Here is a 72,089-nt window from a genome sequence, read left to right as displayed (position 1 = left end):
TGGAATGCCCTGTGGAATCCCGGTGAAGACTACCTTACATAGCCTAAGCCCACAGGTTTGGATATCTTTACAATGGATTTGGTTTTTACTCCTGAGATTTACACATGTTCCCAAGTAGTGACAATTCAGTTCTGTTCAGCTTTATTTTTGTAGCATTTCACTGCAACATTTTTACATTTTTCTCTTAAATTCCCATTTAGTTGTATAGTCTGTTTGTATGACCATGCTACACCAGATTTAGCAAAAACTCTTAAATTCCCTAGTCATCGTCAATGACCCACGTAAACAGCTCTATGGGTAAGGATATTTGACTGCCCAAACTTGCTTTATAAGGCTCGGAGCCAAGACTGAGTTGGTACAGAATGTCATCAGGAAATAAATGGTGTCACACTGGTAAAAAGAGCAACTTTCCAACCTTCAGAGATACGTGAATGAAATGATAAAAGTATCATAATGTCACCTGTGGAATTAAGAGCTGCTAAACATAAAACAGAAGCTGCTCGCGCCATCCGTGCAGCTCTGTACCGTCACAGAAATAAAGAAAGTGTGGCTCAACCATCTTACCAGAGTTCAGTGACAAATGGAAGGAGTGCAAGTTGAAGATGGATAAAAGAAGATGTGTCTGAGTTGTAACTTGTATTGTACTCTCACGCGTTGCAATGGAGAAGGTGGCCCTGAAAAGCCAGCGCCAATATCAGCGTCAGGGATTGTTAAATGACTTTGCCCAAATTAATTTTAATTGCAGGTAATTTGCAAGCTAGGCTTTTGCACATCAGATTAATGGCTATTGTCGCAATTTCGTTTGTCATGGGAGATTAATAAAGTACAAGGTCAAGTAGTGTTGAATGGTATAATTGCAACATCATAAAATATTAAGCATAATTTATATTTTCCAGTTAAAATTTCTTCAAGTGAACAAATTAGATAAATTCCACAAGTCTATACAGGGTTCACTTTTGGGGAACACATACATGTCTGAACTGCTCCCAAATTTAGTTTGAAACATTAGAAATTTGAAACATTAGAAAATCTGCGAGTCAGTTTCTATAAGTAGTTTTTGTATAGGCCTTGTTGTTTCAAAGCTGCGCTACAAGAATCCAGGTCTGGACCACTAAAGGTGACAGTGGCATTAAAAAACTCTGTCACTGGCATACTGGAATCCATCCTCCTTGGGGTGACACTGGACAGCAGCATTTATAAACACACAAAAAGACTAACCGATAGATACCGTAGCATACACCTCAGAAAACCTTTAAAAACCCCTTTTTTGCCATAGCAGTTTATTCATTCACTGATCTCCTCCAAAGCATTTTGTAGCAGTGAAAAGTTCCCTTACTGGGGAAAGTTAAAGAACACCAAAAAGAGAATTGCTATTGGCTACAAAGGTGGAGCCATTTCAGATTTCGATTTCTCATTAAGAGATCATGAGTCCTGACGATGCCACGGCCGTTTGTGGTCAGAAACTCAGGAGGTCAGAACTGGCCCTGCTCTCTGGCTTGGAAGCATGGCCTACTTGATCTGTTACGTATGCTTCCGAGCTCAGTGTGATCCAGGCATGTTCGCTTGTCCTGTGAGGGGTCACAGGTGAGCCTCACACGTGTATTTAGCCTTCACTCTCACAGGTTGGCAGCTGTTCTGCAGGAGCAGAGACATCGCTGGTGGGCGGGACTTGGCAATGACTTCATTCAGAAAGAAATTGGGTAGAAATCCAAAATAAATATTTAAAAAATAATGGAATAAAAAGAAGAGATTGGTTCATAGTCGCTGAAGCCCCTTTGTGAAAGCTCTAAGGCTTTCAACCAAAACAGAGCCTTTGCAATATTGACTCATTCACATCAAAGACTACTGTGGGTCCTATTCTCCTCCCCCAATGAATATTCATGGTCTGTTAATTCCTTACCCACGATAAGCGGGAGGTCAAAACAAAAGCACCACATAGCCACTCCTGGCAACCACAGGTCCACTTTGGCTGCCCTCAGCTCCGCCGCATGGCGAGCCGTCATTTAATCACCGTTTAAACCGGCCACGCTCCCAGCTACTATATTACGTGGAAGCTGTGCGGCGTCAAAAATACTTGCTACGGCCTTTACTATCGTTGATCCAATAGACAATAAAAGTGCCACGGACACAATGAAAGACACTTTTAAAGCAACTCGGGTCTGTTCAGTGCAGATATGCAAGTGGTGCTATTAAAAATGTACCGGCTGGTGTGCTTCCTCAGCTTCATGTCATCCAAACTGGGTCAGACCCTCCCCTCCTCTGCACGGCTCCCGCTGTCTCTTACCCTGCGCTCTTTCTGAGCCTCTTCCCGAAAGCACGGCTCTCTGCCTGGGAACGCTTGCCGAGCTACAGAGCTGCAACATGCTACTGGCGCTCTCCCTCTCCCCTGCTCTCTCCTCTGGTAAAACGCGAACTTCACACACGGGCCTCATTACTGAAAGGGCCGAGCTTTATTTGGATCAGTCGCTGTCTTCTGGAGCCAGCTCCGACTTGACTTGCATGTGAGGAGGACTGGGCTTCTCTTGCAGACTTGCAGACCGCGCGTCTATAAGACAAAACCCCGTGGTTATCATCTTGTGAAAATGTCTAGGAAAACACAACACCACACCAACCCACACTGAGAGATGACACATCAGCAGGAGCGCAGGGGTTGAATGTTTGGCCTTACAGATCCTAGAAGTCCCAGCCTAAGGGGCGCAGTGTGATAGACTCCTTCAGGCGTGAGGTGGCATGTTTTTCCTTCCTAGTCAGGCAGGGATTTTCAGGATGTCTGCATTCATAAGTGGTAACGCTCTTCGATGTGGCTGCTCATACTTGGGCCCGTGGCAGCTAGCTGTAGCACGGCATAGCTGAAAGAGCTTAGCCGGCAGACAAGGCTCTATGGACCCTACACCTGCACCAATGAGCCATTCCTAATGACACACAGACTTAGTTAATGTTAGAAAGAGCAGTTAATCAACATTGCATTAAAACAGAGACATTATTATTTAAGTCCATTACCCTTTCATCGAACACAAAAGTTTCTCCGAACGGCTTTACACAACTAGTTTAAATATTAAGATGGGTAGATATGGAAATAGCTATATGGGTATATATACTATATGAGTATATGTAGTATATCGGTAGATATAGATTGTATTCAGTGAAGATTCCAACAAATTAAAATACATTTAACGATGAAGAGTTGGTCTACAATTAAACCTTTCAGAACATACTTTCATATCTGAAGAATTCAGGCTTTAATGTGCATACATATCTTTAGATTTTTGTGTGTACACATTCCTCAAAAGTAAAACCTTTTAGGGGCTCCAGAATTTGTCAAATTTTCTCTTTTTTTTCTTGGTTTATAGGCTTTGGAAAGAGGGTCTGTAATAAACTACTAAGAACCGATCCTGCCCAGCCAAATGCCCTGTGTTCACAGGGGCATACGGGGGGATTACCTCATCCAGAGTTCAAATTCATTCACCGTATACCAGGTGTGAGTTCTATCTTACTATCTTACACCGTTTTATCTTTTCATATTAACTCGGGGACATGCTTTATTCAAGGGTACAGTAACAGAGTCCAGTAAATATTAAAACATATGGTTGTCTGGCATTGAACCGTATTTTCATGAAGGAATTTGATTCTTTGAGCAAGTATGGATTTAAGATCTTTTACCACTGTGACCATTCCACAATGAATGCTATGTGATGAGGACTCCAAAACCTGATAAAGGACCCTTTCGCGAAGCAAATTAAGAAAGAAATCAAATATAAAATCAAATATTAGTATATTGCTCCTTCCCTCAGATCCTGCTCAGAATTTGCACATAAAGTTTTTTGGGTTTTTTTCCAGTCCATGATGAGGCTTTTTCTGGGAATGAGAAATGTATCCTGGGTCTTCTGATCACCAGAGTCACCTTGCTGTGCTGTTAAGTGAGGCTGCTCCATGACTCCGCCGCCAGTCGCCAGAGTTCCCCGAGCGAGCCATGAGCAGAGCCCCGGCGCTGCTGTCAGGACAGCTGCATCCTAAAGTGTTGTGACAGCGTTGTAAAGGCAAACAGATCAACGGGCAGAGCCTCCCTCACAGCTGTCCGTCGGTAAATAACGGCTCCTGCCGATTCCACCCTGCCAGCACAATTACCCAGCGCGCTGGAGGCTCGGGCCCGCACTCTCTCCCGACACTTGCATAATGACTCCCCACAAATTGATGACACCGGTGGCCTCGTTTGCACAAGCTAGATTAACCTAAGAGAGGGTGTGGGGTGTGTGGGGTTTTCCCCCGCATTAAGAGAGCAGAGTGGGAGACAGAGAAGGCGGCACGGAGGCTTGGCTGCCGCAAGCGCGCGCGAGCATCACGCCGGCCGCTCAGCACGAGAAAGGCTGCGAGCACGCCGTCTGCTGCGGATCAGCAGTCAGACCTCACAGTCAGAGATCGCTTTGCTCACCAGGAAAAGATCTGCTGCCACTTTTCAGCGATACCTGCATATTCAGAGGACTAAGGACGTGACTTGCAAAATGGCCCTGCTGAGTAAGATCACACAGAAATAAAAATGATTTGATTCAGAATACATGTTATGGCAGTTGTGCATGTACTACTGCAGTGTTTTACTGTGAAGTTGATATGACCCTCAAAACGTATTTGGGTCGAAAAGGAAATCCTTTAATCTACTAAAACTTTACTGGCTGGTGACTGGAGCATTACACCAGCAATACATCACTTTGTCACTGTTAGGATTTGAAAGTTGAAATGTATCATAAACAATTTTTGTTGCTAGTGTGGGTGCGGTGTGCAATGCTCGCTGCAGCCCATCATTCTACTGTTTGCTTTGTCAGAGTGTGCGCGCATCGATTTTCATTCATCAAGATTAATTGGCCTATTTAATAGTCTAATTTCACCGAGGAATTGCAATAATCAGGAACAAACAAGCAACAGACTGGATTTGTTTACTTCATCTTTATTATGAAGTACCATAAAATGCCTGGTGCCTTGTGCTTTTACATCAGTGAAGATTGGCTCAAAAATTGCAGGACATTTTATTTGATTCAGAAATCCCCTGTCCAGGAGTCAGTGGACTGATATACAGTTGTAAAAAGGTTCTTCTCTTCAAATGAGTATTTACATTTAGGCTACATCACCTTTTAAACTGAGCTTCTCAGATATTCCTCATTTATGATACAAAAACTAAGGTCAAACTAGCAGTCTCTACCTGAATCTAAGATTTTGTGCTACTTTTTAAGACTCTCTAAGATGAAGTGCTTTCAGCATAAATCTTAGGGACACCCAGACTGGAGAAATGGAGGAATCTTACATGAATCAGAGCCTGAAGTGCAGTGCAAGTGGTTTACAGACCAGCTGTGCAGATGATCATCTTCCCTGCTACTGGCAATCTTCCTCGTCCTTTTGAGTAATCTACAGAGAAGACTTTATTTTTCCCGGCTGTGTGTTCCAAAGATTTGGAGCATGATTCTGAACTGCTCAGAGCAGAGTTACAGCACTTCAAGCCTACATCCTAAAACTACGTTTAAATTAGAGGCAGGCAGTGCATAACAACAGAGCAAAGGAAAGTGGTTTATACTTTTATTTTTAAGTCTTGTCGACTCACTAACACTACACTGGCGTTTTCCCTGATGTTGTATTTTTTTCTGCTTGATTATTAAGAGATCAAAACATACCTGATTTTAGAAAAAGCTGCTATAGGTAATAGTTCATTACTTTCAAAAATACCATGCATTATGTGATTATTGCTGTATATATCCTCATGAGAATCCCAAGAAATATTGCCCATTGATACTACCTAACTTTTGGCAAAATGATAAGCTTTATGATATTGGCATAGTTTCTTTTTTGCATGCATTACATAGGCATATAAAATCAAAGAATTTGAAAATCATTCTCATGGATTCAAATACTTTGGCATGTCAATGAGACTGGAAAATGAGAACTCAAAGTGCAAAAAGTATAAACATCATAAAATGTACTCTCTGCCCTTCCCAAATAAATAAATAAATTAATTAATAAACAAACAAACAAACAAATAACTCAATTGTCAATACTCGTGGGGTCACTCGCAGCAGTATAATAATATCCAGTTATACGAAAAAAAAGAATCTGTAGTTATTAGACAGCGTTGTCATTCAAACCTTTTAGATCCAGAATGCGCAGGCTATTCAGTCGCGCTTCGGGTGCGTTGTAAGGACGTCATCTGAGCACGTGGGTTCTGAACAGCATGCGAAGAGTCATTACACCTTTAAGGTCAACAATGCAGAGTGGAAATAAACGTGTGCTATTTGTTCCATATGGGTCGTCTGGGACTCGGTGAGATTGGAGGAAAGAGACGTCCCAAAATTGTCACGAACAGAAAAGGCTTTGCGAGCTTTGAATAACGAAATCATGCCTCAAGTGACGCTAGTGGCGAGAACGCGCCTTTAAAGCAAGCAGACTCGTAGTGCTTATTCAGGTAGGACTTGAGGGCAAAGGTCTTGTTGCATCGTTTACATTTGAAGTGCTTGAACGCAGAGTGCGTCTGCATGTGCGCGCGTAGGTTGGAGCGGTCGGCGAACGCTTTTCCGCAGTGTGCACATCCAAAGGGCTTTTCGCCCGTGTGGGACCGCATGTGGCCCTGCAACAGCCAAGGCCTGCTGAATGCTTTTCCACATATGTCACATTTGTGCTTGAGATCGTGCGTGAGTAGGTGCATGGCCATGGCTGGCATGGACACGTACACTTTCCCACACGTCGGGCACTTTTTGGCCATCTTGCTGTCCAGACTCCGGTGCGTCTGTTTGTGTCTGCTCAGGTTGGAAGACGTCGCATAGGTTTTGCCACATTCGTTGCACGTGTGCCGTTGGAGGGTCCTCGGACTGTTGATCACCTTCCGTCGGGACCTGCCGTCCGTTATGAAGAAAGCATCCACAGTGTACCCCTCGCTCACCGCGTTATCTCCGTTGATATATCCGGAGGTAATCTCTGACTGCGGGCTGTCCGGTTGATCCGAGTCCGGCGCACCGTAATCACTGTGTATGCCGTCATAGAGCGGTTCCGGGGAGGGCACTTTAACGGCGCCGTCACTCTCGCCTTCGTAAACTGCCGGTGTAATGTAGTCGCTAATGTACCCTGGCGTGCAAAAAAAAAAAAAAAAACCAAAACAATGTCTTTATTAAATTATTCACAGCGCGAAGGGGAATGAAGTAGAACAGTGTAATTAATAGACGCAACAACGTCACCGACAGTTTGCCACCCCGTTTTATTGACGGCGGCACGAGATGCGGCTGTCAGGTCGCACTTACAGCATAGAGCGCGAATATGCACGCTGCGCGAAATTTGGAGCACGAGTGACAAGCCTATTTGTCTGCAAGTTGCTCCAATAAAAGGCAGTGAAGCCGGGAAGGCTTAAAACCGGTGGTCCGTGTGCATGCAACAAATAGTTTGTATTTAATTTAACAGGCGAACTGGTAAACAAGCTTTTAATGATGAAATCGCGGATAAATTGTGTATACGTATGCGTTTAGTAAATACACAAGGCGCGCTGCCATTAGCGAAATATGCAGATTAAAGCCTTTTCCCGATGGGTAGAAAACTCTAAGATGCCTTCTGAGAAACGCACTCATTCGTTAACGTAGCCTGCCGATGAAGAACAACTTGAAGGTGGTTAAAAAGTTAAGCATCGCTACCAGCAGCGTGCAAAACGCTGGTGTTAAACTGCTTATACATAGTTGCACGAGATACAGAACTAAAACAATATATTTGGCGCTTTCTTAATTTTATATCTAGCGATGACCAAGGCATATTTACACATACTGCCAAACAAAGAATGCTGAGTGCACAGAAATGCGCGAGCGTTGAGGAAAATCAGTGTTGTGGAACAGGATGATGCCAGCATCTCGATCATTTTAAATGTTCCATTTACCTTTCTCGTGAATACGTAGGTTAAGATCAGTCCTGGACCTGCTATACGCACTCTCCAGATCTGTGGATGAGAAATCATCTAGTTTAATCTTCTTCACCAAAAAAGACCTTGGCATGTTTAGAGCGCAGAACACAAACACTCGTCCAGTACTGTGCCCTCTCTTCATCCACCGCAGAACAGATGACTTAGACAGTTCAGCGATCCTACGGGGCGACGAATGAAACGCCTAGGCGAGGAAAAACGCGAACCTTCCTCGGCAAGCTTCTGCGAAATGCAACTTCAGCACTGGACAGCTCCCGATCAGCGACGCTCTGGCGGAACAGAGGCGTGTGGCGCTTTTCGTAGCAACAGATCCTTTCCTACTTAGAGAAAACACCCAGCCTCAGTATTGCGAAATCGCAGCCCTACAAAAGTGGGCAACGTTTGAGCGTCAACGCGTTTACAGTGGTACTGCTAATTGGAGGGTAAAGACTGAGGTGTCCGCCGTTTCCCCCTCTGCTTCCGCTCGCACGGTGTCGTTTTGATGTCTGAGGTTCTGTTGATCAGCCGGTGAGATTTATACGCGCAGCGATCAGGTGGGAGATGGAGATAGAAGTGCTTAATTTAATCCCACAGAAACCTCCCGGGAACAACAGTGGGTGAAAATGATTTATTGATGCTGTTACTCATCTCCCGGTCTCATTTTTTTCGCGTGCAGGGTGAACCGCCATGTTTCTGCAAGATAAGAATGGAATTTATTGTTCTAGAAAAAAAAAAAATGAAATGGATAGAAAAGTCGTGTTGTAACGATGTAACAAGTCCCGCTGTCGTCACAGCAATGGTTATTGCCTAACATGGAAAAAAAAAAACCCTCTTTTTTAAAGATTGACGACTGACTCGTGTCTGTGGAGATTCGGGTTCAGCGGTATTAGCCTATTTTTCAAACAATAATTTATTACGAACGTTCTTTGTCTCACACACACACACACACACACACACACACACACACACACACACACACACACACACACACATAGAGAGAGAGAGACAGAATAAGATTCTGCGTAAGGTGCTTTTATAGCTGTAACCTGGTGTTTTGAAATCTAAAAAAATATTTCCTCCCTGTAAGTCCTGTTCAGTATCTTCAGTATCTTCTACAACAATTGACCAGCTTCAGCAAAGATTAACTGCAGCTATACCACAAGAATTAAGAAAAAATGGAAGTTAGGGTAACTAACCACTTTATCTACATCACGCGTCTGCCTCTTTTAAGTCAATAAATAACAGAAGGCCGAGTTACGGAATTATTTCGCTGAAGTTTATGTCTTCACCTCTGGCCGGAACTTCAGCTGACCATAACTGGAGCATCTTTTTACTTCCTAACCCTTGACTCAACTAGATACACGAAGACCGATGCATGCACATGAGTCAGTGAACAGCAAAAGAAGAACACCGTGGACCGCGTGACAGCCTGCTAAAAAGCTAAAGCCTATGATTTTTAACACACAAATATGGAACTTTGGATCATAGTGGAGTTTGCAAAGGCCAAAGATGCGCCGGCCCCCGTTTATCCGGGGCTAGTTTACAGCTGGCGCTCCCGTGGAGCGACGGGCAGGAGAGGCGGGGCAAAGGCAGGCTGTGCAGCTGCTGTTGCCCCTCAGCGAGCAGATGGAGCCTACCAGGGCAGCCAGGGGAGGGGATGGCCACGCCAGGACCACCAGGAAAGGGGAAGTGCGCTAGATGCTGCTTTGGAAGAGCACTTATGTCAAAAGTATAGGACACGTTCATTTGCCAAATGAAACAGATAGCAAGCGTTTGGGCATACCTGCAGGTTTGTAAAAGAAATAACGATGATGATTTCATAATAATCGATTTCCAACGCACACACAATTATATATATATATATATATATATATGGAAAACATAGTGCTCAAGTAATCAGATTTGTCTGGACTACAAATTATGTGCTGTCTGTCCAGTGTCATGTTTTATTAAAAGGCAATATAATATATAAAGCAATATGTGATATTGGTTTTATGTAAGACAATACTTTGTGACAAAAAATACTGGAAAATGTAAAAGTATTCAACCCGTGTACTTTGGAAGCGCCATGTTGACACAGATTAAAGATAATTCCCTAAAGAAGACACCTGTTGATCATTAAAGAGCTGACCTTTCTGGATAAAAAAGATGGATAAATAATCCTTAATTTAGATACCACTGGTAAAACTGTGAACCTAAAGGAAATTCTAAGTATGTTAGAGATAAAGTTAGAGACAGACCTACACAAGACAGCTAAAGATGGCTAAAAAATATCATCAAAGTGTTTAGACATCCCAGTGAGCACTGTAGTGAGCACTGTAGGAGCACTGTAGTGAGCACTGTAGGATCACTGTAGTGAGCACTGTAGGAGCACTGTAGTGTGCACTGTAGGAGCACTAGTGAGCACTGTAGGATCACTGTAGGATCACTGTAGTGAGCACTGTAGGATCACTGTAGTGAGCACTGTAGGAGCACTGTAGTGAGCACTGTAGGAGCACTGTAGGAGCACTGTCGTGAGCACTGTAGGAGTACTGTCGTGAGCACTGTAGGAGCACTGTAGTGAGCACTGTAGGAGCACTGTAGTGAGCACTGTAGGATCACTGTAGGATCACTGTAGTGAGCACTGTAGGAGCACTGTAGTGAGCACTGTAGGAGCACTGTAGGAGCACTGTCGTGAGCACTGTAGGAGTACTGTCGTGAGCACTGTAGGAGCACTGTAGTGAGCACTGTAGGAGCACTGTAGTGAGCACTGTAGGAGCACTGTAGTGAGCACTGTAGGAGCACTGTAGGAGCACTGTCGTGAGCACTTTAGGAGTACTGTCGTGAGCACTGTAGGAGCACTGTAGTGAGCACTGTAGGAGCACTGTAGTGAGCAATTGTGTGCTTATTGTGGAACCACATCAAAGCATGACTGGAGTTTGTCAGAAAGCATCAGGGTGACCCAGACAAAATGTGAGATAAGGGTTTTGGCCAAAATGTAGAAGGCATATGTGTGGTTCAAACCTAACATTGCCTTTCCAACACCACCCCAGCAGTGAAGTGTGCCACTGACACACACTGGAGATGCTTCCCTCAGCATGGACTGGGTATCCATACTTCGAAACAGATGGAGATACTGCAATTTCTTTCAAAATCTGCTGACAGATAATTATTTTTGAAGTAAAAATACATGCTGGAACAAGGTGTCATTTGTGAGCCAAATGAATATCCACATATACGCTGCAATTTTATTACCTCTACAGTATACTGCGGTCCCTCCCTGGAATTTTCTTTGGAGATATACTGTATATTGTAAAACTAGTCCAACATTCAACAAGTGCTCAGCATGTGTGGGAACATATTCAAGATCAATCTCTCTGATTGAGCGAAATCCATAACTGTGCAAAACTGCCACTGAGGTAAAGGTTTCAAGAATTTTAAATATAAGGTAGTTCATTCCATCCTGGTATATTTGTTTCCTCTAGCTGAGCTATATTCTGGCTAATATAAATGTGATTGATAAATGTACCCCAGTGATTAATCTATAATAATCAATCAGCAGAAAAATATGTGCCCAGAAGAGAATTTAAAGCCCATGAGCCTTACATAGACCTCACGTAGGCCTTACTGAAGAGAGCTGTGTCATGGCCTCTCTTTAAGCGGACAATATATGAAACTCTCTTGAGAGCACTCGGGTTAATCAATTCTAGTCTGAAAGCAGAGGCTGCTAGGAGCCATAACTAGGAAAAATTAACAATGCAACTGCAGTTAACATGGAGGACCATGTTGGGCTGCAATGATTCTGTAAAAGGGGCTGTGCAGCTGGTTGCCTGCCTTTTTACTCCCAGCATGCTTTGGGTGTACTGGGCACACAAGGGTACCTTCTCACCGCAGTCCTGCTCTGGAGTGACATAGGAAACAGTGCTATAATGTAAGTTTTCCAGACCAGTGCTTGCTTAAGGTTAGCACTGCATTTAAATTCTGTTCAGAGAGTCATGGAAGGTGAACTAAAGAGTTGCCGCTAGGCTCAGATGTGGCTTCTTCAATCAGGCCGTCTCAAGAGAGTCCGACAGGACATGTACCTGTGAATGCGCGCACGCAGCTCTGCTCGCATACATACACGCATGAACGCAGCGGCAACAGAAGGCCCAGTGAAGGGTACTGCAGTGTATTGTCCCTTAGCCCGCTGTCGCAAGAACACTAAATACTGCTGAGTCCAGTCCTCACCAGGCACCTCAAACCTGAACACACACACACACACACACACACACACACACACACACACACACACACACACACAAGCACACACGCAGAGAAATGCAGTGCTAGAAGCAAAAAAAAAACTCACCTGCTTTGCCATTTCCCCTCGCTGTCTTTTTTTGATGACTGCAAATGAAACGTAATACGGCACACATTAGCAGAGCCAAGGCCCCATCGCCTCAGCTTCCACACAAGCCAGCCAACGGGAGCGGCGCAGAGCAGCGGCAGCACCCTTATTCTTTAAATGGAGGATGACGCTAGCCATGTGCCGTCATTAGGACTCCCCTGCTCCTTGTGTCTGGGGCCTGGGTGATCTGAGCCAGCACAGCGGTGTGTCAGGGGAGCCGGTAGAGGAGCTTTGCCTCGAGCTCTTTCCCTGACAAGGGTCTGCTGCCATCTGCTCTTTTGTTCCATCTTCACACTGATGAGGAAAGATCATGTGAACCTCCTCCAAGGTAATTGCCTTGAATCAGTGAAGCTGCATTTTTATGGACACTTGACAAGCTTCGTGGGGAGGGAACGACGTATCGAACAGCTTGAAAATTCTGTTTTAGAGGGAGGTAAAAATGAGAGCACTGAGATATTATTTCCTCCCACAGACCCCCGAACAATGACGTGTCAGAACTGATCAGGGGTTACATCCTTCTGCACTGGGAGAGGTGGAGAGCCAGAGAAGAGCCAGATTCACGCCAGCTCACTGATGGCATTATTACACACACACACACACACACACACACACACACACACATTTATCTCCCCAGTGAGTGTGAAAAGTGTACTCAGCCACTGACTTGGATGAGTGTCAAGAATCATGATCTAGGTAGAAGCTGTCATTGACTGATGCGCAATAATGTTTTAGTTCATAAATATCTAAATTTGTTGAGTATATCAGTGACAAAGAGCATGCTCCACTAACTCCCATCCTTTAGACAAAGACAAACCGACTAGCTCCGGATTCTAAATTTTATGCTTGGCTCTCGCTGGCCAGAGAACACAGGTTTAAAGTGACATTATTACCACTGTCATGTGACATACTCAAGAATCGGCTTGCGTAGACTATTGACCTGCGTCTCTGACCATCTATCGATGTCCAACTGTAAAGCAGCTTTCTTTTAAACACTTCAGCATCTGTCTTATGGGCAGCAGCTGAGGACGTCACCTATCTGTGTGCTGGACTGAGGTCTGCTGGAAGGGGAGTGCATTAATCTTATTTGTCATATACCCGTCTCTGGAGAGTCAGCCGGAGACTCAGCAAACCCCCCCTTATCTCACAGAATCACACAGACACACACAGACACACACACACAGACACACACGCACACACCTCTATCTCAGCCTGGCAGTCTGGAGCACTAATTAAATGTGAAAGTTGAAGAGACTGAAAATGGGGACAAAAGCCACATTATGCAAAATGGTGTTTGATTTTTGCCCATTCTCTCCTCCGTCTCCCTCTCTTGGTGTTTTTTTCATTGTTTCTTTTCACACTGTGTCCCTGACTCGTGAAAAAAAGAAAAGAGTGAATATCTTGGAGCGGCGGGCTCACTGTGTGGCCCTCCATGTGTGAAGAGTCAGCTGAGTGACTCTGATAATTGGACACTTTGGCTGGAAATAGTTTTATAACAGAGAGGCTTGTGTGTTTGTGTGTGTTGGTGTGTGTGTGTTCTAGGTCTTCCAGAGGCATAGCGGATTTGTACTGAGATCAACCCAGTCAAATGCCAGTTATTCTGGTCATAAACACACACACACACACACACACACACACACACACACACACACACACACACACACACACACACACGCACAGACACGCACGCACACACACACACATACACACACATACACTCAGATGCACAAAATGACTTCAACTATTATCAACCCTCTAGCTGAATAGTTCACATATGCATAACATAATACCATTCCTAATGCATATAAAGTCTGCTTGAATAGAAGTCATAATGGAGTATGTACAGTCTGCTTCCATAAAAGGTTTCAACATGAAGGTTGACACATAAAGAGGTATAGGTTAAAAATAACAATTTTCCTTTCACACAGCCAGTTCAGCGGGACTGCTGCTTTAAAACCTGATGCTAACGTAAACACCCATTACTGACTCTTAATTAATAATACAGTGAGTCCTTGTAATGACAGCCCACTCCTGAATTACACAACAATAGTTCCAGTGCTGAATTATATCCTTACAGTGTTTATCTGTGTTGAGCTAAACCTAAACAAACCTTGCAGGGTTTATATTCAGAGCTGTAATTTAGCACTGTGGGTGTGAATTCAGCACTGTAGGTGTGAATCCATCGGCGGGGGGACTTTGTTCAGTGGATGTGGGCGCGCCGGGCTTTGCGGCGTGTATAAGGTGCCACAGACGATGGGGCATCCCCCCTGCGTGACTCTGTAATGAGGGGCACCTAATGAAGCCCGGAGAAAGCCAGGAGTAGAGGAGGCGTTAGCATGGAGAGGTGGGACACGGATGGGAGCCAATCCTGGCACGGGATCCGCACCCTGCTGACAAGGAGCATGCGGTCAGGGGAATTAGCCCGATTAGCGCATTTGCTTTGAAAGGCTGCTACCTGGGCCTCAGAGTGCTCACTTGTCCAATCGGTGAGGGGAGGCGTACACGCACCGCATCAGCCAGACAAGAGCCGGCGATTTCAGACCACACTGCAGAATCCGCATGAACAGAAGCACTGCAGCACCAAACCTTATAGCTGTAGACCAAGTCATACGGCTTCCTTGAGTTGATGTGTGCGCGCGTGCGTGCGTGAGCTTGCGTGCAGCCTATTATAGAGTTGACACCGAAGTTCTCTCAGCTCAGTTGGAGTCTGTCGGCAACTTCTCTTTTGCTCCTGAGCATGAAATCTGGGCAAGATAATTAGTTCATTTAACTTCATTGCACATGCTGGCACTCAGTGTATGGGGAATGAGCTGGCAAAGTTGCGCAATCTTATTGAATTTAATACTAATGTGCAGGCTGTGTTTTGTGGTCATGCACCACGTCGTGGCTAAATACTCCTATCACACTCAGGTGAAATCAAATAAGGACATATTTTGGATAATTCTGTTAGTAGTGCAAATTGCCTTGCATGGTTCAAAACCACAGTCAGCCAAATGCAGTGGAATGTTTTGAGGAAACTCTCATTTGTCCTGGAGCAGCTATTCTCTTGATTAAGGGTAGCAAAGTGATTAAATTATTCTGTCTCCTAGTTATGCATATGAAGTGAGTGCCTTAGTGAACCCATCCTCGAAACGCCTGCCTGACAGCCTTATCAGCCGTCATTCTCTCTATCTTCTCCTCATTCTGTCCATCACAAGACCACCCTCAGCAGAAAATCCCCAGTTCCTCAAGGAGAGGCATCTGAACATGTGGAGTATATCCTCCCCAACGGCGCAGAATTACTGCCGAAGTCAAGTTTCGCGGGAGCGCGCCGGGCTGGCAGCAAACCGCATCGCAGCTCACCTCTCTCCACAGCATCTGAGAGAGAGAAGAGAAGAACAGCCGAGAAAGAGGGGAATGGAGATGCTCTCGTTTGTTTCTAAGCGGGTGACAGGCTCTGTCAGTGCCAGCGAACAGGGATCCGACAGAGAGCAACGAGCCACCGGTCCTCCTGTTATACCGATAGGATCGTCCAGAGATCGATGGCAGCGCATGGCCGATGTCTTATCGTCGGGGAGTGGACCAGGAATATCTATCTCTTCGGAGAGTATCTTCTCATCAAGGGCAACACAAGACAGAGTTTAAGGGCAATAAAGACTAAGGCTCCACTCTATAAAGGAAGCCACGAGGAAATCTGAGCCAAGCTAGTCTGTCTGTGTTTGTGGCTGTGGTGGTGACGCTCCTGACGCCTGGCGGCTTGGCGTGTGGCCGCATGGCTCGGCGCCGGTACCGTCCCATGCGGTCTTCGGGTTCAGCTCTGCCAGCCCTCAATGAAGACATTGCCTTTATTTTCAGCTGTAGATGCGCCGGACAGTTCTGGATACGCCAGAACGCCAGTTCTGGGTGGGGAGAGGGGGGGTGCGCTCGAAACAGGCCATGCGGCGTGGCTCCACCCGGACCTCCACCCGGTCCTCCACCCGGCCCTCCGCCCGGCCCTCCACCCGGCCCTCCGCCCGGCCCTCCGAGGGGCTCGTCAGGGCTGCTCAGGGCGCTGGTGCACTGCGACTGACGCCGTAACCAATCAACCTTCGGACTGAGAGAGCATGCTGTGTTTGCATGGCATTCATCTAATGAATGATTGCCTTGATTACGCCTGGAGTAAAATGAATAAACAGAGGGTGAATATGGATGATGAAATTAGTCATGATAATGGCAAGAAAAACATACATCTGAATAGATGTTCCAGTGCGCTCATAATCGGCTCCTTCACAAGATGGCTTTAAATGATAAAACAGCTTTCAATAAAAATCCAAAATTCAATAGCTTTCATAGCAGAGAATTTATATTATGTATCATAGAAAAAACAGGAGAAAATGCATAATGTAAACCATTCTTACATTTTGTGATGACAAAAATATATATATACATATATATATATATATATATATGACGCGTTTTGTGATGTATATACAGTTCTTAAGCTTCAGTTACATAAGCTCATTGATAAGTAATGTGAGTGTTACTCTGTCAGGACACGGCTCACTCAACTCAACCTCCCACAATGCATCAGTATGCTCACCTACTGAGTCTTACTCCAGATGGTGCAGGTGACACAATCTGTTTGCTTGTTGTTTACATGGAGTCACTTAAACTAAACCGCACTTGCTGTGTACACCAAATTGCCTAAATGTAAAAAGTCTGATGACTGTTGATTAACAATAGTGCATGTGAACAGAAAGTAAAGTATACAGGGATGTCTGCCTTTTAGAAGGGCCGTGGAGACTTCTGTTGAGTAACAGCTCAGTTGTGAGCACTGATCCATCTACACTGATTTTATGAGTCACTCACAGCGACGTTTAACTACAAAAACATGCCATGACAAAAATACATTCTGTAAACCTATGGAGGATCACCAATGTTGAATATTAGAGGAAAATTCTGATGGTTGATAAATATGACATCATCAACAAGTTGCAGCCGCATCCATCACCACTGTACCACTAACCCTCATCATCACCACTGCCTCACTAACCCTCATCATCACCACTGTACCACTAACCCTCATCATCACCACTGCGTCACTAACCCTCATCATCACCACTGCGTCACTAACCCTCATCATCACCACTGTACCACTAACCCTCATCATCACTACTGCGTCACTAACCCTCATCACCACTGCGTCACTAACCCTCATCACCACTGCGTCACTAACCCTCATCATCACCGTGTCACTAACCCTCATCATCACCACTGCGTCACTAACCCTCATCATCATCACTGTACCACTAAACCTCATCATCACCACTGTAGCACTAACCCTCATCATCACCACTGCGTCACTAACCCTCATCATCACCACTGCGTCACTAACCCTCATCATCATCACTGTACCACTAACGCTCATCACCACTGTGTCACTAACCATCATCATCACCACTGTACCACTAACCCTCATCATCACCACTGCGTCACTAACCCTCATCATCACCACTGTACCACTAACCCTCATCATCACCACTGTACCACTAACCCTCATCATCACTGTGTCACTAACGCTCATCAACACTGTGTCACTAACCCTCATCATCACCACTGTACCACTAACCCTCATCATCACTGTGTCACTAACGCTCATCACCACTGTGTCACTAACCCTCATCATCACCACTGTACCACTAACCCTCATCATCATCACTGTGTCACTAACCCTCATCATCACCACTGTACCACTAACCCTCATCATCACTGTGTCACTAACGCTCATCACCACTGTGTCACTAACCATCATCATCACCACTGTACCACTAACCCTCATCATCACCACTGCGTCACTAACCATCATCACCACTGTACCACTAACCCTCATCATCACCACTGCGTCACTAACCATCATCACCACTAGACCATTAACTCCCATCAGCATCTCCTCAGTCTCACTTATGAGAATGCTCTGCAGACGTGGACTTGGATTTCTGCAGTCACCCACTTCCTTGACAATTGCGCTTAAGCAGAATTTCTGTAGATGATGGTGGACTGGGACTAATTAACACAGAAAGTGCGCTTGGTGCGATGGGCCGTTGCACCCGGAGGACGTCTGGCATTAGGAAGGTCTGGCCTAATCTCATCCATCAGCCACGCTCACACGGAGCTGCTGCAGCACGGCTGTGTGTTGGAACCGGGGCTCTGCCGGTTTAATACGGGTCTGACGGGGTAACCGAGGACGCGCTGACAACCTGTGGAGATAACGGTTACTTCCTGCTGCTGTAAGGGAGCGACATATACCAGAGGAATGTAGAAGAAGGATCTCACAGATACTTAGAGTGCAGTAATATAAATAAACAAAAAAAAAGTGCTGATAGAGACTTCCTGTGAAAAATGGGCTTGTTTATTTTGTTGACTTTACTGGGGAATCTCAAACTATTATTCAGCCATTCACTCCCTCGGTGCGTTACTCATCCCGCCGGGCAAGGCCAAAGTCATATTGTACAGGGCTGCACCCCCCCACACACAAACCTCCCCCCTCTACCCCGTAGAGCTCGGTGAATGCGCAGACCTCGACATGCCAGCGTTTATTTGAACTCAATTTAGTGGAGTCGTGTGTCTGCGTCTTCTCCCGCGCACAGCTGCGTGGTTGAGGAGCCTGGCCATTCTCTTCTCTGCGCATCACTCCACTCAGGGGTGCTTTGAGCCTCTCTCCCTGCCTCCTCTGTGGAGGAGAAAGGCACGGAGCTCCTATTGTGCCCGTGAGCGCAGGACCTTTTCTGAGCCTGCAGGTGGAAAACACGAATTGACAGGTGCTCTTCGCTTTATTTGCGTATTTAAATGTCAGCTCCGCTATGAATCCCCTCCAAACAAACCCGCGTCACCGTTCTAGTTCTAAACATAACTAAGGAATGATGGATTTTTCAGTGTTTCGCGAGAGCATTACAGCTTCCCCGCATTTATATTTGCGGAGCTGAAGTCATTGTACCTTCTTCTTGAAAAGGCCCGATCTACCCCTTGATGCGCTATTAGAGGTAATCACAGACTGTAAACTGCGGCAGAACTACCCCCTACCCGCCCCGCCGTCGGGCTGCTGCCATCGCGACACGTCGTAAAGCACCAAGGACATAGCACGCAGGATCTCCGTGGAGTCACCTTGCTGTGATTTGCATTGACGGCAGGGGCCTTGATCAGTTGAGCTAAAGCTAATTATCAGGATTCCAGTCAAAGTGACGCGCTGCTGCACCTCCCCGTGAGGCAGGCAGCATCGCCCATGCTAATGCGCGCGCCGCGCAGGCTCGTGATGAGGTCACGGCCCCCAGATCTTCGCCTGATTATGCAAAGCTTCATGAGCTGATATGGATTAACTCCAGATCATTTATGAATGAGTAACCGGCGTGAGTGGGGGCGGCGGCCCGCCAAGCTACAGATCAAATTTGTGCGGCCGAAGGTAAAGGCATCGCGATGCCACGTCTGGGAATCAAACCAAACGGCCGAACGGATAGAAGACGAGGCCAGAGGTCTAGGAGTTATAGGATCCGGCTGTTTACAGATGCCAGTGCTCAACAACACAAGTGGGGCAAAAGTAAGAAACAGTGACTTTAAGCCTCACCTAATTCTTGGAAAGCCACACGTCTCGTATTTTAACCCGCCACCCGCGAAGCTGCAGGCCACATCAGAGATCTTACTCGGGCCTTTTGCTGAGAGGATTCCCTCTTTTCTGACCTCAACTCTATCTAAACCTACCTCTAACTAAACACGCCGGAGCTGTAGGTTAAAGCGTCCATGGAGCCAACGAGCGAGGAACCTGTAGCGGCTGCATCACCGCTACGCTGCTCACGCTCCGCGGCAGTCCACCTAGCACACTTGGGGGACCTCTGAGAGGGTTCCTGTGGGCCCCTGGGGAGTGATTTCTGCAGCAACTGATGACTGCGTGCGCGTGTGTGCGCGCGCGTGTGTGTTGAGCATCAGGTCCTGCTCGAGAATCAGCACCCTGTAGAGCGGCTTTACAGCAGATTGCTCTCTCTCTCTCTCTCTCTTTTCTCTCTCTCTCTCTCTCTCTGGCCTTCCATCTCTTCAAAGTGGCGTGACAAGCTGCCTGGATGAAAGAGAAGCAGAATGAGAGGAGAAGGGGGGGGACAGAACTGAGCAGAGTACCAAATCTCGTCTGCCTCTCCCTGCACCCAATCTCTCCTCCCAAGGTGGTGAAGATCATCATCCTGTGCTGTGTTTGGGATTGATTTTAGTCATCAGGCGGCGGCCCAGAGACATGAGCGAAACTTCCATAGCAAGCAGAGGGCATTTTCACACGATGTATTAAAGCACAATAGACCAAAGACCAAAAAAGACCAAAAAGGCAGATTGCCCTTTAGCCCAGCCCATCCATTACTGCCTTGCGATGTCATTTTAGCTGAACCGCATCCAAATAAAGATGTCGTGGTAAACCGGGAAAACCTTTTTTTGGAGATATTTTTGGGAGCCTTTTTGTCACCAAAACCACCTGAGAATTAAAGACGCGTGGAGCTCTGAGGATTTCCTTAAGGCATTCCTTTCCAGCCCTTAAGGACTCGGAGCAGATCCGCATTTTCCGTCCGTTCCTGCTCCCGGGGCTCCTGAGTCAGGTAATCAAGGGCTGGCACTCTCTGGATTACCTGGACGGGACCTTAGCCAGAGAGCAGACGGAGAGTATGGTCTGCCTGGGGACCTTGGAGGACAGGAATGAGATTGTCTGCCCTAGGGCCCGGCTATAGGACTCAAAGACCCCTTCCAGCACGCTCTCTGTGTTTCCTCCTGGAGAGGGTCCTAAGGGAGTGTTTCCCGGCCCAGAGCGCAAACACTGGTAGGCGACAGTAGGGGAGTCCGAGCGGGGTGGGGTGGGGGCGAGCCGCCTGGACTGTCTGATACGGGACGCCTGCTGCAGTTGGATACAGCTCTCGCTCAACCCAGATCCCCGTCACTGTCTGCGGGCTTTCGGAGGCATTTGCTGCTATCTCAGCGTGAAGGGAGGTGTCTTTACTTTAGATGGCTGTTGTTTATTCGAAAAGCACCTCTTGATCTTCCTCGGTTCTGAATCCGTCGGCGCTGTCGTCAGGACGATTACCGTCTGCACACGCATTTGAGTTTAAATGAGTCTCGCCGACGACGCAGCCTCATACAAGGCCCTAGGCAATGTGGGATACGCTGATGGACAGGGCATCACATATGGATATGCGGTAAAGCTAAGCCTGCTGGATCTGACGTGAGGGGCCACTGTAAACAACATCACGGGGGGGGGGGGGGGGGGGGGGGGGGGGGGGGGGGGGTGCCAACCAGTGCCTTTGTGCGCTCCCCTCTGCTGTTCTTTTGGCACCATTATTCAAGTGCACAGCCGTGCAAGGAGAGAGCTAAATCTCTTCCCTATTGTTCACACACGCACCAGATTTTCTGCGAAGTCCTTCCTTGTAATGGCCCCCACGTACCCCCGCCCCCACCAAATATATATAAGGCAATAGTCTTTGTGAATATGCATGTGTTCTGAGTGTTCTGAGCTGAAGAAATCAATGACATCAAATACCAAAAAGTGGATTATACTTCTTGACATTTCATTTATTTGAAGGTCTGAGTTAAGTTCGATTAAATTTTTTTTGCATACAGTTAATGTTGTAAATGTCAAAACTCAAGAAAATCGAATAATTATCCAATGATCCAACAATAATCAAAAATGCAGGTGATCCAAAGCCCACCTCGCCATTCATTCACAGTGTAACCACATTTGTGTTGAATTTTTATGTTGTGTTTATAGAGCCCAAGAAGATTTACAGCACTGTATGCTTTATGGCTGCGAATAATTCCCTGCTAGCTCTCCATTTAGCGCGAGCCGAGTGACTCGGGCTCATTATCCTGTTCTCCTGACTCCTTACGCACTCCTCCACAGCTCTCAGCCCAAATTGCACTGAAGTGCCTATTCAACATCTTAATGTTGTGATAGACCTACAAAGGAGCGCGGTACAAAGGGAGAGCGGCAGCCTCTTACACATGCTTAATGACAAAGAGGCCGGCGCGCTTTAAAAGCAGGCTGCCCTCAAAGCCACAAACAGGCAGCTCGGCGCTTTAAAAGCAAGTCACTTCACTTTCGCGGACCAATTATGCTCAAGACAAACACAGGTGGGGAGGTTTGGAGATGGGCTCCAGGCATTCGGCTGGCGCTGGCCAAGATCTTCCTCGCTAATCGTCTTCTTATGGGAAGGCCTGTATGTGTAGTTGGTGAACATTAGCTCTGGCAATTATTGGCACCGTGACGTGGGGAATCTAGATTTAATTTAGTCACTATATCAAACCCAAACAAACTTGCAGCACCAGAGGTCTGACTTTGCCTGATAAGACCCCCGCGCTCAGTTAATCCTGATTACGGAACCCCCTCACGCACGAGCGCACGCATACACGCACACACAGTTTTGCACTAAGACTAGCATGTATGCCTTGTGAAAGTTGAATCTTACGCCATGAGAGGATTTAGGGGATGCGAGTGCATGTGACGCACCTCACAGAGTGACAAATAATAAACAAACAAACAAAAATCCTTACATTACTGTTAAAGGGGGAATTACTGTTAAAGGGGGAAAATGAGAGACAATTATAGCACCCAAGAGTAGCAGATGAAAGGCAGTGAGTGGCTCAGTATTGGGCTTCTGCGTTTGTTGTGCTGATGGGGTAGGGTGACAGGGAAACATCAGGCAGCCAACGCTCATTATCAGACGTAAATGTGTGTGCGCTTGCTTTAATGTATTCATCCAGCCATGTGGATCACTGTGACCGTGTGTGTGCGCGCGCGCTAATGTATTCCAGTAACCAAATGCACTGATATATCTGTCTGTGTGTGAGTGTGTACGTTTGTGTTCATGTCCACTGATGTATTCCAGCAGCCATGTGGAAGGCTGGGCCGTTTAGCATGCGCTACAGGTTCCTTTTGTCCCCAGAGACAGTGATGAACGAGTACTTCCCTCACATAAAGACCCGAGTGTCACACACACACACACACACACACACACACACACACACACACGTCTGCGCACGTACACACGCCGTGTAGTCGGACACAGGCTCAAGTGTCTCTAATTAAAATGGTTTTTACACATAACGAGCACGGGGAGAATGTGGAAGGACCCAGAGAGATGCAATGTACTTTCACATGCAGATCTATTGTTACCTATAGAGACATAGACTTCTGCATATGTTTCATGCCCATTTTGCAGAGTGCACTCTAAGCACTCTGCGTGCAAACAGTATTCATAGAGCCAGACCACGTTATAGCACGTGAGCGAATGGCTATCTGTGGCATTAAATTGTATAGAACTGGTACTTAATGCGAGCCTGGGAGCCATCCATTATTTAAGATCGATGTGCCGGCATTTTCCGAGGAGCAGGCCGCAGGCCCGGGTCGTCCGAGTGCTCGGTCATTTCGCGACGCTCACGGCCTCGCCCATCTTAACTCTGAGACACGAAATAAAGACCTGCCGCCATGTCACTGGTGGCAGCGGCCTTTCATACCTCAGCAAAGCTGTGGGAACATTATTTGGGGCTTTCATCAAGGGAAGCAATTACCTATAGTCAGCTATCCTGTGCGCGGCAGAGAGGCCCCCTCTCTCTCCGTGGCCGGCCAGTCTCCGCCATAACTAGCAAGGAGCAGAAAGCTGTGTGTTTTCATATGCGGCGTGTGTGTCGTGGCTGCTCTCGCCGAGTTCGGGGATGGTTTAATAGCTGCAGTGGAGCCAACATGCTCAGGTCTGCTAATCAGCTTTCCTTGGGCCAAACATCTGGACTCATCAAATTTATTTTTATCTACAAAAGCAATTTTGTTCTCCCTTCACCACTTTGATGTGTCTCTTTAGTGCGCATGCAGACGGTAGATACGACACTTCCACGTTTTGATTTTTCCTGTTTTGGAGAGGATTTGTTTTCCCTGAGTTTTGCACTACTGTCTCAAAGATCACTTCAAAACACTTTAAAAGCAAATGCAGTGATATGATCGTCACACATGCGTCCTGTAGTTCTTTGGTATTGGGTCACTGTGTAATGACGTAATGAATCCACACATACATTTTGCTCCTCTAGAAATTACCAAAAGCACACGCAGAGACTCCAGGGATGGAAACGGAAAGGCAGACTCCTCCGGTCCTAAAAGCAATATGGCTGGCGGGATGAAATGCCTCTCCGAGTGGAAGCCAGGCGACTCAGACTAGTTCTCTGCAGTGGATCAGCGTCCTCTCATCCAAATGGGTCAAACAGGTTTTCGCCAGCGCCAGCAACCACTGAGCATGACTACATGTTTCAGGCATTAGCATAACTGCACTCAGCGCAGGCCAAACTGATAATCAAATCTTTATTAAATGCATGGGTACCAGCCAAGGTGACAGAGTGCTAGGTCAGTGTCCTGCAGTTTAAAACCACAAATATTTGACAGAAGAGCGACAGAGTAAGCCACTTCCAAATGAAGTTATGGATTACACAAACGCCACCTCTGACACCAATGTTTTATTTTTAGAAAGAAAAAAGAAAAAAAAAAAGATGTTCAGCATTAATTTCTAGTCAAACTAACTCCAAAAGTTTTTGCCATACACATGGAGACGGGTAAGTCGTGTGTGCGTGACGGCCTCGCGTCTCCTCTCTCCCTAGGAAAACCTTTGTTCCCATTCTCACTGAAGATTCCGGGCAATTGTTCCAATTAGTGGCGGTGTGAAGCGATTAAACATATGCAGCTATCACTGAGAGAAGATTCCACCAGGTGTTCCTCTCATTCTCACTCTTTCCCTCTCACTTCCTCCTATTCTAACCATTTGTCTCGAAAAAGAAACAGATTTTGAAGCGTCCGACCTGTCGGTCTCAGCCTCTCGGGAGAGGCAGATGTCCTTCCCGTAATTATTTCTTGTTCGGGGGCTGAGGGCTGACGGGGCAGATATGCATCGGTCTAAATCGGCGTGGAGCAACCTCTGGCCGCAGCGGCGCGTTGCTCTGGCCGAGGGGGGAGGGTGTTTAGAACAGGGGAGAGACGGACGTCCCAGCGCACTAACGAGGAGCCGGACCGGCACATCCAAAGCTGCAGGCCCTGGTCAGACAAAACACGGGATTCATTCAGTCGCAGTGCCTTCCAAAACAATCTGGCCTGGAGGGGAATGAGAGGTAGAACGGACCGCACCGAACGTGACCTTACGTTCCCTCGGTCCTTTGAAAACGCGCATGAGCTCTCACACCAACAGGCGTAAGGCCGGAGATCAAAGGGCCGTTCATGTCTCCCTGACCAGGATGGACTTTGTTGACTAATTCACAAATGCGTATGCTTCCTCTCTTCCTCCTGCACTCATAACAAGGCAGAGTGGAATTAGAGGGTAGCTGACATGCAGCACTCCGAGCAACAGCAGAACGACGGCGGAAGATGTCCGGGCCCGTCCAGGCCCGCCCAGGCCCATCCAGGCCGGGCCACACTACCCTCTCCTCCGCCTCTCGTTGTCTCTTCACTCTGGGAATAAGAACCCATAAGTACTTGTGGCAACAGCTTCTTTGGTTGTCTTTTCTTCATTCCAGAGAAAGCTTGGCTTCTTCCCTGAGGCCTGTAAGTCTGTGCTCACCTGAGTTACAAAGACCACCTGGATAAATCACTGCGTACTTTCTGGTCAGGGCCCACTGGATACTCTCGAGTCAGAACTCACTGCGTTACTCTCCGGTCAGAACTCACTGGGAACGTTCAGGTCAGAACTAGAAGGACATTTAAGAACAGCGCACCATCCAGATTGCTACGACAGCATTACCACTAAAGCACAGACCAAACGATGCAGCCCGTACCCACATTAGGCCCGTGTTGCAGATGGTGACATCTGTCATATCCTGATGTCATTTTAAGACACATTCAAGATTTGACCTCCTTAGATCTTGACATCATTAGAATTAATGATAGAAGATGAGACACTACTCCAGAACCATGATGGGCTCTGCCGTCTGAGGGCTGAATTCATTAAATGGCAGTTATTAACAAGCAGCGGCATGTCCTCTACTGCAAAGACACTTTAAATTGATTCTGAGTGGATCAAGCAGACATTTAATTTGTAGAAGCGGACTAATTCTGAGAATGTCCTCTTGACAAAATAATTCCCTGCCCTCCCTGAGGGATTGTACTTCTCTCCATCCACTAAAAACAATTTAAAAGCCGTTACGATTAAGTGGTTCAAGTGGCGTTTAATTAGTTTAAAGAAGTGGGTGATTGGTAGTTAATTAAGACAGTATTAACGACCAGTAATTCCTCATTAAGAGCGGGACATTTTTAACCAGATAAGGCCAAATACAGATGCGTCAAATTCGCCATAAATGCAGAGCTATTTCTAATCATACATATGGATCATGTGGTTATGAGACATGGACTCAGCGTAAACGTTGATTCTTACGATCAAGAGCAGGTCCTTGTGTTTGAACACGGCCAAGAGATGTATGCGCAAATGACCGAGGAGACCAAAGCAATCTGACTTTAAGGAAGCAAGCGATAGCTTTTTCCACAGAACGCATTGAAAGCCTAATAAGCTGTACTCATCACTGATGGGCAGACACTCAAATGGGGATAGGGGACAAATCAAGAAGAGTTACATCATAGGCAACTGGGTGCCTCTGCGCACTTGGACGAGATTTCCCGTTCTCGAGGAGACGGCGTGTTCTGGGCTGAACTGTCCCAACGCCATGATAAGCAGTGGTGGATATAAACGTGGCCCGAACCACACGAGGATGTTCTGCCACTGTACGCCAGGCTATGAATGGATGGGTGCCATCACACGTGAGCAAAAGCAATTGCGCTGGAGATTAGAGCCATATGTCCTGAAGTAGCCGGGTCAAGTCTGCACGCACGCGCACCCACTTCTCCACTGACACGCGGGAATGAATGAGTGTAATTTCAGCAAGAGACACACTCACATGCGCGCGCGCGCACATACACAGAAGAGAGTGATGTAGAGGACGGGAGGAAGGAGAGATAGAGAGAGAGAGAGAAAGAGAGAGAGAGAGAGAGAGAGAGAGACTTAATTCAAGTAACACTTAAGTAGCACCTTAATTCCTGAATGTACATCATCTACCAAAGTATCTGTGATTACAGATACTGGGAAAAACACCTTGTTAAAATGCTATAAATATGGCAGAAAACCAACAGGACATAAATGAACACTTCAAAACCTACTGCTTCACACACAATGCTCATACGAGGATATGTTTTTGATAGAGACTACAAAGCACTTGTGAAAGTCGCTCTGGACAAGGGCATCTGCCAAATGCAGTCAAGCTAAATCTAAATAAGGCTTACAGCGCAAATATAGTGATTACGATAAACTGATTACATTTTGCCCACTTTCCCAAACTGAAATGAAGCATTCATGAAGTGAGCTTTTCTGTTAAGCAGTGATGGCACACTGATGTAATTCTGGTGAGACCTAGACCTATTTCTGACTGAAAGACTTCCTGTACTTCCATTGAACATTCACAGCCACCCAAGTTGTTCTGAAAGGTAATAGGGACCAATGTGCAGCACCTTCCTTGATTGTGCAATGCTGTTCCAGAGCATGTCAGTCTTCTGCTATGAGAGACTAATAAGGGCCATAGTGGAAATACAAGGCTATGGTGTCAGGTGTGACAGACCTGTGCCCATTGGTAATGCCCAAGTGCTCTTAATGACCTCAGAAAATCAGGATCTCGGGTCAGAATGGCAGGGAGCGTCGCTGTTGACTCAGAATCGAACTGTACACATTTGTTTACGCGCATACATATTTAATATAGGAAGAGGAATTGTTGTTGTTGGTTTTTTTAAACTTTGACCTGCGCTAATGTAAAAAGACAAAACTGAAAGCATCTTATAATTGCCGCTTTATAACGTTTGATCTTGAAGGGGCATACCAGATTCATCGTTCAGATGATTTCGACATAGATGTGGGTCGTATAGACTCAGCGTACGCCCCGCCCGAATTTCTTGCTATTATTAGAGGTATAACGTGGTGCATAATAAAAACATTATCAAGGTACAAATGAGCCCTAATCTCCAAGCTACAGAGTGAACAAGTCGATAGGAGGTGTGCCTTAGGGCAAGAGCAACTTGATTACCGCGAAGGACAGCTGCCTATCCAGAAGAGAAAACTCCGCACATCAGACGCTTCAGAGCTCCATGCAGTCACATTTCAGCCTCTAATCTTTAGACCTCCTTCATTTAGGATTAAAGGTCCTTGCTAGTTGCCTGCGAATGAAAATGGCTTTGAAAAAAACGCAATCTGGGCCTAATCATGACTGGCTTGACCTTTCGGTGCAGTGTGTTATTGGTGTAGAAAGAATCTGATTCACTGAGCCTATTTATGGCAGCTATTAGAGCCATACGTAGCTTCCCGGATCTTTAGCCGAGCGTTGAGGAAAAGTTCAAAAGCGCCATTCACAACGTACGCAAAGTGAGTTCGAGCGCCATCTAGTGGCGAAAGCGGACCACGGCCCAAATAGAAACCTAAGGTTACTGTATCTTATGAACAAAACATCCCCCCACCCCCCCTATGACGGAAAGCTAACTGAGAGGCTTTGGACTTACCCGAAACACATATACTCTAACTCGGCTACTTGTTTTCCGACAGATCAATCCCAGGCGTGAAAACCAGTCCTCATCTACACGCTCTGAGGAGCCTCTGTGTACGCTTTTCTATTCCCGTCTTATCCTCAATGTCATCAAGTAAAGAGGGTCACCCGTGATTGCCGCATTGGCATTACTCGCGGGGTGAGCAGCTCGACACGCCGCGGCGAGGCCCGACCGTGCCTCGGAAAACGTCACGGAGAAGGAGACCCCCACGACCCGCAAACTGGACAGCGGGGTGTGCTTCCCTGGCATGGTGATTTGAGTGTGTGTGTGTGTGTGTGTGCACCCACATGGTAGTTACATTAGTCCGTCCACGTCAAACTTTGCAGTAGTAGGTTATCAGTTCTGTAATGGACCGTTACGCATGTAGTCTTTAGCAGCTGGGAGGCGTTAAAGACAACGATACTTATGAACGCATATTGAACAAATGCTCCTAAAATCTACACTGCCTAAACTAAGTGCATATATGTCTGACAGATGTGTGGTTTTTTGCCACTGCAAATTATTCACTAAAATGTATCAGAAGTGTTTTATTTTCTTGCTTCAGTCTTCATATCCTTTTAATTATTATGAGTTGGTTTTGGTTCTCTATGAAGCATTAATTTGTACTTAGTACACAAAAAAAAAAAAAAAAAAAATTAAATCATGTTGATAAGAAGGTCAGTTGACTTCTGGAATGAATACATCAGTGCGCATGTTGTCCACAAAAACTTTAATGAACTTAATTCAAACGGATTTTTACCACTGATGCTCAATTTCCTCGCTTAATTATATGATCATCCTAGAATAAGAGTTTCTCCAAAAGAAAAGAAAAAAAAGTACAGTAAAAGGGGGAAAAAAAAGGACATGAACATGTGAATTTCCAAAGCAGGTCCATTAGACGTGAGCGCCATGAGCAGCCCCACTAAACTGGACTCCTGGGAGCCTTCCAGAAGACAGAAGCCGGTGTGAAAAGCCCCGCCCACCGTCAATACGGAGGCTGGAGTTATCGTCTGACTACACAACTTTAGCTTCACCTTTAACCCCTCACATTTTCAGTTTTAATGAACCCTTGCCTGGATTAAGAACATATCCCCGGCCCCACAAAAAAAGAATCATGATCAGAATTAGGGTACTGAACTGATCACATAGTGTACTGCACACCGCAGTGGATTGCAACACAGGCTTATTAAGGATTGCATTATGGATTGTATTGTTTAATATGACCTAGGATCAGTTTCACCTGTCTATGCTGCTTTTTGTGTCAAAGAACTGAACAGATCCACCGTGACCCAGAGATGCCTAGTGAGTGTGGTTAAGCCAGATTGATTTTAAAGCTCCTCTACGTCCCCATGCACACCTGACCTTACTCCACCGTGTGGTTCACAAAGTCCTAACAGTGTGGAACAAGGCTCACAAGTGCATTACAAATGAGTACAAAACATCTTTGCTGCCTGTTTACAACAGTTTACCTTGCACAAATCTAGGAAGTAGGCACCGCTGTGGCATTCTTATGCCAAACGCAACCATGTCCATAGGTTTCACCCAGGACCACACACACACACACACACACACACACACACACACACACACACACACACACACACACACACACACAGACAGACAGACAGACCCCTCAGTAGGTCACGGTTGGTCACCTCAATGACGTCATGCTACAAAACCCCAGTGAGTGCTGCTCCACTCCTCCTACAGGGACGCGTCTGCTGCACCTGCTCTCTACTTACTGCTACGTCCCAGTGAAAGCGTGACGCCTTCTAAAGTAACTAGTACCAAATGGCTATGAAACCTTTGTCTAGAAAATCTATTAGGCCTGCTGAGCAGGTGATGAGACCTTGCCGTGATGGTCTGTGGCTGAATTCTGCTGAGTCCAGAGTCCAATCCGCTTATACACAATGATCCACAAAGGACTGAAATAAAGTCCCCAAAACAAAGTGTGATTCTTGGAAATCGAATCGCTATGAGTCTATGATTTAAAGGGTTTCTGGTACCGTTACAATCTATACTGTCCATTACGTACTACAAACTACTCAACATGAACAGGGATTACATAGAAAATTACAAACACCTCCCAAAAAGCTCCAGTGTTCTGAACTGTCATTACAGAGCTTGTTGTCTTTTCTTATTAAAGAACAAGTGCACAGTCTTTGGTCACTAAAGAGGCTCACTCAGGTAGACCACGATCAAGGCTTTCACCCATCTCCAAAGCCGACACCCACTGCCGAACGCTGCTCAGTGGAACTGGCCCATGGCCTCCGCAGCCTTCGCCCGTACCAGCGGCTCTGGATCCTGTAGCAGCATCACGAGGCCTGGAAGAGGAAAAGGGAGCGATGAGCCTGACAACCTCGTCTTGCTCCTCTTAACACTTCCTGTTTGAGGAAGTGCGATGCCACGTCTAGCAGTGCAAGTCAGTCATTCACGCAGTCCAGAGGATTCGCAGTATTACTGTACTAAAGTAAGCCAGAGGTGCATAGAACGGGCTGTAATGATCAAAGTGGGTTGTTTTTGTTTTGTTTTGTTTTTTACTGACGTGTGCTTATTTCTGTTTTTTAACATCTTAAATGTCAATGTCTGACTTTAGTCTCCTTTTTAGCAAGTGTAGCTCACGCGTGACTGGACTCAAATCCAGAAAAGCGAGACTTCTACATTTCTCTGCTGCTGTGTTTGTTGTCACTGTTTTGCTGCACGATAAAACACCAGCAAAAGGATCTGCAGATATATTATTGTACGGGGCCAGACAAGATATTTATATTTACTCTGCTGCCAGCGTCACTTTTTATCGGCACGAAAGAGGGCTGAATGGAAGAATGCATGATCCCATCTCCACCGCGTTTCCCACTTAGAGACGCAGTACAGTACCACACTAGAAAAACAGCAGAATCCAGATGGAGACTGCACAAAGTTCCATCCTCGAGCTCCCCTAATGGGCTACACTGACCTTTATGATCTGAGCCTTTTATAATTCCCTTAACGTTTCTTATTTGCTTTTACTTATTTCGTTATTTATTTTCTTTGTTTTTCTCTCCTTAATGGGGCCTTTTTTCTTACTTTGACTATCCATTCATTATTGTATCTGCCATTGTTTCATATTTTGCATCCTTACAGAAAACTCAATAAATAGATGAAAACAAAATGGAAAAACAGCAGAAGTAATTATGACTTCAGCGTCCCGATTTTCACGAAGGGCACTGCAGTGCAGAAAATAACAGTATGGCGACTACAGAGACAGAAGTAACGTGGTCTTAACACGGCTCTTTACCCTTAGTCACTGTTGCCATGTTCATATGGGAGAAGTACTCCTCAGGCAGGTTTCCTACCAGAAACCCTGAAGTCCATAAAACACACAGACACAGGTCAATCTTAAGCATGCAGGATAGCCTTCGACAACATTTAACACATCATGATTTCATTACTGTGACATTTGGGGAATGAAGAATCTTAAATCTTCTCACCTATGAACATAGCAGCACTGGCACGGATCTCGGACCAATTGCTTTTGAAGAACTGGACGACCGTGACGTGGTAGAAGTTGAGCATGCCAGGGAAGTCTTGGATCTTTGGGGGGGAAAAAGGCAGAATTTACCTGAGATGGCAATACACTATTATTAATGAGGCTATTGACTGATGCTACACAGCAACTGTTTGTTATTGACCAGAAGTGGAGTCTTCTTGGGTTGAACGTTTAAAGCTGCAGTATGCTACAAAGTGCACTAACAGATTCTGTGTCTCTGTAGTTGTCCTGATTATTCAGGATAACAACTAATTAATAACAACCAATAAATAATAGAGTTCAATTAATAACTAATTGGGCTTCTTTATCTTCAGCAACATCGGTTCATGACACTTTAGGCTCAGTTCAGCACACACTGTTTGGTGGCAGCGAGTGCCATAGCTATAAGCTGGTTTTTCCATACTAACTCACTATGTATTTGATGAGGTCATTGATGAACTCGCCATAGTGCAGACCCTTCTCCTCATGCAGGTGGTTGTGAAACATGGCAGTGATCTGTTCGGACCCCACAACTGGAGCGCACACGCGCATGGTATACTTACAAGCCTGGACACACACACACACACACACACACACACACACACACACACACACACACACACACACACACACACACACACACACACACACACACACACACACATTTTACTGAATAAACAATATCAAGTATATAGAGGAAAGCTTAATAGAGGGTGCTAGTTATTTTTGTGAAATAGTACCCAATACTGCATTCAGCTTTTTGAATTGCAGATTTGATATAAAAAGTGGCTCCACAACAGCCACTGACCTTGACGACTTGCGCGTTGGGGTCGTTGAGGTGCATAAGCAGACTGACCAACACGTTGTGGATCTGGTCTTTGAAGACGGCCTCCCCTGACCCGAACCTGGACAGGTTCCCCAGGAGCATGATGGATGCACAGCGGAGCTTATCGTTCTCCTGCATGACACCCAGGCAAGAGAACTCACGGCATCACACACCCACGTTTGACTCAAATTCCCAAGTCCTGGTTGAAAAGTACTGAAAAGCTCTGGTCTAAATGACAGGAACGTCAGATGATAAAGGTGGTCCTGTTTAAATGGCTACATTACTTAGAAAATATTTCACTAATTTAAATAACCATAATAGCATATTTCAAACTCCTTCAAAACTTCAAACAAAAGTTTTGGGTAACTAAACTACAGAAAAGGCAACTCTCAAAAAAAAAAAAAAAAGCGCATAACTGCTGTGGCCAAAATGTTCAAGCAGGATAAAGAAACCTGGGAAGTGTGCAACCAGGTGTGCAAGTTTCCATCTTCACCCATCTAAATCAAAGAAGGTCTTCTAGCTCTGCTACTTCCTACTGCTCTATAAGACAGCAGGTCTGCTCTTCTGAACCAATAGCCTCAGTTGCTGCCAGAACAGATTCTAAACATCAAAGCATGCTCAGAGGACTAAGGCCACCTCCTCATTACGGCAGTGCCCTTAAATAAGGAGCCTGGTGACAAGCACCCCAAAGTTTCTGGCTCTCTATAATCCCAGTACAAGGGTCCCCACTCACGTTCTCCAAGAAGGGTTTGATCTTCATGAAGATGTAGACGACCAGCAGGTGCATGTTCTGCTGGTCCAGGTAGAGCAGCACCTTGGACAGGCCGGACATGGCCTCCAGGGTGATGAGCTTGCCCGGATCGTCCTTCTCCTCCATGCCTGAGCTCATGGCCGCCAGCAGCTCTTTGGCGTACTTGTTCACCTAGACATGAAGGACGCGGGACACAGGATCCGAGGCCACGTGTAAGAATCCTCGGCAGACTGTTCTAGTACAAGTGGCAGTTTCACTGTAGCATAACAACTCCTCTAATGAACAAAGATACTGAAACTCAAAACGTGCGATTTGTATATATTCAAAAATGTCTAATTTATCTAAAAGTAGATAACAACATGCACAAAAAAAATGAATGGCTCTGAACTTTACACGTGAGAATGTCTCCCAGGGGGCATTAGCCGCCTGGACTGGTATCCACCTTATCGGGTCAGGGGTCAGGTCCAGTACCTTTTCCGGTGAGCCTACGGCAACATTCCCCAGGCCTCTGACGGCCAACATGCGGACAGTGGAGCAGGGGTCCGAAATCCTCTCCATCATACTGTTCATCAACATGTCGATCATCATCAGCTCCGTAACCACGTGGTGATTCAGCAGCTAGAGAGGGGGGGGAAGATTCCCAAAGTCAACTTTCTTTCTATTCTTCTCCCTCAAACCCTGAGAGTGTCGCCTCGGTGTCCTTACAGGGCCATGCAACAGCTCAGCGTGTGACTTTGCAGCCTTAGCTGAAATTTGAAAATGTCACGGATAATTTCAGCAAATCATGGTGCAAAAGGGCAAGCGTTAACGCACGCCGTGCACAGCGACGCGCTCTGTTCACGCAAGTGAGAATTCACATTTAAGTCGAAATGCCAGAGTTTTAAAACAGCCGAGGGATGAAGTTACTGAGATGTTTTCCACCCCGCAGTTCGATGGGCCTAGACCACACAGGGCTCTCAGGAGCCCTAGATTCCAGGATAATAATAACAAGGCTCTCGTGACGCATGTGCTGTGGCTTAATGCTAAATTGGGTTCTAGAACTTTCCAGACTGAGTAACCTTTTGTTACTCGTTTTCTTTTTTCTTTTCCATTTCAAACTCTTCAAAAGAAATAGCTATAATTATTTACTACACATAACTTACTACACAAATACACTCAGATTATCAGGGGAAAATAATGGGTGTAAACCGAGTCCAGGTTGTTCCAAGTTACCCAAGCTGTTTATGCAGGTATCGGGACATTTTTACCAAGTCTTAATTAACCCAAAACTCATGAGTTCTCCAATGCTGGATTTAACCGTGAGAGGTGTGTGACAGGTAACATGAAAGCAGACGGCAAAATCCACCGTGCCAAACCTCCACAATTATTTGATTTGCTGTATCAAAAATCTTGGCTTGCAACTGAAATGTGCTGCTTGACCAGATTCCACAGAGTTGGTCGCCTACAAACTGTGGCTATTTTAAGCTAAGAACTGTAATGAAGCGTCGGCTAGCGCCTTACCTCGGAGCAGAAAGCTGTGACTGTTATTCTCTGGCACTCATAGATATTGTTGAACGAGGGGCACAGGCTTTCCAGTATAGCTGGAAGACGAGGACCTGCATGCTTCGCCATAGCTCTGATATACAGACATAGACAGACACGCACAGACCTTACTTTACTTGGATCACCAATTTCATTCTAACTACATAACACCAAACCCAGACTATTCTAATTTGGCTATGTACATAAAAAATTGCAAATTTAAAAGATTCAAAAGATCTGGTGGCATTTTAAATGGCAGCTGGTAGCACACCTATGGAACAGGTAACAGAAGCCACAGCGGGAACAGACGGGCCCATGCTTACCTGGAGAGCCTGGTGACCCCTGCGGTGTGCTGCTGTGACCCCTTCATCTTGTCCCATGCTGCGTCCTCGTCCAGTGCCTTCACTACCGCGTCCAGGTGAGCTCGAGCCAGCAGGATGCGCAGGGCCTCAACCGCCACGCTGGGGAACAGGAAAACACGCTCACTACAGGCCGCATGGAGACAGCGCCTGGAACACGGCTCAGTAGCTGGATTCCAACAAAAGATGATAAAAGACTGTGGCAGCATTTCCGTTACAAAAACTGTCGCGAGAGAGACACACACACACACACACACACACACACACACAGGGTGTGTGTGCTTGGTGAAGTCCTGTAAAAAAAAAAATAATAATAATTCAGCAAGTGTATCTAAAGAAAAACAAACTAGCTATCTTAACAGGCCTTTGATGTGACTCACCCACAGACATCGAAGTTGGCGGGGACGGCTTTGCCGGAGGCTCTGCGCTCGTTTCCGATGCCGTTGCTGCTGATGTCTTTTGGGAGCTGCACGGCCACGCTGGAGCCCACTCGCACGAGCAAGGCGCTGAAGAGGCGCGGGAAGAGCGTCACCGTCGCCTCCTCGGCCTGCCCGTTCAGCATCAGCTCCCGCAGAGCACACGTCATCTACAGGACACGCGGGGACACGTAATTTACAGCTCACGCAGGGCAAAAAGCCTTCTACAGGACAATCAGGCCACACGTCATCTACAGCTCACACGCAGGGCACATGTCATCTGCAGCATTTGCAGAACTCTAGAGAACTGCAGTGCTCTAGTAGAGCATTGCTGAACTGAACTGAGTGTGAGTGATTTTCGCTGGGAAGAGGAGCTCAGCAGGACAAGGGTTGCTCACCGCTAGAGGCTGGCTGGTGGCCACCTTGGTCATGCCTGGCCTCAGCATGGACTGTTTCTTATCTTCAAATGGCACCATGATATTCAACTTCTCCATGATCATCTCCATGATCTGACGAGCAACGGCACTGTCTGCCCCCAAAGCTATCCACATCTCACAGCTCCAGCTGAGGGTATGCACACGCACACACACAGGCACACACACACACACACACACACACAAGCGCGCACACACGCACGCACGCACACACACACACACACACACACACACACACACACACACACACACACACACACACACACACACACACACACACACACACACACACACACACACACACAAGCGCGCACACAAGCGCGCACACACACACACAAGCACGCACGCACAAGCACGCACATGCGCGCGCACACACGCACACACACACACACACAAGCGCGCGCGCACACACAAAAGCGCACGCACACACGCACACACACACGCACACACGCGCGCGCACACACGCACACACACACACACACACAAGCGCACACACACACACACACACACACACACAAGCGCGCACACACAAGCGCGCACACACGCACACACACAAGCGCGCGCGCGCACACACACACACACACACAAGCACGCACACACAAAGCGCACGCACGCACGCACACACAAGCGCACGCACGCACGCACGTACAAGCGCACAAGCACACGCACGCACACACAAGCACGCACACACAAAGCGCACGCACGCACGCACACACAAGCGCACGCACGCACGCACACACAAGCGCACGCACGCACGCACACACAAGCGCACAGCACACAAGCGCACGCACAAGCGCACAAGCACACGCACAAGCGCGCGCGCGCACACACGAGCGCACGCACGCACACACGAGCGCACGCACGCACAAGCACGAGCGCGCGCACGCACAAGCGCGCGCACGCACGCGCACGCACGCACACGCACGCACACACAAGCACACACAAGCACAAGCACACACAAGCACACGCACACACAAGCACACGCGCACACAAGCACACACAAGCACACGCACACACACGCACACACACGCACACACGCACACACAAGCACACACAAGCACACACAAGCACACGCACACACAAGCACACGCACACACAAGCACACGCACACACAAGCACACGCACACGCGCACAAACAAGCACGCGCGCACAAACACAAGCACGCGCGCACAAACACAAGCACACACAAACAAGCACACACACAAGCACACGCACACACACACAAGCACGCGCGCACAAACACAAGCACGCGCGCACAAACACAAGCACGCGCGCACAAACACAAGCACACCCACACAAACACAAGCACACCCACACAAACACAAGCACACCCACACAAACACAAGCACACACACACACAAACACAAGCACACACCTCGGTACAGAATGCGTCTCAAACTAAAGATGGTCTTGTACAAAAGTTTTCCCACAGGCAGAAAAACGTGAATCAGCAGAAGTCGACCACTCTGTGGCCCCTGTGACAGGCTGTTAGGAGGTGCTCTACCTGTCCCATGGGAGCGGGTGGGAGAGGAGGGTGTTGATGACAGTCTGCAGGTGCTGGGAGGCCAGGATGAGGATGGACTGAGCAACTGCCACCTTCACCTGCTCCTCACTGATAACCTGTAGACGAACGTGCAACGCCTCCAACATCTCTGGCACCTGAGACACAGCCAAGTGCACGCACGCACACGCACCAAGACAGGAAGAGGCAAACAGTGTTTGACTACTCACAAATCAAAATCTATTTCACATCCCCTGCGTGTCGTGCAGACTTCATTACCAGGTCCTGCAGGCCAGCGCCTCGGTTTCTGAGCAGCGTGTTGAGGATGACACTAGACGCTCTGGAGCAGTTGGACTGGGAGTCCACCAGCCCTTCAAACAGCATGAAGATGAGGGTGTTCAACTGCTGGTGTGGCAGACGCTTACTGATGATCTGCCCCAGATCGACAGAGACAGACAGACAGAGAGAGAGAGAGATACAAACAAACAAGCTAAAAGACAAGCATGCTCATTAAGTGACGTGAAGTGATGACAGCCAATCCAATAGCGCTGTCGTCATCACCCCTTCAATTAGTGGAACGCAGGGTTATCATGGTCTGAGGCAGAGTCCATTTAAAGATACGTTTTCTCTGCGGCTTACATTTGTAACAGCTGATTAAGGCTAATGCCCAGTTAGCATGGTCTTAAATATGGTCAATTACAAACCACACTTGCTATGAGGCCAACAGCTCATTAACGTTAATGTCCAGTTAACATGGTCCCGGGCGGCTGTGTTATTTTTGGACCGATAAGACACAGCCAACAAAAAAAAAAAACAAAAAAAAAAAAAAAAAACACACATACCACAATTGCCTCAGACCACAGCAATTTGTCAAGTAACCGTCATATCGCTTTACATGGATATGGATATGCTTATGAAGTTAAATGTGTTATGTTTTACAATATTGAGTAATGACTGAAAATGGCAGTGGTAGCGATGCTGAGGCCAGAACAGCTTGCAGGTGTTACTCTACACGATCTGCACCCTTTCCGAGTAGCGCACACCACACTGCGTTTAAGCTATATGGATTTCCTAGGAAGCTGCCGTTACTGTATGAATGGCCAGCTTGCCTTGACTTGCCTTTCTTTATAGGCATGTTTACCTTGAGGCGTCACAGCAGTACTGAAAGAAGGAAAGTACACTCTTAAAATCTCTCGGACAGACTTGGGGTAAAGTGGAAATTAAAGTGAACGTGATTCCTCGTCGAACGCTAACGTGATGCAGCCATTAAGTGAGACATCTGTACCTTAGTGAGGTCAGAGCAGGTTTTGTAGAGGACCGACGGGTCAGGGTCGCTCAGTTTCTCACGCATTGTTAACAAAGTCTCGACCGAGTCGTCTCTGTAATCCGAGGCGAAACCTAAAGAGAATAGGACAGATGTGACCAAGCGGAGATGCATGTGTCAGCGGGGTGGGTCCGAAGCTTCGTGGAAAGACGCGGGTGACGTCGAATTTAACAGAAGCAAAAAGGCATGGAGGCAACCCCATTCGCTATAACCTCAGAGTTATGAAGCAAAATAAAGAACCAAGATGAAGACTCATAACTATAAGTCGCTTTGGATAAAAGCGTCAGCTAAATGCCATGAAACTTAAATGTAAAATGGTTAAGTTCATCATCATGTACAAGTGCAGCGCAAGTCATCCCTACTGCTACTGCAGCTCACAAAACTGTCCGACTGGACCTTCTCCGTCTGCAGCACGGGTGATATGGCAGGCAGGGTATTACCTTCGTAGCGCAGCTGAATATGCAAGAGTGTGTAGATGCAGTCCACGGCGGCCGTGCGCACAGCGGGGCTGGGGTCCGTGCAGCGTGGAGCCAGGCGACCCAACAGTGCCCCGAGGTTATGGAATGTCACCAAGTTCTGATCAGTAATACACAGACATTCGTGCTGCGTTATGCCATATGAAATGAGCTCGACCCGTCAGAGGGTGTCCCGGAGACCTCAGGAAGGCACCTCACCAAAATGGCTAACGTGAACGCCCAAAGCCCTGTGACACAATGACCAGCTGGGGTAAGGATGCGAGGGTAGCTGGGCTTAAACCTGTGCGGCTACGTCCTTGCGGCCACCTGTCGCGCTGCTGTCTCTGAGGCTCACCTTGACGTTGAGGCTGCCCAGGTAGAACTGCAGCAGCTCAGCCACGGTCCTCATCGCTCTCTCGCGCTCGTGGTCCTGCCTGGAGCTCAGCCAGCTCTCGATATGCTGAGGAACACAAGCGGTGTTCGATAACTGGGGCTCAGAGCGAGCGGCGCGCCACGCGGGCGCGGTCGCGAGTGCGGGCGCGAGCTTACCGTGAAGATGGCGTGAAGGCCATCAGGACTCAAGTCTCTGGCCAGCACGCTTCGCAGCAGCTCATGAAGGGCCCAGAAAGTATCTGCATATAAGGCCTGCAAGACAGCAGATGAGATTATGAGGGGTCTTTACAAATCCATGAAAAGCAATATACTATATCTTGTACTACAATGTCACCGGTGAAGGCGAATGGCTGAGATGGACAAAACTCAGTAGTTTTTCAAAAGTAACTGGCCTCTTTTTTTCCCCCCCCATTATATATAACTGTACTGATGCGTAATATATTGACAGTGAATAATATTTGATGCCCTGCTGAACCAGAATGGCTATAACTAACCAGGAAGGTCCTCAAGCAATGAAAATCCCTGAAAACAGGAGAGCTAAATTCACGTGTGTGTGTGTGTGTGTGTGTGTGTCTCAGTTATGTTTCTCTCTCACCTCTCTTTGCAGTGGGTCCAGACCATCATCATCTTTGGCTTTTTTCGCCATTTCTAACGCTGGAAGGACATACATCCCATTTATAGACGTTTTCAACATGTCAAACTGTTCATTTTCCATCAGTGGTGGGTCCAGATTACTGGAAATCTCAGGTCAAGACCTTAAAGAGCATGGTATGTCCACAGATATGATTATGGTTTTTAAAATTCTATTTGCACATCTGTTTTAATATTGCCTCAGTCAACAAAATGTGTTCCCACAAGAATAAAAAGGTTTCTACTATTAAAGCAAGTGCAAAAGAGTGGTCAGAGAGATGAACCTGCACATGTACAACTATTCCACAATTATTAGATATGTCAGTTATTAGATATGTTTGCCAGGGAAAGTAGTCCAGGCTTTGCTGCTCTGAGAGGATACACGAGGTTGGCACATGTAGTCATAACGAGGTGGCGCACAGGAGAGCGGACCGCTTCGGCAGGCTCCGCCTTCATGAAATCCTATGCCAAGAGAAAACACGCAAGATAAGCTTAAACCCATTATAAATCCATCAAGAATTATCATTGTTCAGGGTATTAACCTGCTCAATGGATCGGGGAGGGGGGAGAGAAAAAAAAACCACGCCAAAAATGAAATCTGAAATTGTGCTGCAAAAGACCAACAGATTTTATTTTGTATTTAAAAGCAGAATTCTTGTAAATAAATGACCGTTTTAATTTGTTAGACACATATGAGGCCACATACCATCATTATACCCACGAGCTCCTGTTTACGGCTGAACAGGTAGCCTTGTTTGCAAACACAACCACGAATGGCTTTAGCGATAAGACCAACGCTTTGAATTAGACTCAGCTTCATGGTCAAGTCCTGCAGAGGAGAGAGAAGCACAAATATACACAAATATATGCACGATGGCTTAGTCTGCATGGCGCTAGAAGTCAATAACCAGAAGTCAAAATCATGGTTCCGTATTCCTATGAGAGCCAGATCAGGGTGGCACACTATGAAGCCAGATTCTTTCCATTCAGCAGTTACATCCTGTTTCAACTTAAGGCTGCACCAATTTGAACTAAAAGTAGATATTCTGCTTTCAGAATATGCCACCCAATAAACCCAGAGGGTGAAGATGCCCTGTTCCCAGCTTTTCCCTGTGACCATGCTCATTATAAAAGGCAGTTTACACCTCACGATTCAACCTGAATCGCCAAGAAATTATATCATTAACTGTAGGGAGAAAAAAAATAAACACAACTAGACAAAAACTGCAAGAGCTCATCACAATCTGCATCCTTAAAATAGTGCTTAAGCAGGCGGTGTAAGAAGACCATTCAAGCGAATCAGATTTGATAGGTGAAACCATCTGGAATTAACCCAGAGCAGAAAGGCCCCTCCACACAGCGACCAGTGTGACGTTTTAGTCAGAGGAGACATTCTCAGGGTTAGTACACAGGCATTAATTTGGAAACTTTCTGAAATTCTCAAAACAAAAAGAATAACTCCCCACCCCCCAACTTGAGCTGGCATTTGCGGTTGTAGATGCTAAGATAATCTGATCTTCAGATGTATTCAATGTCTGACCTTTTAAAAATAAATATCTCGTGGTTTTCGACTGTAATGTTTACAATTTCTGCTGGACCAGACTCAATAACTCATCGAGACAAGTCATTATTTAACTCATCGAGACAAGTTACTATTCTTTTTGTCTCTCTTTTTGAGAAGTTCAGAAGGTCATGTTGCTTTAGTTCTATTGGAGGCCTCGAGATGAGAGAAGCAGGTTTTAGTTTAAGGTGTACAGGTAATAATAAAGGGGCTCCTCAGGGTACCTTGGTCTCTACTTTAATTCCCAGAACCTGTGCAACATAAAACGTAACGCAATGGGTTTAATGCACAACATTTCACACCTCCCTATGCATAATACACTCTACTTAGGCTAATTAAAATGCCTGCAGATCTGCTGCATACTTTGATTTATATTACGAGTTAAAAACATTTGCAAAGATGATTTTTCATTCAACTTGTATCCTATGCGATAGGACAGAAATAGAACTCTGAACAAAAGAGTTGTTTAGAAGGATATATTTAAATATTATTCAACCCGTCATAGCATTTCAACGTCTAGCTGTAAAAGACAAGTTTTGAAATGTGAAATGTGACGGAGCCTAATTGAGCAAGAAATGTCCACCCTATCTAGCGCAGGTCTAAAGACTGCATCTGAGTACTGAGCTGCTGCACGTACACATCCATGAAACCAGCAAAGTGAACTTGGAGCTAATTTCCTGTCAGTATTATGACACGCCTGTAAAATAAATAAAAATAAGGCCAATAAAAAAATAAGAAGAGAGAGATCATACATTTTTCGTTGTTGTTTCCGTTGGCAAAAACACATTAATTCAAAGAATAAAAGGGCAAGTGACTGTTCAGTGTTTGAGGTAAGAGAAAAAAATATTTCTTCAGAAACTTTTTAAGAGCTTGATTTATTACAGCTGCTGAAAACAAAAACCAGCAACCACATTTGGTCTGAAATACGGAATGAGAAGGTCCCATTAAAACATCTCTCAGCAACAATAAGACTAATCAACCAACCTACATGCTGTTGGTAAAGATGAGCAAAAAAAGGCTACAAAAATGTATGTTATAAGAAAACATTAAGGAAATCTATCCCTGCAGTGAGGTACAATATTTAAAGAATTTTTTAAAAATTTAGTTTTGTTTTTTTTATATGAATGTGTCAAAATATACTCTCCCATAAATTCTTATAATCAAAATATAATCAAAACTTGCATTCCATGTTAATATTTTTCTTCTTAAGCAATCCTAAATGCCAAATATGTCATCCATGACAGTCCTGATTCACTGGGGTATAATCTAAATCACATGCAAGCCAATCCCCATTACTTATTCATTAATGTGGGGTAGATTAGAGAACACATCATTGAAATGAGGAAAAAGATGTTACTGGCCGTCATAACTCAGGCAATGACTAGAAATCAGCGTCACATCTTTAAATATCCATCCTCAGGATAAGGGCAATGATTTAAAAGTTTCAGACAAGTGAAGCTGTGAAACAACTGTCTAGAAGTGTATGTGCCCTCCAAAAACCTCCAAGAACTGCAGGAGTTGGTTGCACTGTGGGATTAGCTTCCAAAATCTGCTATCCACAATGTCTCCAAAACTACAACCAGAAGCCTTCTCCGTGATGGAGTTGGAGGGTCTGCAATTAGAAAGCTTCAGTCATCAAACCACAAATCTGAGCATCTGAAGTTCACCAAATTGCCTGAACCTTGATTGGAACTAGTTATATGGTCAGACAAGATGAAACAAAGACTTCCAAGAACAAATAACATAGTTGGGTTTTGGCATAAGGGAAGTCAAGGCCATGCAGGAGAGGACCTAATCCCCACTGGAAAGTATGGTGGTCCATATGGGATGTTCTTCCCAAAGCCCTGGGACTCTGGTGAGGGTACATGACATCATGGACTGCAGTAGATGTTATATCAAAATCTGACTGCCAAAATGCTAAAAAGTTCATCATGGCTGATGTTTCAATCTTACAGCATTACAGTACCCCCAGATCAATACAAAAATCAGACCCAAAATCTTATTCAGCAGGGATCTTAACCTCCTACTTAACACCACTGCTGAAAACCTCAGAGTTGAACTGAAGAGCCACACATGATGAGCTGAATTTGAAGGATCTACACAGATTCTGAAAGGGAGGGGTGTTCCAGGACTGGAAGAGCAGACTTGGTGCAGTTATCTTGGTAAAGGTCACAAAATAATAAATGTAGGGGTGGCAATAACTGTGACATGTTTTTGAGAGGTTTGTTTGTCTCGAAGGATTTTTTTTCTTTGTAAAACTTTACCTCTTTGAAAGGTTATTTTTCTATTTTCAGTGAAAGCTGATAAATAACAGACATTTTTCATAGCTTTTTTGCATGCATTTCATCTTTACCAAAGGTGCCAAGAATTCTGGAGGGTGCCAAATCATGCCATCATGGAACAAACAAAACAAAACAATTTTTTGTAAAATAACTTCATAAGTAAACTTTAAAAGGCATAAGTATCAATACAATAACACTAACACTTTCACAGTTAAGACTTTTTAATTAATCACTGGAATTAATCAGAATATCTATTCTAAACCAACATTTAGAAGATAAGTACACTATTGGCATTCTCAGCTCTTCAAAAAGGTGAGCTTTGCAGAATTTCTGATCAGGTCTTCAGAGGGTTCTAGCTCAATCGGGATCCTACGGACATGAGGTCATGGAGGGAGATAGCCAAGCTAAGCACGGCTACTCCCATAGCGGGCACAAGGCTCAACCGCGGAGGGGTTTTTCCACCCCATTTAGGAAAGTATTACGACTCGCTGGTTAAAACTGCAAAAAGGTGGTTAGACCACTGTACCCCTTCCATGAAAATTATTTTTTAACACTAAGAACTAACTTTTTTTCCACAATCCATAAAATCCGGCCTTTTGGCACCAAATTTTAAACTAAACAGTGTACAGAGATACTGGCTATCACTCTCACGGGTCAACCGCCGAAGTCTCCATTTATCCTGCTGGAGGGCGGATCAGGTGTAAGCAGCTATGCTCGAGAGACTAGTGCAGAGAGACAAGCGTCTGATTCCACACGAGAAGTAAGAGATTCTCTGTGAAGTCAAGGGTTTTCCTTCCGTCTCGTCTGCCTGTTGTGGTGAGACCAGACCAACCCAGAGCCAGCGGGCCAGACCCAGCTGGAGCTAGCCGGGCCAGGCCAGACGCAGCCAGGCCTCCCGTTCCTCTTACCTTGGTGTTGAAGTGCTTGTTGATGCTACGAAGGATGTGGGTGTCGAGGCGGAGCAGCAGCTGCTCTTCGGGGGCGTGCAGCGCCACGTGGCCGTAGCACAGGATCATTGTGCTCTTCATCTTCTCCACATCCACGTCGTTCTTATCCTGCACACAGAAATAAATAAATAAATTTTATATATATATATATATATATATATATATATATATATATATATATATATATATATATATATATATATATATATATATATATATATATATATATAAAAAATATAAAAAGTGAGCTTTTGACGAGTCTGTCTGGAACATTTTTTATATGCTTTGGTTTTGTCTCAACGGGGAGGCAAGCAGGACCTACTTTGAGGAGGCCGAAGATCCCCGAGGCCTTCTTGAACGCATCGGATTTCCCAAACTCCTCCAGCTTGGCCAGAGTGTCATCCAGATGACTCCTGGCACACAGCCCGACACCCATAGCTACTCCCTGTGAAACCAATCGCTTCCAATTATTCCCATTATTACTTATTAGTGGCTTTTAGAATGGAGGCTTAAGCCATCCAATTTCCAAACAGGGGATCGGTGTATTCATCAGCATGTACCACTCTGCGAGTGGAAACAGTCAGCTCCGCAACCTCTAATCAAATCTCTCGGTGATAAAGCCGCACTGCTGAGCCAACACCAGAAATTACAGCTTCCAGCAGAGGCATGACCTCTCTCTACAAATAAGCAGGGAGCTTGAATTGCATTTCTGTCACAAGACATCATCTTGACGAGCTCTAAAGGAGCGAAATGCACAAAGGTGATCCCGTGCTTTTAAATGGACACCCAATCAGAGGACCACATCGAGCACATGAGGCTTGTCTACATTTACCATGTGGGACTCTGTGTGGGTGGGTGTGTTTGTGTGTGTGTGTGTGTGTGTGTGTGTGTGTGCGCGCGCGCGCATCTTTGCTCTACCGCTCTCTCAGTGGCGTCGTTATGGCGAGCGCTGATCAGGATCTCCTGCAGCTGTTTTCTCACGAGTTCCTTATTGGTGCACTGCTGGAGTGTCACACCAATGCACTTATACAGGAAGCTCTAGGGAGGGGGGATAAGGGTGCTTTTTTACGCAGTGTTACTTTATGCTACAGGGCGGCGGTGGATTTGGATTCGACGGGCAGAAACACGGGCAGAGAAGCAAAGTGTGATGGGTGGCACAGAGCAGGTTTGGCTTGCCAATCCTGACCTTCTCCTCCAGACAGCTGCCGTAGGTAGGGAGGTACCGGGTCGCCTCGACTGCCAGTTGTCCACACCACTGGCTATCGTTGATGGTTGCCAAAGTTTTAGACAGGAACTTCAACAAAATTGAACAGCAGGGGAGTCATTACAAAACCACACAAGAGTCACTACTGTGAGAGAATGTGCATGCTGAAGCTCCTGCTTCCGACGCATTTTACTGCTGACCTGAAAGAGGCCTTCTTCCCATTTCCTTTTATCCAAGGTTTCTGGTGTGAATTCTGGATGGGAAAGAAAGGTACGGACAGGGAAAAGACATGGGAAAAAAAACACCATTAAGAATGTTAAGCAAAAGCACAATTTCATGAGGAAGAGGTAAAATATGATTTTCTTTGCAAAAAAAAAAAAATTATATGACATATATATATATATATATATATATATATATATATATATATATATATATATATATATATATATATTATATGACCAAGAACTTTGTTGTGGTTTTTGGCAGAAATATGTGCATTTATTCAGGACTTTACATTTATATACAAATGTGAGCAACTATCTAAATCACTTTCCAAATTCCAAAATGTCTTCTTTATCAACATCTCTTTCTTATCTACATGTGATAAAGCACCACAACTACTACCTGTGGACTGAACATACACAGCAGCAAGCTACACACAAACTACACTAGTATAGCAATAGAGCACAGACAGAGATGGATAGAGCCAAGCTCTGCAGTACCCCTACACTGACACCCTTAGCATTGGCCTATTCAACTCAAACAGGCAAGATGCAAACTACAGAAACACCTTTGTCAACTACAGACTCATTCTCATACCCTCGGCGGGACCCTGAGCACAACCCAAGGTGATGGTCGGCCACTGACCTTCCAGACAGGTGAGGAGATGAGGGACCTCTGTCTCCCACAGGGCCTGCACTTTAGGGTGGATGCTGGGACTGATGGCATTCAGAAGACTCAGAGACGGGGCACCATGGCCTCGACACCGGAACGGGAAGCAGGCGTTCACCTGCAATAGCACTCACGATGTTCACCTACAGTGCTTCAGTAGCTACCTAGCATGGTCCTCATATGGAATAGAACGAAACCTCAGGGAAGAAGTAACCCTTTATAAATGAGTGAGTAATCCTTAAACAATAACAAGTAATCCTTTAATTTTAAAGCACATTAACTTTAATACCAAAAAGAGACATTTCTGAGCTGGTAATTAGATATCTATAAGCTACTGTTAAGGGATCCCTGCAATCATATTTCATTACCATTTCAAAATTCACCCACTTACCAAGAGCCTTATCATAAGTGTATACTGTGAGGGAAGACTGGAACCTGTGAGGAAGGGATTGAAAGAAAACAAGCGTAAGAAAAAAAAGATGAATGGAAGGCAGCGACCAGGGCAGACAGGGTAAGGCATCAGCACAGGCGCTCCATCCAAAAGCATTACAATTAACGAGCAAATGATTAGCGATGTTATTTGTCCGACTAAGAGCTCAGTTTAATCACTGGCGCAGAGAGAAACAATTAGCCCCCCCTGCAGGACCCTGCTGCTGTGTTCACATGATAAATATGGCTCGTGATTTGACTAATTAGAACCAGACAGTACCGGCCAAGCAAACGAATGTTAACGAAAACAAAATGTATGCAAGTGGAAATTTTGCTTCCAAAAAGCCAGGAAAATGCCGGCCAAAAAAAAAAAAGGGGGGAAAAGGGGGGGGGGGGGGAGGCAAACTGCTGTCTGGGAGCTGCTGAGGAGCTGGAACGTCTGGTCAGCCTGGCCGCCACGGCTCAGCCAGCAGAGAAGCCTCAAAGACGCCTGGAACCGCGCTCCTCGGTGACATCATGAGCGTGTGGGCGTATGGGCATGTGGGCGAAGCAGCGCACAGGGCTTTTGTGGCATGTGTGCATACACGTGTACATGGGGTGGGGTGGGATTTCACCTGGCATGCTCAGGTCGATGATGAAACCGGGCTCCTGGGCGGCCCGCTTTTTGCTGGCCAGCAGGATGAGGCTCTTGCAGAGCGGAGCGGTGGCGTTGGAGTACTGCGCCGGGGTCAGAAAGCCCAGGAGCATGGGCCACAGCACCTGCGCACGCACACGCACGCACACACGCGCGCACACACACACACACACACACACGGCTGTCACGCTACCTTCCAGGCTCTAACTTGACCAAAAACAAGACTAGTATGCCATGCTTATCCCGTTCAAGCAGGTAGCAGAAGATAAATCCTGGAAAAACCACAAGTCATACACACCGTCAGAATGAGGCACACGGCCAGTTTATAATCCAGTACTTAACAGCAGCTAATGACTTAAAGCGATGCTGGACTACACACTGGGCTTTAAAGGGAGCCCCTAAAAATAGGCCGCCCTTGCTATGGTTGCAGACAGGGGGACGCAGACGAGCTCCAGCTCCAGCTGCACGCCTTATAAACTCTGAACAGCAGCATGACGATGGAGCCCTGTCATCAGCCCACTGTTAATGTTGGGAGCCACACAGGAAAAACGAGCTAATGTCTTCCAGAACAAACACACGCAGACACAGACACACACGCGCATGCTGCTGTTAAGGGCTGGTAATACTGGCAGGAAGCATCACTGTAATGCGTTTCTGGGGACCGTCTCTCATAGCGTCACGCAAACGAAGCCTTCAAATATTTTCATTAACTGGATAATATAATGTTCTGCGAATCGCATCTGCCAATTACATGCAAAACTGCAAAGAGAGTTATTTATTTAGCAGCCATAACTGTTAGATTATCTGTAAAAGATTTCCTACATTCAAAACAATTAATTGTTTCTGTCATTGTTGAGAATAAGAAAAAGGCTTGTATCCAGCACTGCAAAAACGGCAACATATTATGTGCATGCAGCTGTGCGAGTGCGCGTGTGCTCACGTCGGTGAGACGGCCCACGGTGGTAGCGAAGAGGTGGAGGGTGTTGTCACACATGCTCCTCAGTGCCTCGTTGGTCACCTCCTCTGGGTCCGCAGGACGCTGGCCCCGCTGCACACACACACAGCCCCGCGACAGCTCGGTGTCAGCAACGATGACCAAAGCCAACAGTACTGGGTGCTTCAGCACAGTGAAGCAGCCTCTGTGATGAGGGGCTCAACGTTTAATGGGTTGAATGAAAACATTAACGGATGATCCATGAATATTCCGTCCGGTCAATACACCGAAATCGCTTGTCACCAATTTATCAAATCGTGCCCATATTGGAAAGGTTTTTGGTTGACTAGCAAACCCTCAGATGAACAGAAGACAACATGAGAGATTGATGAGAGTGTAGAGTGGACTGAAGGCACTTTGTGCCACCGTGGGCAGAACACCTAATGGGGGAAATTCTCATAGCACACATTCAGCATGAACAGTGCTAGTCAGCAGATACCAGTGACATCATTACTCCACAAAATATTCCAAAGTTTGGTGGTGTGGTGGAAAAACTTTTGAATTTTCCCGTAATGTCTTCAGGTAGCTTAAATGCTATTGTCCAAGGGGCCGATGGCAGTTCATATTGCTTTTACGCTCAACAAATCATTCTTTGACTGTCAATGCCCCGTGAATGGGAGTAAATGCCACCCTGGAAAAGACTAATGCCATTAAACACCCCATGGTTGTTTACAAAAGCACATGAACTGCTTGGTCAGCTCAAGGACCAGTGCAGTGCCACGACAGCTTCCACACAGTTTGTTGGCCACATTTATTTAAGTGAGGTTGGAAGCTGCTGGCCCATGTGAGTGGTGCGCAGTGACTGAGGCAGGTGGAGCAGGGAGCAAAGAGCATACGTGCTGGCTGTCAGGCAGGGAGCAGTGCTGGATGATGAAGCGCACGAGCACCTCGCCGCCTTCCAGCTCCAGATAGCCGTGGTGAGCCATGGCACTGATCACCTGCACCACCCTCTGCTTCACCTGTGGACGGAAGCACACGAGTCAGCTCCGAAGGAGCCCACATGCTTCGGGTTTCAGGTTTCTGTCCAAGTATGAAATCACCTTGCTTCTTTAAGTAACGTACCCTATTTTAACGTAACCTATTTTTCAAGTTCGTGCTCTGAACATGATAAAGCAGATAAGGCTGTTATTTCTATTTAGAATTTCTATACACAGTATGAGTCAACCATTTATTGGGCTTACTGGAAATGCTCACCTTATTGCTGTGGTCTGCAAGAGGTTGTTTGATACTGGCAAGAACAAGAAGCTTCTTGGTTTCCATTATAGAACCTAGGAGAGGGCATTTCAACACAACATCTTAAAGAAGCAAGTCCAAGCATGTTCAACATCTTCAAGACGCAATCTGTCCATTTAGGACATGCAACTTCAACCGTTTTGTGAGTTTAATTGTTAATATTCCAAAATAAGAAAGCTTTCCTTATTTTTCATGACATTTCTGTTTCAAGTGAAGCACAACGGTGCCTTGCTGAATCAGGAATCCTTAAGAAAGACCATCATCCTCCTAAGTGTGATGTTTAGCGTGACCCGTGAGTCTCACTTGTTGAGTTGATGAGGTGTCTGAGGACAGTCAGGGATCCTATTCTGCTTCTCTCATTACTGTTCTCCAGCCTCTGCAGGACAAAGACCATTAGGCGGTCTGGGAACGCGTTGGCTGTGCCAAGAACAGACAAACATAAAATATGACGCTCATTTGAATTACAGCTTTTAATACTGTCCTAGGTTCCATAACCCACAAGACAGCAATGCACAAAGACAGCTTCACGCATTCAAGTGTTCTGCTGAACCCAATTACAGCCAGCGACAAGCCTTCGCTCGAAAGCCTTCAGGATTATCTGGGAAACAGGGGCGACCTCTTCCACTGGCCTACGAAAATCCATCACACATTCGATATCTCAGTTTTGACTTTTAGATTTAAGTAATCTTAAAAGAGAACGTGGGGAAGCACAGTGCCAGCACCAGATGTTCCTGGGACTGGTTCATTAGTCCTCGGTTGAACTGTAGGTGGTCACTTGTTTTTGGATCCTACCCACTGCCGCAGAGAGAGCTGGAACGATGTGTTAAAACGCACAACCTCATTTAAGATTCACAACCTTGGGCAGACTCACTGCATAGAGAACGTGCCACAATGGCAATGCCCCGTATTTAGTTTTGAATTACAGCTTCACTAAAAATTTCCACCACCACCCCCCTGGAAAAGAAATGGGTTAAGGAAAGTGTGATGGCCAAGCCAAACTCCTTCCTGTGAAGCGCAATTTTCATTTTAGTGATGGAAGGAGCTGCAGGGAGTGAAGTTTCATTCAGCTTTCCCTTAATCCCCTTCCCCATGACCAGAGCATTACAGCAGTAGTAATCTGTAATCCGTAATCTGACTGTAACTACATCTGCCGTCATGAAAGGCAAAGCGATGATTCACAAAGCCTAACCTTTTTAGCTAACAAAGAACTGCTTAATGCTCTCTACTCAAAAACAGGAACTTAATCCAGTAGGTAAATAAAAACATCTTTTGCATTTTGAGTAGCTTTTAAAATTTTCTTGGTCTCATCTTTGCTGGGCGTTTCGATCCACTGACACCCTTAAATCCTAAACATTTCCATCGAAACCAAGAAGTACATCCATGATATTGTTAGAAAGAACAAAACCTACCAATGATGGTGAAGCACCTAAGTACTTCATTGTGATTTTTTACAGTTGGGGGTTTGTCATAGTCCACAGGGGAACACACCTGAAAAAGTAAATCATAGAAAACATTAGTGTTTTGCTTTACACAAACTGCTAGAGTGCTGTACTAAACCAGCACTGTACTCGGAACTGTTCTGGCTGCTACCGGTGACTGCTATGTTCAGGGTAGCATGTCATTGATTGCTATGCACAACTCGCTTTACATATGCCCAGTACTGTGTACTGTACTAAATAATTGCACTGTCTACTCATTTTGTATTTGTCCTGTCCTGTATTTATTATTGTTTATTTATTGACATTTTGCACTATATTGGACTGTTTGCACTTGTGCAGCATGTTGCACTGTTGTTTTTGTGTTGCACCATGGTCCTGGAGGAACATTGACTCATTTTTGATGTGTACTTGTATATAGCTGAAATGACAATAAAACCTCTTTGAACTTTGAACTTGAACTTTGACGGATAAAATAGATACTATATAGCAAGTCTTGCCTTAAATGGGATGGAATTACTTATCTTAATTTTAAGATTAATTTTAATTATCTTAATAAATTAATGGGACCCAAATAGCTCACCTAGAAATTATGCTAGAAACATTTGTCTGTTTTATGAGTGATTATCTCTTCACTGAGCCTGGTCAGAGGCCCAAACACACCAATAACTGCAGCTCCACTCGGGTCATATACACTAGAGACTTAAGAGTTCTGGCTTGTCTGCACAAGCGAGTAGGGACTGGTACGTTCAAACAAGGACATCCAGTCAAAAAACCTGTTCTACACTAGAGAAGACAATTTACATAAGACGAGACCTCTCCTTTATGTTGTAAAAGCAAGCGAGGCAGGTCGGGTGGGGTGAGAGAGAGGAGAAAGTTCCGTAACCTGCTGGTGCAGAGCGGTGAGAAGGCCGTCTATCTGAGTCTCGAGGACCCTGCTGCCCATGTTCACGGCGGCATCCAGGACCTGACAAAGGCTCTGCACACACACCCACAAAAATACACATGAACGCTGTAGCAATGCCGCTGCAGGAGTCAAAAGACGACGACATCTCCCGCACTGAGAGCCTCCCAGTGGAGGAGGGGCTGTGGGTGAGGAGGCCCAGACACGACACCTTGCTGATGATGTAGTTCTCCGGGTTTTTCTTGTACAGGCTGAGGAGAGCAGGCAGGAGCCTGGGAAGCTGCTCCTCCAGTTTATCCTGAGCAATCAGGTGACTCATCGCCCCCAGAGCTTCAGCTACAGTCAGACGCAACTGCCATGTGTACACACGCGCACACACACACACAGGCGCACACACACACACACACACGATGAGCAATTGGTATTTGGGCATTTTATATTCAGAGCATGTTCATTCTCTCTCATTTTAATTCGACACCACTATAGAAACAGATGCGCTCCTACTGATGCACTGCAGAGTGACTCCGAGCTTCTGGAATTTATGAGGACTAAACGTGATACATTCATGCCCAAAAAAATTATGATGGATGGTTTATCTATTATATGACATTTAACTTATTTAAGGTACTTTTAAAGTGACGAGACTAAAGTGAAACCTGTTGGTGAAGTGGTTACCCGTCTGGGTTTTTGCTGTATAGCTGCATGTTCTGGAACTCCATGCGTTTAGAACCATGGAGAGCTGAACACTCTCTCTGAACACCGTGAATTTCCAGATACTTGAATCTATTCTGGAAAGCTTTTGCAGTTCCTTACTTCTGCCCTCTTTCAGCATAATCCCTTCCTCTCCTTCTTACTAATACAGGGTCGGTCCGCCTGTGGGGTGCAGGCTTTGGACCTCCAGGGCCACTGTACTGAAACAGCTATGCCTCCAAGTAGGTTTAAGATAGAAGAGGGAAACCATGAGTTAGAATCTCTCAGACATAAGGGATCCGAGGGCCCAGCCAGAACAACACCTCTGCCTCTTTTCGATTCACCGACTCTCTCTGACCGCCAAGCCGGGGGTGCTCCAAGCGGACCCCTGTTGTGTGTCACTGGCCGTACCTTGGGATCTCTGCTCTGCAGCCAGCTGCTGAAGAGGACGTCGTAGGCGGTGTAGATTTCGCCAGAGAAGGTGTCCCTGCGCACAGTGGGGTCGGGCGCTTTGTCCAAGTTGGCCAGGTACTCCAGAATGCTCTCGCTAAAGTGGGAAAGAGCTGAGGGGGAGGAGCAACAAGTCGACGTTGGCAGCACAACCGATATTTCACAATCATCCAATCTGACATCTGAAGCAGGCTGATTTGGTTTAGGGTGTATATACTCCATAGCGGCTTCCTTTTAAAACTCCATTACTGACACAAGCTCCTTCAGCAAAGCAGCAGCGGGAAAATCAATTCCAGCTGGTGAGTTTTCGCCAGCGGCCCACGTCCCAGATCTGGCGTTCAGGATGAAGCTGGACTCACTTAACTGGAGGCTTACCAGAGGAAAAGACCAACTTCATGTTGTCCTGCTTGGCCATGCTCAACATAGGCAACATGGTCCCCAGAATAGCATTGAGGAACGGCACCATTCCATAGACTGGCAGAACGCAGCAGACATATAACAAGCAGACATAAAACAAAAAAGAGCAAGTCAATCGTAACATACAACAGTATGATAATCATGAGGTTAAGAAAAGAACTGAAACAACATTCTCAGCTGAGACAAATGAGAAGTACTGAGCATTTGATGCCTCTCTTATAGAATGAGCAAGCCCACCATGGCACCGGTTAAAGTAAAGTAAAGTACCATTGGAGTCTGAGAGACTGGCTAAAGTTTCCACCACGTAGAAGTGAGGAAGAACCCCCGGCTGGAACTTGCTTAGGATCTCCTCCATGAAGTCGTTGATATACTTGTTCCCTACTGCAACCAAAATATTACTGGCTGTCTGTTGCCAGTCAGGGATGATTTCCTGCAGGGAAGAATAAAGGCACCAAGTGAATAAGTAACAAAAACTGAGTGTTTAAGAATCGCTCCAGTCGGGGTGCCGTGTTCCTCGTGTCACCTTGGATCTGGTCATCTCATCAGAGGCTAGTGTTATGATGCTCTTTATTTTAGGGGAACTGATGTCATCGATTTTGCTTTTCACCACCAGCTCTATGGTCTGCAGAACCACCACTCTGTGTCCAGACACCAGCTACACAGAAGAGACAGGGCTCACGTCAAGCCTGGGGCCTAGCAGCGCTGAAGAACTGAGATTAACACAAGCATTTTTTTTTCCCCCTCTGAAGTGGGAGAAATAAAGACATTTTAAAAGAAGTGCTGGTCAAAATATGAGCTGCATACCATAGCAGACTGTTAACAGCAAAGGATCAAAGTGCCTGACGTGTCTGCATCCTAATTACCTCACTATTCTCAGAATACTGACTCAGTCATTTTATATTTGTCACAGTCGTTCTGAATGAACCCAAGTAATTAAGCGCACAAGTAATTCTACAGGCTTTTGGAGCAAGACAAGTCTAAATATCTGTCCATTCATCCACTCACTTAATGCTGCACAGCTGTCCGAACACAAGCACAGTGGGCCCCGCCATATGATCCATACAGCAGCCGCACAACAATTCATATGAAGAAAGCCACCGCATGGAACATTTTTTGTGATTAAAACCAGGACTCGGCATGACGGTTAACGTGACCTAAATATCAGTCACACCATCAGATGAATCACATGCTGAGTCACATTACAATGGGAAGGAAATAACAGAAGACTCGGACTGAAGGCTCATAGTGGCCAGGTTTCAGACGTGCAGCACAGTAAACAGTCCCAGAGGATCCTCAGCCGGCATACAGTTTTCCTTGTTTTCCATTGCCAAAGCCATCCAAGCCAGGCAATTAAGGGCTATCGAACCATGATTACCAGGCACGGTTGTGCTGGAAGCTGGAATAGAACCAGGTCTTCAAGCAGCTGAGGATCCTTGAGAACTGGTCTGATCCCCACTGTGTTAATAATAGCTTTATGTGCATAGCACTTTTTAGACATAAAAATTTAGCTCTGAGTATTTTACACAAGATGTGGCAAGAAGAGAAAAAAAAAATAACAGAAGAGCACAAGAGACATGAGTGTTATAAATCAAACAAGACATCTGAGATAAGCAAGTTATGTTTGGCAGACTTTTCTAGATGCTTTCAACATATACACTTAGTAAATCCACGATTACCTGTCTTAATATGCAAAGTTACAAAGTCTTCTGACCTTGGAGTGTTTAACCAGGTAGTCCTGACACATGGAGAGCACTTTATCAGGCTGATGGTTTCCCAGTGTCAGGATAGACTTCCGAACCTGCTCCTGCACACCAGGATCCTTGTCATTGGCTGCATCCAGCAGGGCCAGGGTCACCTCTGATTGGATAAACACAGACCAAATTGCATATTTAAGGAGGAAAACCCAATAAAATTTGGATTGCACCAAAATAACAACTTTCCCCTGAGACACTCAGTTATTAATCACAACGCATAAATGTAAAGGATGTCTGCAAAAATACTCCAATAGCTTAAGGATAACGCATGGGTGTGGCAGTGGAGTGTTCCTTTCTGCCTGTGTAAGATCTGAACTTCAATGATGTACAAATTCCTTTTCAAGTTTTGTTCAAAGCAAGTGACCATCCTTCAATCAGTAATGTTCTAGAGTACTGGGAATGCCCAACAAAACGCTGGCAAACACCATTTATTGCTCCTTTAATGGCTCTGAAAATCAAGAGGAATTCTAGCTTCTGACTAAAGTTCACATTGTTCTCTGACAATTACAGAGTGAAATAAAAATGCAGCCTATGGGTGTTTAGTCAGATTAGGTGGATTACAGTCCAACTAGGTGGATTACAGTGAAACTACATGGATTTCAGGTGAGTATTTCCATTCCCAGTTATGGCATTTAGCAGACACTTTTAACCAAAGCAACTTACAATTGTGACTGAGTACGATTCGAGCAATTGAGGGTTAAGGGCTTTGCTTAGATGCCCAAAAGTAGCAATTTGGTGCTGGTCTTCAGATGGCAACCTTCTGATCACTAGTCCAATTACTTAACTGCTGAGCTACCCTTGCCACACAATGGGAATTCCAGGTGAGAGAAGATGGATTATAGTGCCACAGGCCAGCAGTACAGAAGACAGAACTCTATCTTGCATGAAACATAGGATGGTTCTCCACAAAGGTTGTCTGAATCTCTAACCACTGCACCCTTATATTCCTGAATGTACATCTTGCAAAATCCTATGCACAATCGATCCAATCTATTAGCCCTTGCTCTTAATTTACAGAGATTCTTTCAAAAACAAATCTTGTCATATTCGATGGCATTCATGGTACAACTCAATCTATGAGAAGAATATGTCAATTCTTCATCCTAGCGCGTTAACTGTGTGAGCATTTCCCTTGTGCCTCATCATCAGGTCAGTGCAGGAGGTCAGAGAGAAAGCAGAGTGGTACTCACGCTCCACCTCGGTCTCCTCGATGACGCCCATGGCGAGGCAGCCTGAATATTTCAGGAACGCATCCGGGATTCTTCTAAACAGACCTCACTAATCCGCTAGTTAGAAGAAGCGAAGAATGAATGAAAGGAGCCAAGTTAACGCTGACACGCACTGCCTGAACTACAGCTGCACGGCGCGTAGATTTAACCTCTGGCCTTAAATTGCGTGCAGAATACTACCACACATTTAATCAGTTCCGCAGCTACAGATCCACTTAGCTAGTTACTTCCTTGTTGGTCGATATGAACTTGATGGCAACATGACAGTGACCTCGACGACTGACCCAGCAACTGCCCAATAACACCGAATGACATACCACATGCTTTTGAATACTACAATGTCAACAATTTGTCGAGCAACAAACCCGTCTTCACGGTACCTTATTTCCAACTGCCTTGTTAGCCAGCCAGCTAACCAGCTAACACTAGCTAGCACAACGAGTCTGATGCTCAATGCAAAGCGTACAGCAGTGCTGTATCCGTGGCTTGACACACATCCAGTGAGTGCAATAAGTGATTATGTAGCTTCTTTCACACTCAGTAGTGTAACCGTTTAAACCGTAAACGCCCAAACCAGCAGTCTACGTAGTAATGTCGTGGCATTACACTGCAGGTAAACACGGATAATCATGTGCTTCTTGTCAGCAGGGACGTATCTGGTGGGCGTGGCAGAGCGTCGAGTCTTCCGCAGGGACGTAAGTGGTGGGCGTGGCAGAGCGTCGAGTCTTCCGCAGGGACGTAACTGGTGGGCGTGGCAGAGCGTCGAGTCTTCAGCAGGGACGTACCTGGTGGGCGTGGCAGAGCGTCGAGTCTTCAGCAGGGACGTAACTGGTGGGCGTGGCAGAGCGTCGAGTCTTCCAAGCACCACAGAAGAAAAAACGTTTACCGACGTTTGGTGGGAAATAGCTACAGAGCTAGACTCGCCGTTAAAGGTGCATTATATTAACCCAGCCCTCTTTAAATAAAGCTATAAAGACATGTTAAATGTACATATATGTACTTTAATATTTTTGTGTAGTTTGGTATATTCCTCTATCAAATATTTGTCTGTGTACACTATATGTAGTGTATATTTTGTATGTGCATTTGATGGTGTGTACTATGTCTTTTACCTTAAAAAAAACTGATGAAAAGAGAAAAATATAGACTCGCCGTTAAAACCCTATTTTGCGTGGTTTTATAATTACTTGCTTAAGTATTGTTAGTTTTATAAAAAGAGTCATTAACTTTGTCTTAACTAATAAGAATAATATCAACATAGCAGAAATATATTTTGTAGCTTAATTAAAAGATACAGATCAAAACATACAATAAAATTCGGGTGAGGTAAATGGCAAAAAAAAAAAAAAAAAAAACTATTAATGAAGAATTTACACAATAAATTCTTGGCGCGGAAGACGACCCAACATATGCCCTGTCTGCTCAAAAAATAGTTTTATTAAACACAGTCTTCAAAAACAATCAGAACAAATAGAAAAAACAACTTAACATAGGAAATGGGGGGGGGGGGGGGGTAATAACCAAAGAATAAAGACAGCACAAAGACGACAAACTCTGCTAACACACTAGTAAAACTTAAAAAAAAACAAACCGTAAAACAGGACACACAATTGAGCTATAAACAATAACAACAAACATGCGAGGTTTACGGCATGCTCGCACTCCTCACGATACTCCTCTCCGCGTTTACGCAGGCCCATTCCTGCTGTCCAGTGCCGGACGCCACAATGCCAAAGAGAGAATGTAGAGCAAAATAAGTCATTTAAAGACTAACATTCATCAGCCTAAGTGTTCTAAATAGTTTTTAAAAGGACAAATCAGAGCAACCATGCTAGGCAGTCTCTGATGCGTCATTCAATACCCATTTTTCCCACCTTGCAGAAAAGACATCACTTTGTAGTCAGCGCCTCATCTTCTTAGGTCCTGCTAGATTAATTAAGAGCAGTCTCTTTTTCACACGATGTGTGAACATCTGAACCTTATTCTAAAATTAAACCCTTTAAATTTTTAATTTCTGGTTTAAACTAATGTTAATTATTACTCACCAGATTATTATTCTCCAAACAATTAAAATAAGTAATAAGAATCCATTTAAAAATGGTTAGTGCATGCATGATCTATTAACATCAGGCTCCAAAATTCACTTAAAACTTCCTTGATATTTCACAAAAGATTGCTGTTGTCCGTAGTTGAGGTGGTTAATTCCGCACTCCCACATTGTCTAGTCACAATGACTTCGTGCTTACTGTACCTAAATTCCACCAGAGGGCGCTCAATAGCTCTAGCTGTTCTTTTCTTACTGGAAGCAGCCAGTCCACGCGGCACTGCAGAGCAGACTCTAGCAAAAATAAACAATTAAACAAACAAATACAATTTGACGCATCTGTATGACCAGTGCCAAATATATTTGTATTTAAAAATCACCATGGTTCGTATTATTTACACCTTACAAACATAGAATGATACTTTTGAAAATGTTTCTGTGAGAATGTCTTAGCCACCCACATAATTCACTAAAGCCTGTGCAGGGCAGCTTGACTATAGGGCAGCTATTCAAAAGAGCTGTGTGTTTGATCTCATGTGGATATCATGGGAACGGAATACGGTAGTGTATCGACATGACAAATGTAAGGATATTTAACCATATTTGTGTTGCTTAAACTACGTGATATTCCAGTCCAGGTTTTGACAGCTTTTCTGTATAGTCCACACGGCCAAATTTTATGAAAATAAACAGGATACGTACAGACATAATTAGTTTTAGTTTACAACATTTCCAGAGAGGCCATTCAAAACTGAAAGGTTTGACGCGGAGGTGAGAAAAAACAAACACGTAAAGATGGAAAGCATCCGAGTTGAAACCTGTGTCTTACAGCTGGTTATGTGTAATGGAATCACGGCAGGACTTTGTGAGGCTGCATTAAGTAACTGTAATAATAAAGAAAAGTGAGAAAAGAGGTGGGTGTGCATGCGTGTGCGTGTAACCTTATATGCGGTGCACTGAAACCTCAAACACTGTGACAAATGGCATTAGATTGCCCAGGAAATCCTACTTCAGCGAAGGCTTTCTCACGTTGGACCATTTGCGTTTTGTTTATGGAGTTAGGTGTACATTTTCAGAATTTATCCAGTACCACATGTATGCCTCCTGTCTCGCTTCTTTATTTAATGAAATAGAGAATATAAAGTAAAACCCATCAGTATCCATGTGGGTCAGTTGTTATGATTGAGTATGTCAGATATTATCCATGTATTGTTTTTGTACTGTTGGTTTTCTCCTTATATTTGGAATAATCATGTGTTAGGGATGTTTACTGTATTTGGGTTTTTGTTTGTTTGCTTGTTTTTTAGTTTAGTTTTTTTTTTTAAGTTATTGGCTGGCAAATGACCAGCTTCCATGAAAACATTTTCTCTAAATTTACATACCACATAAATTAATTTGCAAGACCTGCTGCAAGACCGATCCTCCTGTTTGTACGATGCTGTAATTTCAAACTTTTACAAGACCACTGGAGCTCTGAGCACAACACTTTCCAGTTTTTTTTGGGGGGGGGGGGCTTTGTCAGGGACATAAACACATGTTACACTGCAATGCGTGAGACCAACCCAAGAGCTCCAGCTTTATTACACAACATTATGGAAAGCTGGGGCCCAGAGGCTGAGCAGGCCCCTGGCCACTTTTAATTAGGAATGTGACAGCATTGAAGCTTCTTGGTCTGAGCTTGTGTATGTGTGTATATGGACGACTGGCAGCCACTGGAGTCAATCAATTTATCACCCACTGGGACCTCCAGACTGAACAGAGAAATACGGGAATTGTAAAAGTGTGGGCAGTATAAACAGTGCTCAGCGCAAACTACATACTAAATCTGCCACAATTACGAAGAATGATGTGTGAGACAGGCACATGTGGACGGCCCCGTAGGCTATCAGGTTCCACCGCCGCAGCGGCTTAGTTTAGATACTAACAAACCATCAGGGAGGAAAAATTATTTACTGAAATGGTGTAATCAATTATCAGTATCTTCTCCAACATGAGTAGGGTGTATGATGTTTGGATCAGGAAAGTCTGAATACTGCTTCAGCAGTGTTTTCTGTGTGGGTTTTCAACAGAGAAATAAAATCAACAAAAGAAAAGTTAAACTCCCAAATTAATAATTTTAATAATTAATACACTACCATAGTTGGTCATACATTTAGTTGGGTCGGTTTACACCCAGCTACATCTCTGTAACAGCCTGTAATCTCCCTTCCCCTGCACCACAAACCTTACTTAAATTTAATAAAACAACAGTTGGACAGCAGTTAGAGAATCTTCCTTGTGCACTGGAGAACAACAGGAGGCATAAAGTAAAAATCTCAGTGCTGTCTCTAGGTCAGCTTTACTCTTAGTGCATCATGCCAAATAATAGGATAGGTAAAGGGCCTGCCTGATCCAAGATCAGCATCCAGTCTCTAAATAGAAGCTCACATCTGTTTGTTCAGATGAATAAGGTGAGACACATATTCCACCCAGACCCTTCATCCCAGTAGAGTAACACATGGCTGGCTGATATATCACGGACATCTGAGGGGAATTGTCTCACTTGTTTTTAACTAGATGTTCTGGGTTGGATCTAGTAGTATCAGGTTGCATGGTTGATTTTATTTGTAATGTTTTTGAAAATAAAGCATGGAGGGATGTACTGATGGCATCAGGGAAGCCAGAATTATTTACTACTCTCCTTTGTGGAAACTGCTGAGTGTTATTCTTACTCTGAAGAGATGTTGGATGGCAGGTGTGGTTGTGAGGCTGTGTGGTACTGGAGCAGTCTGGGTGAAGTAAATAAAGAAGGCCCTTCATCTTAAGCAATGAGAAACAAGATATTTGTCAAAATCCTGGCTTTCTAGCAGACGTGGCTTAACCAAGACGACAAACAAAAGCTATAAATATAGGTCGATTTTTTTTTGTCTTCATTATTTTATTATTTTGTCCCTTAGCCCAGAAAGTATCACTACAACAAACACAGCTTTTTTCAAGAACCAATTGTCTTGTTGCTGTCATAAACTGAAAACATGATCATAAAGTTGTGTATGTAATATCCCATCGTGGAACTTCCAAGTGGACTTTGGCTGGTCAGAAAGTGATGTGTTCGGGAGGTGATGTCACACTGAATAACATGTGGATGGAAGATCTATGGGCTCTTATCTTCTCATCGCTCTCGGACAGCTCAGTCTGTTTTTGAGGATTGTCTGCTCAGAGATGTGTCTGAGCCCAGGGTATAGCGCTTTAAATCCTGATCAAGAACTAGGCTAAAATATATGCAAATGCAGTTAATAAAACAGCCAGGCCATGATAAGCTCTGGATAAACCATAAGCAATTTCACAGCATCACTGCAAAAACTTGTAATCTTTTATTTTAATGTCTCCTTTTAGAAGCCGTTTCTCAGGCCGAGTGTCATTTTATAAAATTCTAACAATTCTCTTACTCCAGTTACGAATAAATCTTAATGACAATCATTACCATTGTTGTAACTTTGTGATCATAGTGAATTCATTAGTAAATTTAACATGGCATGCCAGGGTGAGCAAACATGCACTTTTTTTTTTTTTTTGCATTTGAAGCACCTCACAGGTGCCTTTACCTGTAACAAGGAGAACTTCAGACTGGGCACAATGACAGATTATGTGGCAATGTAAACCAACATTACAGCTCAGGTAAACATTTAGAGAGTTTCTCATCGCTTTCCCAAGACAGGTCTAGTGCAGAGCCATTTTTCTCCTTTGGCCTGATTAATGGCACTTGTGAATGTCATGGCCATGTGCAGTACAGATCTTTTGACAGACAATGCACTACTGTTGTGTAATGAAGTGAGTAGTTAAGGATTGATTCCAGCCCAGGCTCACCGAGGACCAGGCTGTGCTTCCTGGTGCCTGGTCACCATATCCCCCCTGAGCAGTGACTGATTACTAAAGCACTGGTAGAAATGCAGGGAATGTAGCCACACATGAGTGGGTAATAATGGACCAATTCCTACCTTCATCCAAAAGTCCAGCTTTGAAAAATTCCCTGAACTGTAGAACATGGCACATCCGTTTTCCTCAGTAGATACAGCAATAGATGAGCAGGTAAAATAGATATGGATGTCACAAATTCAGTAAGAATACGGTAATAATATAGTAACAATATAGAAACAGATGTGTTACCTCTAGGTTAACACCGACCAACCCCTTGGCTATGCAGTTAAAGAATAAATGTGTTGACCAGTAATAAATATTTCATGCAAAAACTGTTCTTGTAAGTTATAAGGAATATGAGAATTACTATATCTCATCAAATGCAAGCAACAACATCATTATTTGAGTCATTACATTCATTTAATCAGTCCACATGCTATTCACTCTGTACATTTTACATAAACAGCTTGCATCATTGTGTATTTGTGTTAATGCAAAATTCATATTGTGTTAGCGGATCATTGTGAAAGTTCTCAAATTTTCAACACTAATGTATAAAGTGTAGGATCACGAATCTTGGCCACACTGCACATAAAATTACCAGTGCTTTTTTTATTACAACATATTTTATGACCTCCGTGGTCTTTTTCTTATTAACCACACTGAAATAGTTTTGTGTTTGAACAGCTGTTAACTACTACTTGACTTCTCCTGAGGACACTCAGCACTTAGGAAATACGAGTTTGCTGCTTCAACCTCTCATACTAGCCAGCTCTGCCAGTTTGTAAATTCATAAATCTGCACAAACAAAGTTTTTTTTCATTCTAGTGCATGAAGGATCATCCACCCCTGGACCAGACTAGATTTCACGCCACAGCCCCGACCTTATGTGTGGGTTTCAGGCATCGGCCCGTGTCATATATATGGGGCTGACATGTGATACTGTTTGCGTAGCGAATCCCTTCATTTTTGGCTCATTTGCCAAACAGGCAGTACGTCAAGCTTCCTTTTTTTTTGGCTGCTGAAAACTTTCCAATGATGCTTACTTGAATTTTTACCTGCTGTTGCAGTGTGTTGATCTCTGTGATAAGCATGGGGGAGCTCCTTGAAGTAGGGGCTTGCTGTAATAAAACCTGCCAACGTGCTAATCACCACCCCTGCACAGCACGGCTGGTAGGAGAGAATGAGGGAGGGAAGAGACACTCCTCTGCCCGAGCTGCAGTCAACAGCCTGCTTTGCTTTTCACTGACCTTTCACTGTCCCCAACCTTGACATCTGACCTGCAACCCAGCTTCTAAAATAATGAACCTTTCACTATAGTAGACTTCACTATTTTTTTTTATATAGTAGAGCTAGAGCTAGTAATGTCATTGCCACAACAGAGCTAAAGCAATCTGACATGAAGAAAGGTGTAGTTTCTCTTGTATGTAACATGAAAATGGCAACAGAAGCCAGAGTGGGCTGTGTGGAATGCAAGACTTTGACTCAGTGGTGTTTCCTGTAACATATGCGTTCCCCTGCTGGTCCCTCAGTGCTAGAAGTGCAGCAAAGTGGTTGTGAAATGGTGTTTTCTGTTGTGGTATTGGTGGGATGAGGTAAAAGGTAGTCCAGATGGAACTCAGAATATAAAGGATGGGGAAGATTAGCATAAAGTTCAAGATCTCCAAGAGCAGCACCGTTTTTGCTCAGCGGTTATGAAATATGGGAACGTACATCCAAATTCTGAGCAAACCAGCAAGCAAACGAGGGAGCTTTTTCAAACTCCTCTCTTATCACATGATCAGCACAGAAAAAGAGGTATGTTTTTAATGGTCTTCTAGGGAGCTATCCAAACACTATGAAAAGCAGCCAGTGTGAAGCGTGTCCTATATCAGGCATTTCACTGAGGGTTTTAAAGCTTTAGTGTGTGCATTTGTTGGTTTATAAAATTGCCAGAATTTACCGTGCCACTAAGTTTATGGGGATTAAAGTCAAATGAGAGGACATTATAAAAATACAGAAAGCCACGGGATTTGGAATATGTTGTGGTATGTGCTGCTGATGACCTTGCACACAGTATGACCCATATGACAGCTCAGTTCATGGCATTCACATTCATCTTTTGCATAACTTTACTCAGGAGCCTTGAGTATTGGAATGAGGTGGAGCAGTAATGAAACCTCGGGGTTCTATATTTGAGAACTCACTGGTTTATATGATTCTGTTAGTACAATGTTATTGCAGTGGAAAACATACCATGGTGACGATACACACATTTTTACAGCTTTTTATTCCGTAAATTGGAAATCCATTCCAACTGGAAATCAGCGTGGTCTACCCCAAAACAGTTACCATTATTAGGACATAATTCAAAGTCTAGCGATAGGGCATTGATTTTAGTTGACCCCATCCTTCCTCCTGCACTCTGTTTTTGGCACAATCACTGCGCCATTGATCAATGCTATAAAAGACCTGTGTCCAAAGCATCCTGTTTCTCTGGAAATTATGGACTTAACTACATTTTTGAATCTCTCCCTCTCTCTCTCTCTCTCTCTCTCTCTCTCTCTCTCTCTCTCTCTCTCTCTCTCTCTCTCTCTCTCTCTATCTATCTATCTCTTTCATATTATATATAGACAGAGAGAGATATGCATGAAGAGGTGGGGATAATAAACAGGATGTTCTCCCATGAGCCATCCAAAGTGTACTTTTGGTAGCAGGGTATCAGCATGAGACCAAACAACCTAAAGCTGGAGACTGAACAATACTGGAAAATGCATGTGGGAGAAGGCAGCATCACACAACAGCAACACCCAGTGGTTGCAGAACCTGAGAGAAACCACACCAATCTCCCTGAACAGGATATAGTGGCCATCATGCTAGTAGACATCCAAGAAAGGGAAAGAGCTGGACAGCTCCAGGCCCTGACATGGTCCACACTTACTGGCTGAAGAAGCTAAAGGCATTCCATGAACACCTGGCAATGTAAATAAACCAGCTGCTAATGGTTGAAACCCACCTTGATTGGTTAAGTGAAGGCTGGACAGACCTGATCCTGAAGGACCCCCAGAAAGGGGCCATTCCATATAACCACCAGATGATATCCTGCTTCTGCACAACATGGAGGATCCTATCAGGCATCATTGCAGCCAAGATGATTAGGCACATGACTCAATACATGAGTGGGGCCCAGAGAGTTATTGGCAAGAACACCAGAAGAACCAAACACCAGCTACTCTTGAATAAAATCATCACTTGAGACTGTAAGACCAGGCACGCAAACCTGTGCACTGCCTGGATTGACTACAAGAAAGTCTATGAGTCAATATCCACACATGGATCCTGGAATGCTTGAGGGTGTATAACATCAACAGGACTCTAAGAGCCTTCATCAAGAACTCAATGGGGCTGTGGAAGGCAACCCTTGAGGCCAACTTCATACCAATACCTAGTTGCCATCAAGTGCCAAGGACATGCGCTGTCGCCACTGCTGTTCTCCATAGGCCTGAACCCCGTGGGAATCATCTCCTGGAGGGGCTACGGATACGGGCTATAGAATGGAGCAACCAACTCCTCAGCCAGATGCAGACCGTGCAAAGATGCCCCTGAGAAAATCCAGCACATAACAGCAGGATGCGAGATGCTAGCAGACAGAGCGTACATGGAAAGTCATAACCAATTGGCTGGCATAGTATACAGAAACATCTGTGCTGAGTGGAAGGTGAAGGCAACAGTGGTTTCCATGGTGATCAGAGCGCTACAGGGGCTGTGAACCCCAAACTGGGAGAATGGCTCCAGCAAATCAAAGGAATAACATCTGAGTTCTCCATCCAGAAGAGTGCAGTCCTGGGAACAGCTAAGATTCTTCACAGGATGCTTTAGCTCCCAGGCTTTTGGTAGAGGATCTGAGCTTGAAGGTAAAAGAGACTGCCCAGAGGAGGGCAAGTGCATCTTCAATGATACACCCAAGCTACCATTAAAGTGCTAGGTTGTTATAATGGCAGATTCAAAAATCCATTTGTAAATCATTGTAACCATACCATGCAATATAGAAAACTCATGAGAGTATGCTGAATGCCAAATTGTCTTAGTCCATGTGACTATGGCTCAGAATGTTCATGACTTTATTCCACATACTGCTTTGGAGCTTTGGTCCTGTGTGAGCTAATAAAGTGTCCTGGAAGACAGACAATATTTAATTTCATTTTTAAAAAAAACAAACAATAAAGGTCTTCAGTCCAAAAATCCCCTAAGGATAGCTGAGGTTAGGTCTGCAAGAAAGCTTTCATCATGCCCTGCATGCAAATACAGGGAGCTATAAACATTTCACAAAGCTTATGGTAACTTGAACCAGAGGCTGCTACTAATATGGGAAGAAATAAAAATTAAGCAGTTTAAGAGAGGTAACAATAAATCAAAGAGGATAGGAACTATGTTGGAAAGAAGTGTTAATATGTTTGAGCGAAGTGCTAGTATCTCAGAGAGAAGTGCTAGTATCTCAGACAGAAGTGTTAGTATCTCAGAGAGAAGTGTTAGTATCTCAGAGAGAAGTGTTGGTAGGTCAGAGAGAAGTGTCGGTATGTTAGAAATGTTGGTATGTTGGAAAGAAGTGTTAGTATGTCAGAGAGAAATGTTGGTGTGTCAGAGAGAAATGTTGGTGTATCAGAGAGAAGTGTTGGTTTGTGTTGGTGTGTCAGTGAGAAGTGTTGGCGTGTCAGAGAGAAGTATTGGTGTGTCAGTGAGAAGTGTTGGTATGTCAGAGAGAAGTGTTAGTATGTTAGAGAGAAGTGTTAGTATGTCAGAGAGAAGTGTTAGTATGTTAGAGAGAAGTGTTAGTATGTTAGAAATATTGATATGTCAGAGAGAAGTGTTAGTATGTCAGAGAGAAGTGTTAGTATGTTAGAGAGAAGTGTTAGTATGTCAGAGAGAAGTGTTAGTATGTTAGAGAGAAGTGTTGGTATGTTAGAGAGAAGTGTTAGTATGTTAGAGAGAAGTGTTGGTATGTTAGAAATATTGATATGTCAGAGAGAAGTGTTGGTATGTTAGAAATATTGATATGTCAGAGAGAAGTGTTGGTATGTTAGAAATATTGATATGTCAGAGAGAAGTGTTAGTATGTCAGAGAGAAGTGTTAGTATGTCAGAGAGAAGTGTTAGTATGTTAGAGAGAAGTGTTAGTATGTCAGAGAGAAGTGTTAGTATGTTAGAGAGAAGTGTTGGTATGTTAGAAATATTGATATGTCAGAGAGAAGTGTTAGTATGTCAGAGAGAAGTGTTAGTATGTCAGAGAGAAGTATTGATGAGATATGGATTTTGGATGCAGTGCCAGTGGAAACATGGGAAGTTGTCCTGAATATAGGCATGAATAATTATCCAAGAATTTTGCATTTTTTTCCAGTCAATACAATATTCATGAACATTTATTCTACTGTATTATGTCCCGATACTAACTTTTATAAGAGTAGTGTGAAGGGCGACATTAATGTCAGCCTTTTCCATTAGGCAAAGCCAAAGTGGGTGTGACTATCTGCGCTGTTCCAAAGTAAAAAAAAAAAGAGAAGGAAACCAGTACAGCTTTCTATACATTTATATGATTCAGCATGAAACTGTGCGTGATATTAAAGACTGCTGAAAGAATAACCATAGGTACTGAGGTTGAACAGAGCGGCAGCATGCTGACAACACTGAAAAGTTCATCCTGGTTTATGGCCCAGTATTACAAAATAAAAGTAATATCAAATAAATAAATACATCCATAAGCGCTTGACTCAACACTGTACAAATTATGTGTAATTGATATAACACAGAATACTACTATTACCATCTAAAACATTTGAGGTTCAGCCAAGATGATAGGAAATGTTTTAGAGAATCCTTATTGCTGTAATCAACTAAATTTATTTACTAGGAATAATTAAAGCAGCACACATGGCTCAAGGCTGCTAAACACTATCATTGGTTAGTCTTGCTGAGTGTGGTTAATATTCCTCTCTGAGCTGGTGGCTTTATATTTTTCACATAATGTGTTGCACAACTGAACAGCAAAACATATAAAGCTGAATAACATCGTACTGAGTACCTATTGTTCTGCCTTACTTATTTCACATTTTTATTCATAGTTCTGTAATGGGAAGTGGCTGAACAAGTAAGAATTTCAGTAAATGTTTTGAAATTCACATAACATATTTCATGTTTATGACTGATACTGTTCATATACTATTCGTATACTATTCACATTTTGTTCTTACCATTAGTATATAGTATATAAACAGATATACTATGTTTATTCAAATTATTTATAAAAACTGATTGATTAGACTCATCTGAATTTCATTTCTTAACTTAGTAATCTAAGTAGCACTAATAAGTTCACTTATGTCCAGTTTCATTATCTATTTTGATAGTCACCTGCTCAAATCATTTTTGTGTGACATTAGAATGGCTTAAAACCAAGCTGGAGGGAAAGAAAGAACATTTGAAAGATTTCTCAAATATCTGCTTGTTTGATTTTTTGTTTGTGCTTGCTGGAGAATATTGACTTGGTGTACAGTGGGTTTTATAAGTAAATAATATGATTACTGACAATGTTACAACCACACACTAAACTGGCTAAACAATGACTATATCTAGTGGTTAGAAAAGCACCCTATCAGTTTTTCAGAGAAGGGAAAAGGTTAAACAAACTTCCAAAACCCCAAAACATTATCATGTGCCATATTACATTGCTGACACAATCCATGTAAGACTCAACAAATGATGGATCTGCCATGGAGAAAAGAATGGCTTCCAGACTCGCTCATGGCTTTCTGTCTACTTATGTTTCCATTGGCAAGAGTTTGTATGAACATCTTACTTTTCACAAGGAGCCTCATTGTCCATGCATGTGTGGTTGCACTTTATGAGCACTGTAGACAAAAGTGGCAGTAGCACATTTCATCTGCTGGAGCAGCCTCCATCCTGCTGTCAGCTCAAGCTATGCCGTGGTGTACAAAACTAAGCATGTATGCACTCTTGGACCCACACCTTCGGAAGCCTGGAGACCACTTAGCTTATGTCTCCTTAGTGAACCTGATTGTAGGAAATGAGCCCCAATCACCCAGCCATTGTGCTGCTCTCTTTGCTTGAACAGGGATGGATTTTTCCCTCTGCTGAATAACGACCCAGTGGCTCAGTTGCCAAGGCTCCTGACCTCCTGTGCTCACCGAACAACCACGTGACCCTGCACGTGGATCTTAAGACCAGAGAAACAAAAGCCTTGATTTAGCCAACATGGACATGGCGGGGTTTTTTTGCAAGGAAAAGCAAAAATTTGATATTGTGCCTAGCGATCTCTGCAATCTGCCATAAAAACGCATGAAGAAAAATGCTAGAAACGATTCCCTCCTTCCTCTGCCAAGTGAACAGTCCCTAGGGTAATATTTCAAATGTTGGATCCATATGTACCTATCACGATATAGATACCAAATGGAAGAATACTGTATTCTGTCCCTTAGACATGACAAATGACAGATGTATATGTGAGAGGCTTTGTCAGAAAGATCCTTCACATATTCAAAGTTCCTGCAATGGCTCATATTAAGTGAAGGTTTACTTTAGCCTCAAAACCATATCCCGCTCTACTTAGTCAGTGATAGTAAGGAAGCAGTGCAGTATAAATCTAGAATCTCTCCTCTGGAAAGAACAAAAATATTTTTCAAGTTCCAGTGCAGAGAAAATCTGAGATTTGGGGGGAGTAATTTATGTTATTTCATCAAAGCGTGCAAAGGATTTGAGCTGTAAACTGCTCTCTCTCCCTGTGTTTATTTTCTGTTTCACAGCCATTGCAAACAGATTTGTGTGATTTGCAGGCTCAGTGAAATACCCAGAAGACATATAAGCTCAGATTATTCTCAACATACTTGGAAGACAATTTGAGTGGGTGGGTAAAAATAACATAATGCCATTGTGTATATCGTTTCACATTAAGTAGAAAACAGCACTGATTAGATTAAGTTAAACTCTACACTTGTAGCATTGACAGTTCAGTACAGTCAACCTACAGAACTGTGAGACACACTGAAGCAATGTATTGTGACCATTAGCATTAAAGTACTATGGCGATAACCTGAACAATGTGAAACCTGATATGCATAATAGGTTTAGTTATGCATCAGATAACAAAATCAGGTTT

At 44.7% G+C, this 72,089-nt stretch overlaps 2 protein-coding genes and 1 long non-coding RNA gene across 5 annotated transcripts in view; all 3 read right to left on the bottom strand.

The window, feature by feature from the left end:
* Positions 1 to 8,420, bottom strand: part of scrt1b (scratch family zinc finger 1b) — a 14,184-nt gene extending 5,764 nt beyond the window's left edge. Inside the window, exons 1-2 of one of the 2 annotated variants that reach the window (XR_004776602.1) lie at positions 7,892 to 8,420; positions 5,294 to 7,098 (exon numbers count right to left, since the gene is read on the bottom strand). Coding sequence is in view for 1 of the 2 variants with exons in the window: in XM_035530923.1 (XP_035386816.1) it covers positions 6,374 to 7,098; positions 7,892 to 8,057 (891 nt within the window). In the remaining variant the exon portion in view is untranslated. Of the gene's footprint in view, positions 1 to 4,923; positions 7,099 to 7,891 lie in introns of those variants that run through there. The other variant, XM_035530923.1, reaches the window with a different exon arrangement.
* A 21,124-nt stretch (positions 8,421 to 29,544) lies between these two features.
* mroh1 (maestro heat-like repeat family member 1) lies at positions 29,545 to 58,648 on the bottom strand. 2 transcript variants are annotated; one of them, XM_035530732.1, is made up of 43 exons: positions 58,387 to 58,648; positions 57,968 to 58,063; positions 56,735 to 56,880; positions 55,547 to 55,678; positions 55,291 to 55,453; positions 54,982 to 55,080; positions 54,568 to 54,719; positions 53,678 to 53,818; positions 53,449 to 53,541; positions 52,536 to 52,614; positions 51,430 to 51,543; positions 51,088 to 51,161; positions 50,730 to 50,852; positions 49,840 to 49,947; positions 48,880 to 49,024; positions 48,228 to 48,271; positions 47,813 to 47,954; positions 47,143 to 47,195; positions 46,925 to 47,032; positions 46,657 to 46,776; positions 46,061 to 46,183; positions 45,700 to 45,846; positions 42,734 to 42,760; positions 41,655 to 41,777; positions 41,331 to 41,410; positions 40,914 to 41,052; positions 40,475 to 40,570; positions 40,281 to 40,385; positions 39,911 to 40,046; positions 39,432 to 39,544; positions 38,426 to 38,578; positions 38,150 to 38,304; positions 36,610 to 36,775; positions 36,176 to 36,381; positions 35,760 to 35,897; positions 35,416 to 35,530; positions 34,387 to 34,533; positions 33,898 to 34,086; positions 33,147 to 33,296; positions 32,771 to 32,905; positions 32,301 to 32,403; positions 32,108 to 32,173; positions 29,545 to 31,157 (listed from the first exon to the last, which is right to left on the bottom strand). In XM_035530732.1, the coding sequence occupies exons 2-43, from the start codon at positions 57,996 to 57,998 to the stop codon at positions 31,081 to 31,083; spliced, it is 4,956 nt and encodes a 1,651-aa protein (XP_035386625.1). In that variant the 5' UTR covers positions 57,999 to 58,063; positions 58,387 to 58,648; the 3' UTR covers positions 29,545 to 31,080. The 2 variants fall into 2 exon arrangements, with proteins under 2 accessions (XP_035386625.1, XP_035386626.1); XM_035530733.1 differs by lacking the exon at positions 42,734 to 42,760.
* An 877-nt stretch (positions 58,649 to 59,525) lies between these two features.
* Positions 59,526 to 60,179, bottom strand: LOC113571172. Its single transcript, XR_003409967.2, has 3 exons — positions 60,052 to 60,179; positions 59,881 to 59,932; positions 59,526 to 59,708 (listed from the first exon to the last, which is right to left on the bottom strand). It is a non-coding gene; the product is annotated as an uncharacterized LOC113571172 (long non-coding RNA).
* Positions 60,180 to 72,089: the final 11,910 nt, after the last annotated feature.

Source organism: Electrophorus electricus, chromosome 10, assembly GCF_013358815.1.
Source record: "Electrophorus electricus isolate fEleEle1 chromosome 10, fEleEle1.pri, whole genome shotgun sequence".
NCBI lineage: Eukaryota > Metazoa > Chordata > Actinopteri > Gymnotiformes > Gymnotidae > Electrophorus > Electrophorus electricus.
The sequence above is the reverse complement of the archived record's forward strand: the minus strand, read 5'-3'. Positions and strand labels throughout refer to the sequence as shown.

Bases quoted from the DNA above. Each gene is read 5' to 3' on its own strand.
- mroh1 (XM_035530732.1), bottom strand. From the start codon at position 57,998: ATGGGCGTCATCGAGGAGACCGAGGTGGAGC. The intron at 41,053-41,330 runs GTATCCTCTCAG...TGAGATTTCCAG, and splicing joins ACTACATGTGCCAACCTCGT to TAATCTGGACCCACCACTGA. The intron at 32,404-32,770 runs GTGAGTTAGTAT...TCCCCCCCAAAG, and splicing joins ATGACCTCATCAAATACATA to ATCCAAGACTTCCCTGGCAT.